The sequence below is a fragment of the Leptosomus discolor genome, chromosome 2, assembly GCF_034619465.1.
Source record: "Leptosomus discolor isolate bLepDis1 chromosome 2, bLepDis1.hap2, whole genome shotgun sequence".
NCBI lineage: Eukaryota > Metazoa > Chordata > Aves > Leptosomiformes > Leptosomidae > Leptosomus > Leptosomus discolor.
Genome location: NC_141392.1, coordinates 63,232,656 through 63,293,603, shown reverse-complemented (window position 1 = coordinate 63,293,603; position 60,948 = coordinate 63,232,656). Strand labels below are relative to the sequence as shown.

The window sequence follows — 60,948 nt, the reverse complement described above, 5'->3', positions numbered from 1 at the left end:
ATTGTGCACAGAGTAACCAGACGTCACACCAAGCACTTGACTCCCAAACAATACCTCACAAATGCCTGTGTCCAAATTTACTTACTGCACCTCGGCGGCAGCAGTAAGCGTGTCTTTGAAATGTTGTTGTTGTTGCCATCCCAGTCACAAAGGGCAATTACTTCAAAAACACTTGCTCAGAAAATTGTCTTGTAACTTGCATTTTGAAATGATACGTTGATTTAAAGAGATTCCACAGAGGCTAAAATTGGTGGAATTTGGCCTGAAGCAGCCAATTCGTTAAGGTATTCCTTTGCCCAAGGGTTAAAAAATCTGATCTCATATGATGTCTGTTGATAAACTAAGGCTATAAATTGCCAGTTATGAGGCTTTGGGAGCTGCTGTGATAATCCAAAGGATTCATTAAATTGAGCTTCACTTGCGCTGAATTTGGATTGATTTTATTCTAAAATCCTGGAGGTTGTTTGATAAACATATTTGTTTTCATTTTTACCATGAGATCAAAGAATTAGTAGAATTGCCTAATTCGGTGATCTGCATTTGAGTGCCAGTTTAAGCAATTAGACATTTGTGTGGCTTACCATAGATCTTGTAGTCAAGGTTTAGTTTTAAATGTAAGGCTGAGTAGCAGGAGTACGTAACTATCCTCCAAGCTCCACGACATAACCTTGATTAAATAATCTAATTTGCCTTTGCTGTACCTTAAATAATACTGTTGCATTTTTATCTCTACACACATAGATGGGTCACTATAACTAATTAGGGTAGTCTGTGTCCAACTGGAACAATCTTTGTGTCTATATTTTTAAGTTCTGTATTTCATACACAGGATAGAATGCAACAAAAACTGAAGCTGCTGCTCTGCCGAAATATTTATGTTTTAAGCCTGAACTGCTGCCTGCCCCCCCCTTCAAAGGCAAAATCCCAACTGACTTACACAGTTGTCACGGGTGTAAGAAAACTTGAGTTTGTTTATAAAAGGACTTCATAAAGCATAATTGCATCACAAGAAGAATGATAAAATATGGAGATCTCTTTCAAGAAACTAGAGAATGAAATAGCTTAGAAGGGCTTTTTAAAAGGAAAAATGACAGGTAACGTACATACTTATACTATGATTGAAACATCCCATGCGTTCAAGCTGATGTACATACAATGAGCTGATGTATGTCTTACGTGGCACACAAAAGAAGCGATTCTCTTTGAAATTTGGAAGTGATCTCCCTCTCACCAGAAGGTAATTTTGCAGAATTGTTTATCATGAGAAACGGGCAGCGAGCGGTTGGAAGCCCGGCCTGGGCCAGGCGACCTTTAATTACAAATCACAGAGGGTGCGTATGAAACCCTAACAGTATCGAGCGATAAATCTCTCGGTAGGCTCTCCTAAGGTTACAGCTTTCCTCCGAAGAGGCCACAGGACAAGGCCGCACCGGGCGGATAGACCACAGAGGGCCAAGGCTGCAGCTCCGAGCCCCGCAGAGCCGGTCACAGCGTGGCCCGGCAGCGCTGGGGGGGGGGTTGGCGCAGAGCGGGACGGTGCCTCAGGACCAGCAGCAGCCCCCCGTGAGCCCACGGAGGCCTCTGAGGCGGAGGCAGCCGTCCCTCCAGCCGGGCCCGCCGGTGCAGCGCAGGGTGACGGGGCCAGCGCAGCCTGGCGGCGCCCCGGGCCGCCCTCTGCCATCGCCAAAGATGGCGGCGGCGGCGGCGGCGCAGCTTCAGCACCGCCCGGCGGGCGCCGCGCTTCCGGCGGGGCCGTGCGTGCGGCGGAGGCGCGGCGGCGGCTCTCCGCGCCTGGGCCGGTGCCCGGGCGGGGGCCATGGGCACGGCGGGCGGCGGTGGAGGTGCCCTGCGGCTGCCCGGGCTGCACGGCTACGCGGCGGAGTTCTCGCCCTACTGGCCGGGGCGTGTGGCCTGCGCCGCCGCGCAGTACTACGGCATCGCAGGTGCGGGCGGGGGGGAGGGAGGGAGGGGGGGGGTGTCACCGTTAACGAGCGGTGGCGGCTGCTCACCGGGGATCTGGGTGTCCGGAACGACGGTCGGTGTCTGTAAAAGCGTTTGGGGATTTCCCTTTCCGTTGGTTTAGTTTTGCTTTGGTACAGCGTGTGTTTTGCGTGGCCGGGCCGGGGCTGGCGGCGGGGCGGGCTGCAGCCGGGGCTCACCCATGCGGGCCGGGCCTGGCCCGGCCTGCCGGGCACCTCGGCTGGCCGAGGTACCGACCCGCGGCTTGGTCTGTTGTCCGCAAGGCCCTGCCAGAGGAGCGCTGGTCTTATACGCTGGAGAATAAACAGAGGCATACACAATGTGAATGAAATGTCTTGAAACATTTTCTCCGTAAAACTTAATCCGTTCTGATCGCAGTCACAGAGTGTCTAGAGAAGCCCTGGCGCCTCTGCGGTCCCACGGAAGAGGCAAGCTGAGATTTTCTCAGCACTGGGACCTTTTTACTTTGAGGAATGCTCCCATTTCAATGGGAGTATTGCTCCTGAAAGCATTCATTTTAAATAACGTTTCTAAATATGGAATTACTTTGGCAATATCCCTGTCATACGGGAAAGCAGGACCCACGTGTTTTTTCTCAACTGAATTACTTGTTTCCTTTCTGGTGAGCTGTGTTTGTATTACTAGACTCGAGGCGGGGGGCGGGGAGCATTATATCTGCTGTGTTACCAAAAATATAAAAAGAAACCCTGTGCTGGTATAACTGTAATGTGAGGCTCATGGGGAAAAGCGAGTTGTTTCTTTTCCAACCTCACCTACAGGTGTACTGGAGTAAAAAAACAAACCAAAACAAAAAACAAACCACCAAAAAACCCCAAAACAATAAACATTCTGATGTAAATGAATTACTGTTTTAGAGAACATGAGACAATGAGATGTTTAATTATGCAACTAATTGTTTGGCCTCTTAACGTTTTGGTGCCCTTTGTGTTTGCACACTGGGGCTACCTCAGAACCACAGCAGTTTCCTTTGGCGTGAGGGAGCTAGTTGTGATGTTTTGTTTTATTTTGCTTGTTTAGGTTGTGGAACTTTGGCAGTGCTGGAACAAAATGAAGCTGGGATTGTTCTGCTCAGGAGGTAACATGGGTTTCTGTTTTATTTTTGCAAGAGAAAAAGTTACTGTGTACCTCTAAGTACAAGACACAGCCCAAATATTTTGGGTTATTGTTAGTGATAAAAAGTATTGTGTCTATGCTATGATATCTACTGAATACATGTCTTTGTATTTATGTACAAATGAATGTATTCGTATTTATATACAAATGATAAGATTACACTGCGTAGATTCTGTTATAGAAAGTAATCAATTACACGTTTTCCGCAGTGTAAACCATTTTACAGAAAACTGGTAATGTAAATTAAATGGAGCCTCCCTGTCCTAGCTTGAAATGAGAGTTTAAGCTTTTTAGGAACAGTGCATTGTCACCTAAATTTATGCCCTTATGATTGACTTACATTGAAAATAGAGCAGGAAGCTGTGTAAAGTCATGGATGTCCTTCCTAGGAGATACAGTATTCTAAGGGAGAGGAATAGAGAGGAGAGAAATAATGAGAGGAGTTTGATTTGTGTTCTGGATTATTTGATTTGTGTTCTGGTTTATTACTGTTCACTTCTATGTTTCCAGTGACTCCACTTATTTTATGGTAGAAAGTCCTGTAACTTCCTGAGCCATAAGCTGTGTCATTTTCTCTATCGAAACATTCTGTGTGCATGCCTTTCCCTCATGATTACTGCAGAGTGCTGTGAAGTTTAACCTGAACTTAGCTGAACCATTAGTGAAAAGGGGGTAAATAAATTCATATTTACCATCAGATAACAGCAGGGTCATCGATAGTTGTTGCAGAGCAACTGATACGTGGTATCAGATCCCATATGATGAATTGTTGGTGTGCTGAAAGCCCTTTTAAAGGAGTGTAGAGATCTTTAATATGTTCATGACTGTCTTTCTGTTGGTTTTTCATTGTGACTCAGCTTCCTAATGGTCTTCTGAATTGGACAGAGCTCTCCCCACACAAACAGTTTTATTTCTTTGTTTACCACAGTTCTTACAGACAAAGGGCTCCTACCTCTGTAGCAACATCCTGGAGAAACCATAGATCACACTGAGACATGGTACCTCTGTCTCTATTTGCCTGGCAAGTTTGACTGAAATCAGATTTCATTGATGTGTGGAAGGTCCTTGGCTCATTTATGCTTTAACTTAATCAACCAATTCTGGCATGTAGTTGTAAAAGTTGACATTACAACCAGTAAGTTACTTGTGAGGAGATTTACTGGAAACTCAAATATATAAAAAGGCTGTTTAGAATGGTAAAGAGGATAATTTAAATAAATACTGTCTTTGCATGTAACTAGTCCAGACTTTTATCTCGTGCTTTCTCACGGACAAACATCTTCATTGTTCCAATTTAGTTTTGACTGGAATGATGGCCTGTTTGATGTGACCTGGAGTGAGAATAATGAACATGTGTTGATCACTTCTAGTGGAGATGGATCTCTGCAAATCTGGGATACAGCTAAAACGAAAGGTCCACTGCAAGTCTATAAAGAGCACACTCAGGAGGTAAACCAGGCAAACTTGAAAATTTGATGGACTATCTAATGTTTGAATTATTAAAAGATGTATTTGTGGACTTATAATCAAAAGTGGGTTTTGTTGTCTCTTTTTTAACTTTGTGTCCTTGGTTTGAATTTATAACTTAACATTATTTTGAATATAATGTTTGTTGTATTGTACATATTCGTATGTACATTCATCCACCGTAGTAGGTGCCACGTAATTACATAAATCTAATGTATTCAGAAATAGCGTTTGTGGTTTCTTATAGGCTAAGTAATCATTGTGTTCCATGGAAGTACTGCAACCATTCTGTGATTTTTAGAGAGCATTATTGGATAGGTCTAAATCCTTGAGGATACTGAGTGATACACATTATGTAGATCCTTAGGACTTCTGCTGTACCCAGGAACTGCTTATCCTTTTCCATCCTAGCATCCGTGAGATCCTACTCAAATAACAGTAGTCAAATATTGGGACAGCATGTATTTTTTTTAGCCTTGGTTTGGTACTGTCGCATTTGATTTCTTAAAATCTCAGTTTCTTTATGCAGTGCAATATAGGTAGAGAAAAATGTTATATTCATGTTCATAAATGTATTTGCATATTTTTAAGGATATTTATGCTTTAGTATATTTATCTTCCTCCAAGTGATTTTTCTCCCTTTTTTTTTTTTTTCCCCTTCATGCTTTCCTTCTAACTCTCTGCTCCTGTCAAGTCTTTGAACCTTAGATGCAATCAATTTTAGCCTGGCTTACTGATGCTTTATCTAAATGACATAAATTTGAATAAAGTAACCTAGTGGATATGTAGTCAATAAAAAATGATGGAGGAAGTCAGTTTTGTATTCACAAAGACCTCAGAGATTTTTTCAGATACGAAACACAAAGCTAAAAGCTGAGTGACTGCGGTTACATGACAGTCTGTCTTCTGTACCTTATTTCTTTGTAGTTTTGTTACTTTGGTTTAATGCATATACTGTATAAATAAAGAATTTTGAGAGGTGCGTTTATAGTTGCGATCAGGATTTTATGATAGTGTTCAAAGGCTGATGGTAGTAAAAGAAAGATGTAGGCAAAGCATGATACTTTTTTTTTTTAATCTCTACATTTTCTCATTGAAATTCTGTCCATAAGTTTATTTTGGTTCTGCTACACCATCTGTTATCTGTGAAGTAAACATTTCTATGTCCAAGTCTTAGTTTAGCAGGTAACACGGGGAGGTCGATGCATTCAACCATGAGTTAGAAAGACAGTGTAGGAAACATGGGCTGAGTGTTTATTGTGAGATAGGAAAGGTTTGTATTGATTTTTTTTATAAACATGCATTAAGAGGATAGGTCTCAGAGGGAATATACCTAATAAGTCATGGTAAACGCTGCCAGACAGTGCTCTTTAAAATGATTGAGTACCTTCCTAATCCTTAATCCCTGTCTGACATTTCTAATGACAGTTTTGTCACTGTATTTTGTAATATTTCTAATGCAAGATTGACAGGGATCTGTTGCTTGTTTTCTAAACGAGATCATTGTCTGATCAATGTAGAATGTGCATTTTTTATTTAAAAGCTCGTCTTTATTATCAAAGGACAATGAGTTTTATTCCAGCACTAACCAACTGCTGAATCTCATTAATAAATTAGTCTAATTTACTTTGGTTTTGATGAAGTCTCACTGGAATGTGAGTCAATAGAATGCTCAAATTAAATTCCCTGTAAAGTGAGCCTGGACATTTATTTTGAACTATTTTGTATGGTTTTACACCTTTTTTTCCATTATCTTTTCATCTTTCCTGAGGCATTTCTTGCTGCTGTTTAGGCATAAACTAGTATTAATTTATTTTATAATTGAACGTAAAGCACTAAAAGATTACAACTGAGGTTTATGCTATTAGTCTTTCCCCGTTGCTCAACACAGCTTCTATTGAAGCGTTTATAAATTTATGTTGGGTGATAGCATGAACACGAAAGGAGGATAAAAGTGAACCTTACTTGATTCTCCACACCTTCTTGTTTTCATTCTCTTCCAATTACCTGGACCAAATGGAAAATAGCTCTTGCTGTTTGGGAGCCTGTTGTCTGTTCTGTTTGTAATTCTTGCCTGAAGGAGAATTTGCCCAGGTCCCATTGCCTCCAGCGCAGCTGCAGAGTGCCGGGCAGTCCCAACCATGTCTGCCCTATGTACGCAGATCCGTGTCACAACACGTGTTTGACAGGTCTGTGTGCTGATAGCTTCCGAGCGAGCCGTAAACCATGTGTGCGCTTCACCGTATCTGTGCAGCAGATCTGATGCTTCCCAAATATGTGGGGCTAGGTGAATTGTGTGGCACAAGTGCATATTTCTCAGACGTAGTTCTTTCTGGAAAATCTTGTACATGAGTGTAAGAGACAAACACTTAAGCTGAGCTGACTTCACAGGGCTGTTGTGTCAGAGGCATGCTATGTACTGATACATTTGGGGTATTTCCAAACAGCAGCAGCTTAGGAGTTGAACACAGGCCATCATACAGATTCAGGGGGAAGGAGAGAGGCTAATGTTTGTGAGGAGTGCAGGAGCCACTTCAGAGAACCATAATGTCTTCCATTCTTAAAATATGGGCGGGTACTTGTGTGTCTTCTTTGCCATTATTTTAATAGGAGGAGTCAGGTTGAAAGGGAGGGTGTTTTAATGAGCTGTAGTACTGGTAGTTAGCTGGCAAAAGTAGAAAAACCAAGAGATAAAGGCATGATTTGGAAAAACAAACAAAAGAATTACCTCTTGGTTTGTTATTTGGCTTTTGTCAAGTACTGTCTGAGTGTCTCGTACGTTTGGACTATAAGATCCTCAAGGAAGGGAGCTAGCACAAAATGGTGCCAGAGCCATTTGCCTTTCAGTATATGGGAAGCAGGACGTTGTAAAACAAAAAAGGAAAGTTGCAGATAATGCATTTCATTTTTTTGTTGGCAGTGGTTGCCTTCCACTTAGGGGAAATAAGCAAATAGATGAAAACCAGCATATCATGTTCTTGAGACTTTCAGATTTGAAGCTATTTGAAGAATACATTAGAGCGATTCTTTTCACTGAAAAAACCAGCACCAGCAGTGAAGGATGGAGTTAAAGTGTCCTCTGTCAGGGTGGGGACCAAAGTTAGAATAAACCATCAGAGAAGAGAGAGCTTATTTCAACTACACAGTGAAAAGCAATTTCTTAATAGCTGAAATGATTAGTCATGAGGGAAGTTGAGTTTTTAGTTTTGTTTTCTTTGTCTGAGGGTATGAATGGTAAAAAAATTGTGTCATAGAACCTGGAAAAGATGAAAACCAGGAGTCTTTTATGGCATATATTTCTTATGGGAATTAGATATCATAAAAAAAACATTTATTGTTAATCAGCTAAAACCTCAGTCAACTCCTTAGTCAGCTCTGAAGAGAAGACAGCATTTGCATTGCTAGAAATTAGAAACTGTAGATATTTGAATAAAATTGGATCAGAGATAAGAAATCAGTCTGAATTGTGACTTTTTACAGTCATAGAAACTTCTAGTGGGTCTATGTGGATTTTGTTACAATTTTTTTTTGTTTGTTTTTTTTCCTTCCATTTTGGCCCATGTTTACTTTTTTGGATACTTTTCTGAGCCTATATATACCTTTAAGCCAGACTGACATGTTAAATTTAATTTTGGTCAGGTAAATAGCATTGGTTTTTAGCTGATTATTATGCAATCTGCACATCCAAGTCTCTTCCCTGAAACTTTGGCTGACTAGAGTCTTCAACTTGTATTCTAATGCTCTTTCTAAACTAGGCTGTTATATCATTTATAGGCATATAGTGTTGACTGGAGCCAAACTAGAGGAGAGCAGCTAGTGGTGTCTGGTTCATGGGATCAAACAGCCAAGCTGGTATGTTGGTTTTCTGTTGAAGGTGAAAAATGTGATTTGTTTTGGATCTGATAGTTCTTCGTGTTAAGAAACAGCATTGATTCGCTTTTCCTCTTTGTTTTTGCACTGGGTCTGAAATTCTGTTTTAACTGAGATGTTGCTTTATCCCTCAGTTGATAATCGGTTTAAGTATACAAATGCTTTTCATGATAACGTGGTAAGAACTAGTAAATTTAGTCCTCTCTGGATGTATAAAGCTTTTTTTATCTATGAAACCCTTTCCTTTCTTGTTGAATGTGTGCATCAACACTTTTCTTTTTACTTTATTCAGTGGGATCCAGCTGTGGGGAAGTCATTATGCACTTTTAAAGGCCATGAAGGGGTCATTTACAGCACTATATGGTCTCCACACATCCCAGGTTGTTTTGCATCTGCCTCAGGTAAACACGATGTTAGAGGGGTTCTTACAGCAGAAAAAACCCTTATGTGTTACTGGATTATTTCAGCACTTTGACCAGCAGATGGTAGTGTGTGTCGTACGTAAAAGTCGAAGAAGGGAAGCTAAACGTATTGCTGCAGCTGGATTTGTAGGTTCTGTTGAGATCTGTAAATCATCCTCTTGGCTATTTAAACAGAGATCAGCAGTTTTCTAGCAGTCACTTCAGTGACCTTGTGGCAATTTTTTCTGTTATTTTATGTAGCTGTCTTCCATTTACCTCACTCTGGTTATTGACCACTAAATCATGTTATATGCTTTATTTTGTGTTCTGGCTTACATTTTTGTTCCAATTATCTCAAGTGTCCGTAGACTGTTAGCTCTGTGAGAAATGTAGTTCCCATTGAACTGTTTTAAGTACTGCTGGAGATCTCTCTGCCTTGTTCTTTGGGAAAGGTAATAATCAATTTTACTTTTCTGCTTTGTCCAGTGCTATGAATCTTGCTGGTCAATACCATCATGACTGAGTTGCATGTACCTACCTAGAGGCAAAGAGAGACTGTATGGTGAGGTGGCAGTGTTTTCCAAACCCTGCTCCTGCTCCAGAGACACAAGGAGAGCCCTGGAGTGAGACCTGGAGCTTAACTGCTGACTAACTGGGCAAGGGGTGCAGTGAGCCATGGAGTTTGCTTGGGAAACAAAGGGTCAGTAAGGGTAAGCAAGTATAAATACGTTTTTCTGTTAATGAAGTTAGGGAGACAGTGAGTACACACAGATGCTGGTCTTCCCTGTTCCGTGGGAAGTTTGATGAAAAACTGCCTGTGGCTTTCATAAAATCTCAGTCTGGCTATTTCCATCTGCTTGCAGAGTTGAACTAGAATGACTTAACAAGTTACATGTATGCTGGTGCACGGATATTTGGAGATTGACTGGGGTAACACTTAGAGAGGTACCTATCTAATAGGATATGCTGAAATTTAGGGGATTGAGCCCTGTACACTGTATGAACAGTTCTGAAATGCTGCTATATACTACAGAATACTAGCTAAGTACCATTTGGTCAAAAGTAAGCTTACTAGTGGTTTTTGCAAATTCTAGGGGATGTTGTGATCTCTTTAAAGTCCTGCTCCCCTCCATGGTAGTCTTACTCATACAAAACTTCTGACGTTCTAGATGAACAAAAGGGCTTCACTAATCCAGCAAGTTATTTCAAATTTGATTCTCTAGGCTGTGAAGCCAAACTCTCTTCTAATACATTGCCATTTGAACCATTTTGGGAAACACTGATTGTTAGATGCTGTGTGTGATGGTACTTAAATTAGGTACAGCAACATGCAATTGATCTGTTCTTTGAGTGGCTCAGTGGGTGCAGCTTTTGGAAGTTTTGACTAAAACTCTAGAGAGTTTTGTGAATTTTACGTTGACTCTTGAAAGTATGTACTGCTGAAGCCTCAAGCCAATTGCAGTCAGTTTTCACTGATTGGTAACTCCATAGATTTTATAGGAAAAACAACATCTGTAATATTTTTCTTTTGCAAGTACTACTCAGGTGTGAAATAAAAATCTTAAGAGTATAATGCTAGGTGTAAAATCATTAGGTAGGAGAAAATGAAGTCTTCAAAATGATGGTCAACTTTCTCATGGTTTCTGAAATAAAATATCTGGTGTGCTTCTAAATGAAGTAACTTCAAACCAAAGGTCTTGCATAGAAATCATGACATGCTGATGTGGAAAAGGTTCTTTGTTTGCTTTTGGCTTTAGTTTACATTGGAATTTTCCTATGGTTTGATTAGATTACTTTGCTACAGAAAATGCGTATTGGGAGTTTTTTCTTTAGTCAGCAGAGCTGTGGGTAGTAGAATTACTCATGACCCTCTAGCTCTGGGTATAATTGCCATTTCCATATTATAAGAAAGGCATATGGGTTTATGTTCAGAGAGTTCACGGTTTAGTGACATTCTGCTCTGTCAGTCAGGATATGTGGTGAAAGTCAAGTGGAACTGTTCAGGAGGCTGGACGTCCTTATTTGAAACTTGCTATGATCCACATACTTTAGAAGGATGACAGAAAATTGTGGGACAGAAAGCTTAATTTCACTGATGACTGATCTTCTGTTGAGCTAAAGTTGGAGCTGGAGCAAAATTACAATCTCAACATGATGGTACTGTGTCGGACTTAACAGCGGTTCCCTTCTTTGATACTTGGTGGAAAGGCTGACCTGAAGTTTTGTGGTCTCTTCTTTTGCAACTTAGTGTTGCCTTGAAAATTAGTAACTGAAAGTGCGTCTGGAGGGAACCTTTTTGTACTTCCTTTCATCTCTCTTGTTTTGTTTTGTTTTGTTTTTTTAAAAACTTTTTAAAGCAGTACCTTTTTAAAGGGTATTGTTAAGGGTAGTGAAATGTTCCCTTTTTGAAGGAGGCTGTGTTGCGTTAGGATTGTAGTGTGCGTCTCTGTTCTTTCTCTCTCTTGCCCCTCCTGTCCCCTTTCTTTCATCCCACCTCACGCATACCTACTCACAACCATGTACTTACTCATCTCTTAATAGTATAAAGTCTTAGCACTTCAGCCCAGAAATGAACTGTTTCGTGTTACAGTATATTCAATTTTGCATGTATTGTAAAGTAAGTTAGTTATGTTGTTAACCATATATCGGAAAAAATGTTGGTCTTGAAATGCTTCCAATTTAACTAAATTTAAGTAAAGTAAATTTTAAATTTACACCCCCCCCCCCCATATTTTAAAGAAAATAAACAAGAGGGAAGTAGGTCTAGGTAGGAACCTTTTGCATGCCTCACCCCTGCTCTTTTTCTGCCTCTATTTGAATCCACATAGATGCCAGCAAAAGTTTAATTTCCAGTTAACTAATTACTTTGTGAACACTGAAAACAGAAAACCAAACACAACTGCAAGCCACAGTAAAATAGCTGCTCAGAAGGACCATTATGTGCTTAGATAGCTCTTGCCTGAAGCTAATAAGGTTAAATCTTTGCTTTTGGAATATGACCTTTTCTCAAACTATTATAAGACTAGAAAATGAGTGAAGAAAATGAGAAATCTAAGATTGCAATATAAAGCAGTTGAAAAAGATTTTGATACTAAGTGTAGTTATTTTGCTTCATTAAGTCTCTAATCTGAATACATACAGGAAAACTAAGTTTGTCTGCAGTGGACAATAAAATGCAATTGAATTACAGAAGATAAATATGTCTGATGCTTCAGTTAAATTAGCTTTTATTCAGCATCTAATACACTTCCATTTAACATTTACAGGGATATGTGGGGTACTTTACAATGCTGTTGTCTTCATGCACAATCATTTGTACTCTCAAAAAGCAAGTAAATGGCTTATCTTTTTTTTTGTTTGAAATTGGGAGTTAATAGTAACAGAACAAACTGCTAATTCTTTGTATGTAAATAACTGCTATTGTGATGCCAGTAACAATTTCTGAGCTGATAAGATAAGCAGGATATTCAGGTGTACGTGCAGCACCAAACCAGAGCCCTAGTAAACGTCTGCCTTACACTGAAAAAAACAGTGATATGGAAAATGTCACTAAAGGAGTGATACAAATGTTTAACAGCATCTTCTTGGCTGAAAGGGTTTAATGGGTCATTGTGTCATTTGCCCAGAAGGTCTCCCCGCCCCTCCGCCCCCGAGAGCAAATTGGTAAGAAGCACATAAAGTGCCAAATGCACACAACATTATAGCATATAGTCAAACGTAAATCAGTTCTACTAAATGATTCTCCATAACTGCAGAGCAATAAGCCTTGCATGGTCCTGTGGTTTATAAAGAAAACATCTTTCATAGTATCAACTGGTTTTATTGCCGTTTAAATTTAACAGTGGGAAAATCAATGAGTACCATTTTACCCTTATCTGCATAACTGTAGTATTCTTCAATATAGATATGACTCTGGCAAATGAAAATACAAATGTTTTGGATTCATCAAAACCCAGATTTAGAATGACTGCTAGCTTTTATCTTAGCTACTGGGACCTCAGTTTTAATGCTGCATTCATTTTTAAATCGTTACTATGCTCCTTAAGTTTACTAATCAGCACAGATACATAGTTTTCATAACATCTTAAGTCAGAATAAGGGAAAGAATTGTTTCTTAAATCTGTAAGGTAGTGTCTTATTCATCAGTATTTAGATTAATTAATGGAATTCTTTGCTCAAAGACTTATTTTTCAGACTGAAAGCCCAGGGCGAAAAATTTTCTTATACCACAACAAGGTGTGATAATTGTGAGACATTTTTATTATGTTGACAAAAGTGTTGGGGAGCTGTAGCTTTGCTGGTTTACAAATGAACTTGTAAATGCAGCCTCTACTCTTTGAAAGCCCTTGCATTCAGTGCTAGACTTTTAAGGTTAAAATTAAAAAACGTTGCTTATCTCCTTTTCTGTTTTATTGCCAGCCCTGACATAGTGAGTTGCTTTTAAAAAGTTTGTCTTCTTGCTAAAATTTGTCTTACTGACAAATGCATGTAGTTAAGGTGTTGTCAAGCTGTAGTTTCATAAATCAGGCTAGCATGTAGTCTTGGCACACCTTTCTTAGTTTCAGATTCAAATTGGGAAAAAACCCCTAAAAATTAACAGATTATTTTGCATGAAATAATGAACTGGAGAAGGGTTACATCTACTAAGAGGGTGGTTACTGAATTAGTTGGAAAGGAATAGCCTTGAGTTCAGCTCCTCAATAAAAAGGTGTTTTCCACGTGTAAGTTCCTGGACCAAGTTTGGGGTTGTCATGTCTTTGACTTCAGCTTTCTGAAGCTTTGGCTTATGTTCTTGCTTCAGAAGTAGCACAGGGTGAAACAAGGAGCTGTTGGGGAGTGGGGCTTGCAGACCCGTAATTCAGAAGATGTTTGTGTTTGTTCAGGTTCCTAAAAAACCTGAGGAAAATAATCTGTTCTGCTATTACAGTGCTTTGCCATGAATTCCAAAACACTTTACTAGAGGTTTATATTCTGTTAGTTTGTGTGTGGTGTGGGTCCACTCTGCTTCTTATGTGTTCTTTCCTGGTTATTTGATTGTTGAACGTGCTAGAAGAAATGTCATTGTGAACAAGGTTCAAGGTTTTGCGAAACTTGGTCATTTTTGGAATCCAGATCCTCAAGGGATAAAAGAATAAAAGGCTTCCATTTACTGCATGTCACCTTGCTGCACAAATCAAGCATCTAGGGAGCAAACTGACTACAGAGTTACTGTGTTTTCTTGCAGTTTAGCTAAACTGCTGTTTATGCTAGAAGATATTACAATATATTTTATTTGCTTACTTTGTCATGTCAACTCTGTGTAATGAAGTGAGGAGGGTGCATTCATTCGCAATTTATTGCTGCAAGACGTACCAGCACAGTATTGAATTCATCCGACTCTTGTGCTTGGTAAGCTTTACTAAATCAACCTCTAACTTGCCAGCTGAAACATTTCTCAGGAATTGAGTTTGGCCTTCTACTGTAGTACGTGCTAACCGTAGTAAAGTGTTGTGTGCAGCACGTGCTGGAATAGAAAGCACTTTCAGGTTATAATATTTTATATTAGAATCTCATATTGTACAATAATGGTTTAGCGTTGAGAAGAAAAATGCGGTAACAGTTTTTTAGAGTGAATTAGTGTGTTTTGCGTCATTTGGGTTAGAGTTAGGTATATAACCAATATTGCCATTTGCTGAAGAATGGTTTAATAATAAGTCATAAGTTAGGTCAATTTTGAAATAAAAATTTTGTCCCAAGATTTGTGTTTAATCATCTTGGAAAACACTGAAGTAAAAATACTCTTTTTTTTTTTTAAAATGTTTTAAGCAATTTACTCTTTTCAGAAACAGACTCTGTTGAGATCTTTGCTGAAATAACTTAAAGCTCTTTTGATTTTTAGCTTTACAGCATTTTGTATCAGACCAAAAAATTACCAGTCAGAAAGTACGTTTCCACTGGTAGTCGTGTTTACTTGATATGTAGGTTGTGCTACATGGAACTAGGTTGTGTGCATTCAGTGGAGTTCTGTTGGATGATTTAAATAAAGCTGCTATTTGTGTCACTCTGTTTCTGTCTCTTTGTGTGGAATCTCATGAGCTTTATTAATCCTGTTCTAGGTTCGCTTATACTGTCTATGATAGAAACGGACAGCATGATCGTTTTAGCATGCCTAAAAAGATCAGGTTTGAGACTCAAGGGATTTGGGTTCTGCTCTTTATTCTCCCACAGATTTTCTGTTTATTTCTGGCTAAATAATTTAATCTGGTTTAGTATTTTAAAAATACATACAAGTAAGCAAGTAATGTTAACTTGTAATCATTCAGCGGCACTCCAGAAGTAATTTAATTGAGATTTCTTTGATGTTACACCATGTATGCCAATACTTGTGTCTTTTATGCTGAATTCTTATCCTACAGTAAATTAAAGATATATTATTTGTTTGGTTTTTTTTTTTCTCTTGATGAGGTAACAGTGTCAGAAGATCAGATATCTTGCTTTAGAACTTAAATCAGATTCTTTTTTTTTTTAAGTAAAACTTTGAGCTAACAGTACTTTCGTCCTTGAAAAATGTTGTATCTGTACTGGTTAGAATTCTTTTTGCCTTCAAGTAGTGTTTAAGGTTTCTTGGGTTTTTATTAATGCCCCAAATACCTAGCTATTTTTTTAATAGTTTATGTTGTACCTCTGTGCTGTCTGGCAGTGATTGCTTACCTGGTTGTTGTCACAGGACTTAGGAGATTATAATTTATGGATTTGGGTAAAATGAATCTGTGAGTAAAAAGCCACTATAAAACAAAAAGTCAGTATAAAACCTACATGAAATTTAAATCTTAAATAAACTTTATCTTTTCACTATCATACATTGTCATTCACATTAGCAGTCTTTATCCCATGTACGGGGATGATGTACTTGTAGATTAGCATCTCTTTCAAAAATTTTGAATAGATGAGTATATATTGTGTAGTTCTATTGATTCGTCCAAGATTTCACAAATATTCATTAAAATGAAAGAAAGCAAGTACAATATACAAACAAATCTGGAATCATAATTACCTAACAGACCAGCAAAAATTGGTTGCCATAGGGAAATTGCTTCGTACAAAAATAGAAATATTCTGTGGGGGAAATGTTGGCCACTTTTGTGGTTGCTTACTACTCTGGTATGCCAACTGGAAGTGGCTGGTAGTGAATATGATTGTACTAGGTGTACTTTTCTTGTACTTTCTATTATTATTATCCTAATTCTGCTTTACCATATGGAAGAAATACATCCTTTGTAATGTAGATTTGGAGGAATCATGGAAATGTGGAAATTCCAAACTTTTTAACAGCATTTTTTTGTGGAAATGAAATGTATATTGTGACGTCATGGAAGGATGTTTGAGGTTTAAAAAAAATAAGTTTCTTAAAATGTGTAGTGTGTCAGGATTACACTGTTTATCAGCTTCTTTTTTATTAATCTGATTCTTCCACTTAAATGGAAAAATTAGATTTGCCTTTGGCTTAATTCAGTCTGTTCTATTCACAGAAAGGTTCACTTGCATATTGTGTTACTCCATTAAAAGCATTTCACAAATAGTGCCAGCCAGAATTAATAACAGCTAAGTCTAGCATTTTCAAAGAAATAAAAAAAAAAAGGAGAAAATGGCTCTTTTTGTCGTGCATCAGCATTTTCTATTAAAAAAGAAATAATTGGGGCAATTGTGTATTTAGTGTCAAAATTGTTATTGGCTGAGTAACTTACTTTTCCAAATGTTTCTGGCCCTCTCAATGCTACTGTGGCCCATCTCTGTAGCAGTTCATTGTAGTTCACCTGGATTTATGCATTTATTTGCTTTGGAAAAATGATCCTGTCTGTGGTGAAATATGTGTTTCCCCTTCAAATCTATGTTATCTGATGAAATTAAAATAAAAGCTTTTTAAGAAGTCCATTATAATATCTCAGAAAGACTTAAGACTCAAACTGAAATCTGTCCTCTGCAGGCAAGCAGATTAGCAAGACTAATGGTGGGTGGATGGGCATACTACCTTTTTTTTTTGCCAAGAACCTGCTGGTCCTGTTTCTTCCTCTCCATATGTTGCCCTGTTTTTATAAGCACTGTAGTGATGTTTGGGGCTTCAGCTGACTGCAGGGTGTCATTGTCAGGAGTTCTATACATATACTGAGCAGCAGTCTTGCTCTTGACCATGTTAAAACAGGCAAGGGGAGTGAAAACTCTGAGAAATCATGTGTTGTTCCCAACTTACAGGTATGGAATTTATCCACCAAGAGTTCAGTATCTCTAGCAATCATGGAGTCTGAGGAAAAGCCAACCAACCATCAGAGCAAAGCTTCCTGTGATCTGTGTAGTACCACAGTCATAAAGCCAGTCTTGTGTCATGAAGTGGAGCCAAGCTCTCTCTAGCTTCGGTTTTAGATTCAGCTGTCCCAAGAGTTTTATGTCTTTTTGCAAAATCTACAGGTCTTGGTAGTTTGTGCGATAGGAATATTGTTGTTATGGCTCTAGGGATGGTTTTGTTTGAACTGTAGCCAGTTTCTTGAAAAGAGCTGTGATTTTGAGTGTCCAGCTCTATATTTTAAGGCCAGTTACCAGCTGGGCACTAAAACCATCAAAATGCTTGTTTCTAAACAGCATAAAAATCATAATTATTGATGATAACCAATTTGAAGATTTACAGAAGTGTTTCTGGTAAAGAAACTTTAGTAATTTCTTCAGTAGCAAGGTAAAACAGGGTTTTTTTTAGTTTAGGTGGTATTGATACATGCTTTCTGTAGAAATCATGGGTGTTTGGGTACAACTTCTAGTGATTTAATTTGTTTCTTGAACGAACACAGGCATAATCATGAATTGTAAATAATTTTCTCTCTCTGTAAACAAGTGAGCTGGCGAATCCATTTTTGCTGATACAAAGCTAAATATCCAGGGTTAATGAGAGAATCACAACTAAAACCGTTGAAAAGCATGGTTCCCTTGTCAGCTGATGCAGTTTTCCTTGTCTTTATAAGCCGTTAGGAACTGAATTTTTAAGGAGGGTATCCACAGATACTAAAGATCTTTAGGGGTGGAAGACAATTTATGGCTGGAGGTAGAGAGAGATGCTCAGGTGATTCACAGCTCTGAAGTTAAGCTGGACTCCCTTCATTGCTTTCTGAAGACCTCTGTGTGTGTGTGTGCACATATGCAGGAGTGTATATGTGCTCTGAGGTTAAAACAGACGTTGCTTTTAATATGTGTAACAGTTATAGCAGAATTACTTTATCTTCTGATATTTCAATAAATGAGAGTAACTGTGCAGGTTTTGCACATGATGAATACAGGTAATGCATCTTAAATTTTCCTTTCGTTGAAAGAATCTGGAGACAAGTTGCATTTTAAATGCTGTTCTCTTTTCTGCGTGCCAAAAACGTGTCTAAGTGGTACTTCTCATCTGACTTGCAGAGAAAGTATTTTCATGATTCTGGTCTTCTAAGTCTGTTCTTAAATGGACCATAAGCTCCTACTTTAATTAAATAATATTAAAGTATTTTACCCCATCTCCTTTTAATCAAATCAGAGTTTAAGAAATAATGAGTGTTAGTAATAAAATTAAGTAGTTTTCCTTTTAGTGAAAGAGCAATAGTAAGTTCTGCTTCCTTTTGTGCATAGATCTGGCCTCTTTGCCTATGATGTGATTGCTTTATTTGTCATGAGTGTCCTCATATAATAGTTTGTATTTCATATAGCTAAGAAACAGTTGCCTACTAAGCACTAGTGGTTTAACTGTATCCCATAACTGATTCAACAGTGTTGAATCAATTTTTCTTTGTTTCAGGTGACCAGACTTTAAGAGTTTGGGATGTGAAAGCCCCAGGAGTCAAACTTGTGATACCAGCCCACGAGGCTGAGATCTTGAGCTGTGACTGGTGCAAATATGATGAGGTACAGACCTGTTTGTCCAACTGTTTTCCTAATCGAACCACTCATTAAATAGTGGGGTTTTTTACTGCAGCATTAATGCGTCTTCTCTATATAAAAATGTGTCTGGTTGCTTCGTTGCCCTCATTTGTTACTACATCTTCAGAAGACCATTGTTCCAACAGATAGATGGCCCAAGTAGATCAGAAGTTTTACTTATTCTTTTGTATAGTGGACAGAATAGTCCGTAGTGGAGAAACAGTTTGTATTTCCCTGTTCTCTTTAATTTACACACTGGAGACCTCATTTATGATTTATTCATCTGTATTGTTCAATTTGTCTAACTTTTGTAGCCAACATACGCATCACTGCAGTTTAATAACTAAATTGTCCTGATACGCCTGTGTTTTATCAAATCATCAGAACTTGCTGGTAACTGGTGCAGTTGACTGTAGCTTGAAAGGCTGGGATTTGCGGAACATCCGGCAACCAGTGTTCATCTTGCTTGGTCATACCTATGCTATCAGAAGAGTGAAAGTAAGTTGTATTTTATTCCCTGTTGGCCGCCATTGAATTGTTACACAAATTTTTCTGGAAAGCAGTAATATTTATATTGTCTAATAACTAGGAAATAAACAACAGATGTTGAAGATTTTAGATGCTACAGTGACTGTTCTTGGAAACCTTCAGTTTAGCACTGTAAAATGTTTTGATGTTTAGCAGATTGCTGGGATTTCAAAGAAAAAGATGTCTTCAAAATAGATATATTTCTATGAGGAATGTTCGAGAGCTTGGGACAGGGTTGGGAGTTTTATTTTGGCTAAGTATGGGAAATTCGAGATAGAGCAAATACCTTCACTTACTCATTTTTTAAATGGTGCTATGCTTTTTTCTTTCTATATAAAGGGGCAATATTCACATAAGGCAGAGTATAGAACACATTGTGAATATGTATTTTTGTGTGTACAATGAAAATGTTAATATGTTCAAAGAGATTTTGAAACTTTATGCATGAAAGGCTACAGATGACTATACTGGATCTGTGTACTACTAGATCATCCACTGATAAGAATTTGTTCTAGATGCATGGTGACGTTTTTTTCGTATTAGTCAATGCTTACTTTTTTTGTGTTAGATAATACCTGATCCTTTTAAAGCCTTTCAGAAACAGATATGTTTATTAATATTTTCTAGGAGGTCTGAACCGGCAGAAAAAAATTTTCCTGAGTCAGTATTTTTGATTCACATGCCCTTGGAATTTTTGATGTGTTTCTAACAACTTTAAAAGTTACTGTGCTTAGGTTGTAATTTGTCAGAAAAGCATGTGACTGGGGGAGTGGCTTCGTATCACAAATCCTGTTTGTGACCAGAAAGCCTGAAAAGCTCCTGCTCCTCGTTATCCCAGCTACCCTTGCCTGCTATCCCTACTGATAGTGGCTTCCAGTCTTTTTTTCTAACTTAATTCCTGCATGACCATGCTCTAATCTGGCTCTCTGGAGTATTCTTCATAGCATAAGAACATTTAGCAGTGGTGTTCCAGGGTTTTTTTCCTTGTTTTTTTAAACAAGATCATTTTGCAACTCAAATTTCACAGCCATTAAGATAGATAAATCAATACAGTGTCAATCAATACAGACTGTCATATTCTTACTCTCTGACACTTAATGGGATCTTTAAAAACAGCTCTGCCACTAGGGAATTCATAGCACATTGTCTTCAGGATAAAACAGAGAAAATGGGTGCAGAATTGTTATTCACCGTAACCTGTGATAGTAGGACTAACGGACACTTGACGAAACTAGTAGAAGATGGCTTTACAAATAGGTGGAAGTATTTCTCTTACACATCAGAAGGTAGACTTCGTGAATTAGCTCTCTGCACAAGAGGTTGCATAGGCAGGCTCTGTCATCAGGCTTGAGGATATCAGCTGGTCAATAAACAGATACTAGAAGAGCTAGACAGGGATAACATCTCTAATTTCTCAACTCTCTGTCATCCTGGCCTGCATTAGAAAGAGCATTGCCAACAGGCTGAGGGAAGTGATCCTTCCCAACTACTCACCACACCAGTGAGACCACCTGTGGAGTGCTGGGTCCAGTTCTCGGCTACCCAATACAAGGGAGACATGGACATACTGGAGTAAATCCAGCAAAGGGCCACAAAGAAGACTAAGAGACTGGAGCCTCTGTCCTACCAGGGGAGGCTGAGAGAGCTGGGGGAGGATCTTACCACTGTGTATGAATGATTGGGGGAAATAGAGAAGACAAGGCCTGACTCTTCTCAGTGGTGTCTAGTGAGAGGACCAGAGGCGATTGGTACAAAGCAAAATACAGGAGATACCATGTAAACATAAAGCACTGGGCTCAAAGACTGTCGGCCTGCCCATGTGGGGTATCTTTTATATTCTTATACTGTCTCGTCTGAGTTTCCATTTTATGGCCTATCATGTTCCCTGTTTTCTTAAAATGCCTTGGCCAGCAGTAGAACTTTCTTTGCACCAACCTCTGAGATCAGTTCACTAAGTGGCTTTAAGGAGATGATGGGGGGGCTGTATATGCATACATGTGCAAAGGAGAGCTATGTGAGAGTACATGACTTCTATTCCATCTTAGGAGGCTTTCATAGCTTCCATTTCAAGACAGACATGGTCCCTGTGGACATAAGATACGAGAATGTGAGCCAGCACATAGAGGTGGTGCAGCGTATCTACCATTGTGTAGTATAACTCACCAGTCATACTAAATGGAGACAGAGGCCAGTATGCTGCCTAAATAGAGGCAGCTGTCCCTACTGATGTTCCTTCCCCTACATTGTGCTGACACTAGCAATTAAAAAGCTGTGCAGCAAGCTGGCTCAGCTGATTGCTCTGACGGAAAATCCTGTCCCTAAAAGTGACTAGTTTCTGTCTGGATCACTAAGCTGTCTCAGTTTGTCACTCAACCACACAATTGCAAGCCCTGACACAAAGGAGAGGGGCAGGAGCACACAGCCTGAAGTGGAAAGGAAAGAGAAGGCCGCGAGTCTTGGCAGCAATGCACCCTTAAATTAGCTTAAACTAACCATGAAATCACACTCTAGTTGTCTGTCTTTTGTATTCTCTTCGCTTGTTCAGGGTTATGTTGACTGTCAGATCTGAGGTTGGCAAGGAATTCTACCCAACGTGGTGCTGTCAGGATTCCTGCAGATTTCTTGTGGTCTTTCACTGCAGTACAGGGCATTATTAGCACTGAGGTTGTCTGGAGTCCCTTTCAGGAGATTTCTGACATTGGTGCGTTTGGCTGCCTCGTATTCTTAGCTGGCTTCAATCTCTTATACTGAAATGTAGTTATGATTTTTTGAATTCACCTGAAAATATATTTGGATGAATGATCTATGAAATATTTGAGGTCAGGCTGGGTGATATGTTGGTCTCTGCTGTCTATATGCAACTGCTCAGATGATAAAACTGTACTATCTTACAGATAAGTGGAACAGAATTTTAAAATATTCTCTTCATAGCAGAAAGACATTACGCAAATTCTTTCAACTTACATGTGTAGCACTCTGCTAAGTATTTCGATAGAGTTTGCTTGGGTAAGTTTCTAGGATACTTAAGGTTAATGACAAAACTTTTCAGCTTTCACAAGATGTTTTTGCCTCATTTGAAACGATGGACAAAGATGCAAAGGGGGCATGTGGAAAATGTGCCATTGTTTTTTGCTGCCCATCAGGCTTCTTCCTCTTTATTATTCATATTCCTGAAGTGCAGAAGAAAAAGATATTTTGTTGTGGGTTTTGGTTTTTTTCCCCCCCTCCAGAGAAATTGTAGGAAATCTGGCGAGGTTAAAGTTCAAGTGTGCACATCCCTCAATTCTGCTATAGTGAAGAAAACTCTGTCAGCAGAGTTCAGCAGGCAACAACATACACTGCTCTCTTGGCAACTCTGGCAATTGTGGCAATAGCCCAGGTTTAACATTTGACCTTGCAGTAGCTGTGAATAATATTGCAAGTCTTGCAGGAAGAATCTTACCTGTGAACCATGGTGTGGGGGACGTGCATTTCAAACTGAAGTTAAGTCAATGACTTGTGAATTTCCTGTTGAGAAATACAGACCTTAAAAAAGTTGGAAACTGAGGGTTGCCAAAAAGCTGGAGCCAGGGTGAGCGATTATCACCTAACTGCATCCTTGTTGCAGCAGTTCTTAGACCTGTCTGCGAGAGTCTGTAGAAGAGCGTGTCCCATAAAATGCCCTGCAGAAGAGGGGGAAATTATGAAATGACGTTATACTGCCTTCAGTTTTTCAACTTATCTTGTAATATCTTCGTCATTTCTGTAAATAATTTCAGAATTTTAGGACATGGCATTGATGACAGTAATATGTCTTGCGTTCTCTGCAGTATGGCACAGATTTGCACTCCGAAAACAATAAACTGGCCACGTAGCTTTTCTGAAACTTGGTTTATATAATGAGATGACAGCTTGTCAGCCAAAAGCAGAATTTGATGACTGTTTATCTGACTGTCCTAAAACTTAACTTTACAGCGGGGTTGTTTGGCACTGCTGTAATGAAATCAGACCAAACCAGGATCCAATAGAACTTTGCTTCTTGTAATTAGAAGCATAACAGAGAAATTTGTTGATGTAGTCTGTTTTGTTGCAGGATGATGTGCAACCTACCAAGACAGTTTAAATAGTTAAACTTTAATAACTTTCTACTTACAGTAAGTCTGTATATGTTTACAATGTTTTTACTTTAAAAGTTGTTCTGTTTTGTTTTCTTACAGTTTTCACCATTCCACGCAACTTTCTTGGCATCTTGCTCCTATGATTTTACTGTGAGGTACAGTATTTTTTGAATCTGATAAAAATCGAAAGATAATCTATTTTAATGCAGCTTGCAATAGAAAGCAGTTCTAGAGTGGACATACTGAAGTGCAGTAAATGTTGCTATTGGATGTTTTTTCTCTTCATAAGCTGTGTTAAAAATGCGTGGGTTCTTCACTTACAGGCTATCTCAGTCACTCTTCTGAATGATATCCGCTCTGAAATATACTTTCCGTAATCCTTTTTACATCATTCTACTGAATGTAGTTGTGTCCAGTTGTGTCTGATAAGATGGTAATAACCTCTTAAATCATAGAATCACAGAATAGTTTGGGTTGGAAGGGACCTTAACTATCACCTAGTTCCAACCCCACGGCGACGAGCAGGGACACCTTCCGCTAGACCAGGTTGCTCAAAGCCCCATCCAGCCTGGCCTCGAACACTGCCAGGGAGGGGGCAGCCACAGCTTCCCTGGGCAACCTGTTCCAGTGTCTCAGCACCCTCACAGTAAAGAACTTCTTCCTGATACCTAATGTAAATCTCCCCTCTTTTCAGTTTGACACCGTTACCCCTTGTCCTATCACTACACTCCCTGATCAAGAGTCCCTCCCCACCTTTCCTGTAGGCCCCCTTCAAGTACTGGAAGGACACTGTAAGGTCTCCCTGGAGCCTTCTCTTCTCCAGGCTGAACAACCCCAACTCTCTCAGCCTGACCTCACAGGGGAGGTGCTCCAGCCCCCTGATCATCTTTGTGGCCTCCTCTGGACCCGCTCAAGCAGCTCCATGTCTTTCTTACACTGAGAGCCCCAGAGCTGGATGCAGCACTGCAGGTGGAGTCTCATGAGAGCAGAGTAGAGATGGAGAATCACCTCTCTTGACCTGCTGGCCACACTTCTCTTGATGCAGCCCAGTATGCAATTGGCTTTCTGGGCTGCGAGTGCACGTTGCTGGGTCATACTTAGTTTTTCATCCACCAGCACCCCCAAGTCCTTCTCCTCAAGGCTACTCTCAATCCCACTCATCACCCAGCCTGTATCTGTGCTTGGGATTGCCCCAGCCCGGGTACAGAACCTTACATTTGGCCTTGTTGAACTTCATGAGGTTGGCTCTCCAGCCTGTCAAGGTCCCTCTGGATGGCATCCCTTCCCTCCAGTGTGTTGACTGCACCACACAGCTTGGTGTCATCAGCAAACTTACTGAGAGTGCACTCCATCCCACTGTCCATGTCACCAACAAAGATGTTAAACAGTGCCAGTCCCAATACCGATCCCTGAGGGGAATGCCACTTGTCACTGGTCTCCACTTGGACATTGAGCTGTTGACCGTGACTCTTTGAATGCGACCATCCAGCCAATTCCTTAATCCACCAAGTGGTCCATCCATCAAATCCATGTCTCTTCAGTTTAGAAGTGAGACAGTGTTGAATGCTTTGCACGAGTCCACATGGATGGCACAAATTGCTCTTCCTTTATCCATCAACCCTGTAACCTCATCACAGAAGGCCACCAAATTTGTCAGGCATGACTTGCCCTTAGTGAAGCCATGTTGGCTGTCACCAATCACCTCCTTATTTTCCATGTGCCCCACCGTAATTTCCAGGAGGATCTGTTCCATGATCTTGCTAAGCACGGAGGTGAGACTGACTGGCCTGTAGTTCCCCAGGTCTTCCTTTTTTCCTTTTTTAAAAATGTGGGTTATTTTTTCCCTTTACCAGTCAGCAGGAACTTCACTGGACTTGCACAACTTCTCAAATATGATGGATGGTGGCTTAGCCACTTCACCCACCAGTTCCCTCAGGACCCACAGCTGCATCTCATCAGGTCCCATGGACTTGTGCACCTTCAGGTTCCTTAGATGATCTCAAACCTGATCCTCTCCTACAACGAGTGCTTCTTCGTTCTCCCAGTCCCTGCCTTTGGCTTCTGCAACTTGGGTGGTGTAGCTGGAGCACTGGTTGTTGAAGACAGGCAAAAAAGTTGAGTACCTCAGCTGTCTTCGTGTTCCAGGTAACCAGGACTCTCGTTTCCTTCTGGAGAGGGCTCACATTATCCCTAGTCTTCCTTTTATCACCGATGTACCTATAGAAGTTTTTCTTGCTGCCCTTGATGTCCCTGGCCAGATTTGATTCCAGTGGGCCCTTGACTTTCCTAACCTCATCCCTGACTGCTTGGACAATCTCTCTGTATTCCTCCCAGGCTACCTGTCCTTGCTTCCGCCCTCTAGGCTTCCTTTTTGTGTCTGAGTTTGTCCAGGAACTCCTTGTTCATCCACTTAGGTCCCCTGGTGTTTTTTGCCTGACTTCCTCTTTGTTGGGGTTCATTGCTCCTGAGCTTGGAGGAGGTGATCCTTGAATATTAACCAGCTGTCTTGGGCCCTCTTCCCTCCAGGGCTTTATTCCGTGGTACTGTACCAAGCAGGTATCTGAAGAGGCCCAAGTCTGCTCTCCTGAAGCCCAGGCTAGTGAGCTTGCTGTGCATAGTTCTCACTGCCCTAAGGATCTTGAACTCCACCATTTCATAGTCACTGTGGCCAAGGCTGCTCTTGAGCTTCACATTCCCCACCAGCTACTCCTTGTTGATGAGAACAAGGTGCAGCATAGCGCCTGTCCTCGTTGGCTCCTCTGTCACTTGGAAGTTATCATCAACGCATTCCAGGAACCTCCTGGGTTGCTTATGCCCTGCTGTGTTGTCTGTCCCACAGATACTGGGGTGGTTGAAGTCTCCCATAAGGACCAGGGCTTGTGAAGGTGAGGCTGCTCCTATCTGTCTATAGCGGGCCTCATCCACAGTCTTCCTGGTCAGGTGGCCCGTAGCAGACCTCCACTATAATGTCACCTGTCCCTGCCCTCCCTTTAATCCTGACCCATAAGCTCTCAGTCAGCTCCTCATCCATCCCAGGCAGAGCTCCATGCACTCCAGCTGGTCACTGACATAGAAGGTGACACCCCCTCCTTGTCTCCCCTGCCTGCCCTTCCTAAAGAGCCTGTATCCTTCCATTCCAGCACTCCAGTCATAGGAGCCATCCCACCATGGCTCTGGGATGCCAGTAAGATCATAGCCCTGCAGGTGTGCGCACGCCTCTAACTCCTCTTGTTTATTCCCCCTGCTACATGCATTTGCATAGAGGGATTTAAGTTGGGCCCCTAATAAAGCTGACTTACTGGCTGGAATGGATGTAGGTGGGTGACTTTATGTTTCTGTGAGTTATTTTTATTTAAGCTTTTTATGAACAAAGTTTTTGTCCTACCAGTATCTGAGGAAGCTTTAGTATTGTTCCACAGTGTGTATGCTGAAGCTCTTTAGACAATACTTTTGCAAGTTCCCCTGGCTACCCAGTATATCTGATACTGCTGAGAATTTTATAGTACAGCTGATTTAAAGCTGATGAAAAGTCCTAAAGTTTGACTTTGTATTAGGACTTCTCTAAGTTACGCAATGTCACAGTCAATACACATGAAATAAATTCCTGAATATTTCAATTGCATTCTTTGATCTATGTTTTGATTTTATAACATGGACTGAGTATGGTAGGCAGTAAGTTTACAAATGGGAGAAGCCCTCTTGCCTCTGAAAGGACTGCAAAGTTATCCCACTCACCCAAATCATCCCAATTAATGTCTCTTCTGGTTGTCCCCTAAGTGGTCTGACACCAGACACTGAAAGGTTCTGTTTCCTAAGGGAAACCTTGCTAATTCTTGGGGCCTGTACATGTTTCTCAATCATAAATCTACATGGGCTTGTGCCGTAACATCACATAAAGTTGCGTCATGAAGTTGGTGTGTTAAGTATTGCAGGAATTTTGTATATTTTCAGAAGTCTTACTGGAAGAGCATTATAGCTGGAATACTCTGTTTTGAGTCACATAACTGAACAATCTGTTTTGAGCTCTTGGTTGCAGCTCCCAAAAGGCAGCAAATGGAAACATGGAGGGGTGCAAAGGGGCTCCAAAGCTCTGCTATAGATGGTATGGGACTGCTTTAGACTGTACAGTGACAACGGTGATGTTCCACAAGGAGACAGCTACTGGAGCAGTTGTGCACGGTGCATGCAAGTCCTTGACCTTGATAGCACTAGAGAGGATGTGGCCTTCCAGGTGCTAGGCTGCAGAGAGTGCCTGGTGCTTCTTCCTGTGGCTGGAGGTGATGGTGGCCTCGCCTGTGAGATATGTTCTCTTTGAGGTACTGAGATGAAATTTCTGCAGGAGGAGATGAGCAGGCTGTGTACCATCAAGGATCGTGAACACAAGATTGACAGGGTCTTCACAGATGTCCTTCAGAGGTGAGAGCCCAAATCCCACAATGCAAGGAAGGAGGAACAGTTAGAGGCTCTGCCTCAAGAAGTAGAGGATAAGGATGAAGATTCCCATGATGGGGGAGGCTGGAAACTTGTGACTTCTGGCAACACAAGTTGGAGCTAGAGAACAGATTTAGTGCCCTGGAAATGGGTGAGCAAGAACAAGCGCAGTCTGGGGAGGTGTCAGTCTCAGCTGAGCCTGAATCAAGAAACGAAAAAAAGTGCATCACTGGAGACTGCTTCCTGTTGCATTCCCTCTTGAAGCATCTGTCTGCCAACGCAACTTGATGTCTTGGAAGGTTTTGTTGCTTCCCTTGGCTTGAGGTCCAAGGGTCCAACTCCAGGAGGGACTGCTTATGTTTGTGCAGGTTTGGAACACTGCCTTTCCCCACTTGCATGGTGTGGGTTCTCATGTTACTGAAGAGGTGGCCATGAATATATCAAGACCAATGCATGGCATTGGGCGTCCAGGTGGCGTTTTCCTTGATCTTGACAGTGGAGAAAGGTCCAGATAGGAAAAGGTATCTCCAGCAATCCAACACTTGGCTGCGTAGCTGGTGTCACAAGCAGGACTTTTGTCTTTTACAGCCACAGGGTCCTCTTCTAAGCTACTGGGTACTGCAAGGCAGGCATAAGATCCATCTGACGAAGTAGGGCAAGAGTGTCTTTGCCAACAGGCTTGCTAACCCAATGAGGAGTGTTTTAAACTACAGGTATCAGGGCAGAGTGACCATAACCTGAAGAGAAGTGAAAGCATGAGGATCAGAGAAGAGCGTGGAGCATAATGCCAGAAGCTTTTGCACTTTCCCTCTGAAAGCAGCCTGACACCTGTATACAGCAGAGGAGACAAATGGGGAATTAGAAGTCCATGTGCAGCAACAGCAGAGCTGTGGTCTCCTGGGGATTATAGAGAGATCATGAGACCACTCACAAGACTGGAGTGCTGCAGTGGATAAAGGCTCCTCAGGACAGAGAGGCTAGGAAGGTGAGGTGGTGAAAATGGTAAATCTGTGAGTTTAGCAGTCCAGTCACTCCCTTAAATTTTCAGTCCCTGCATGGTCTTGTTCATTTCAAAAATTGTGCCTTTCTCTTGTACATTAGAACTGGATGGTGAGCTTATTAATACTCCTGTCCCCCATAGGCATGTCATTATTTCAGTAAAGGACTTAAGTGCTTGAGAACTTTTCTTAAGTTTATGTTAATTGTTATTCTTTTGCTTACTGTAATGAGGGTTAGAGCCTTGCCAGTGATATCCGCTGTTGTGTGCTTGGTGCCAGGAGCCTGACAGTGCAAGTGCTGTGATGTCCATATGCATATAACTTTCTAGACTGCTGTACCAGCATTCTGTCTTATATAAAGTGCTTAATTTTACTTATGTTTAAAATGCACTTCTCATAGAATACTGCATAGTGGTCTGTGGAAGATTATTTATGGGATCTAACTTAACAGCCTTTACTGATGCAGTGCCAGCTGGTTTGCAGCATGTAGTTTCTCAAAAGAATTCTAGGTCTAAAATAAAAAGTGGTAATTGGTTTCTCCCACTGGCCTTATCTGAGCAATAAGACTAATAATCAGCATGCTGATGCATTGAAGTGACTTGATTGTGTTGTCATGCTCTTCCCATTTTTGACACCAACTATACACCCTTCAGGTTTGGCACTAACGAGCTTCATGCAGTAACGAAATCTATTGCAATTTCAGCTCTGACATTTTCATATGTGGAAACTGTCAGTAAAGATGAGAGCTCCTAGCTCATACACCAGGGTGTCTGTAAATGCAGAGCTAGGGCACGTTTTCACAAAAGGCCACTCCAGGCATTATTTTTCTGTCCAAACGATTACCTGTTGTGACTAGGGACAGAGGGCAGGGTTGAAGAGATGAAGTGATGATTTTTAGGAGTTTTCTAAAACTCTAAGTTGTTTGCTTTGGTATGAGTGAGCAAACAAGAGAGAGGGGCAGGTGAAAGTCTGTGGAAAAGGTGGCACAAGTGAAATATTCTGTATAATGGAGGAACGCTTTCAGAACATCTCTTTTAAAGAATATAATATGATGACTATGTTGTACCTTTACCGCATATCCTGTACTGTCATTTAGAGAAATGCAGGTAGCTCACAGTAAGAAGTAGAGTTCACTTAGAAATGTTCAGTGTTTGACTGGATGTACTATACACTCCACACGCACATGCATGCACACATACTGTTATGCACACGCATGTACATGTGGACATGACTGTATACACACATAAAGATACATTTTGGTTTAAGAACAAAAATACTTGGTAAATATATAAAAGGTGGAAGAGAAGTAGGGATTCTAGTATGTGGTATTAAATTTGAATCTTTGAATATATTCAAGGCCTGTGGCTTTTTAGACACATTTGATAATAATTCACAGAACAGTGTGGTATGGCAGTTCTTTAAAAAGAGATTCATTGAGACAAGCAGTGTTATTTCAGTAGCAGCTTGGTTATGATATTGTTCTCTTATTTTCTTTAACATTTCTGTCTGAAGCTCAGAATTGTCTGTGAGCATTAACATCTAGTAGATAACTGGATACAGCATAGCTTAGTGTTTAAGCTCTGTAATCTTAAATATTGCTGAAGCTTTATAGTTTAACCAAACAAATGCAGATCTTAGATGAGACTACCAAACTGCTATGTAAGGGGCAGGGGGTTTGTTTGTTTCAGGTAGAACAGTTAGTTTGGCACATAATCACAACTGGCTATCTAAAAGGAAAAAAATAGTAGGTTGAAAGCAAAGTTAACAATGCTCAGCTTCATCCTTTGCAAATAGTATAATTGCATGTGTGCACTATAGTCAAGCTACTGAAAAGGAGACGAGTTCACATTTCATACTGGAGACTAAGAAAAATAGGATGTGGATTTGAACTTCAGTTTTTACATTCTTGGGTATAATGATTTGCTTTTAACCCCTGTCTAGTAAATGCCTCGTTGAGACACATTTTTTCTGTACCATTTCCTTACTTTTTGGAAGAGTTCAGGAAAAATGCAGGTTAATTAAAGAGCAGTTTTAACACAAATGAATCGTTAAAATGCCAGGAAATGCACAAAGGACTGTAACATTTCCAGGACTTACTTAGGTCTGCATGCATGTTCTTAAACCTTATCTCTATCAAAATTCAGTTTGAAAGAACATCGGTGTCATCTCTTACTGGAATCACTGTTTTGTATTTTTGGACTCTCTCTTTAGTATATAAAAAAAATCTTAGTGCATTAGGCACAGAGAGTGCTCACCAAAATCTAAACAGAAGATCTGATAAATTACAGAACTTCATTAAGCTGGTATCAGGCCAGATCTTGAAATGTATTTGCAGAAGGTTGCCTCTGAGGCAAAAAGGCGATTTTTGTTAAAGTTGTACTATACTGAACATCATCTCTGCAAGACACTTCAAGGTAAACCACTATCTCCAGCTCTCCATCACTATGTACAAGTTCAGTAACTTGGATCACAAAGAAATCTTGAGAACTTCTGAAATAATGCTGCTCATAAAAGAAACTGGTTTTTACTTCAGTTAATTATCCTTGTTGTCTTTTTCTGTTTCTTTTTTTTTCTTCTTCAAGGTGAAAAGGAGGGTGTTTGCTCATTTGCGCTCTCTTTTCTTTTTTTTTTTTTCCCAAGTGGAAAATGTCTTCCTGTTGATCAAAATACTTGTCACTGGTGATTTTCATTGTGAAGCTGAGAACTGTGCAGTAGAAGAACCTGTTAATTCAAATGTCTCAGTTGATGATAGCTCCTGATCATTATAAAAAGTCTCCTTGATAGCAGAGTTGCTAGTGGTAGTCAGAGGTTTGGGCATTGTATCTGATGAAACTAACTAAATCAAAAACTTTTCAATTATGATTTAACAGTTTATTGCAACTATAGAGTAAGGCAAAATCACTCATACACGAGTGTAAAGCATATCTATTCTCTTACGTGTTTCCTTTTTGGATTAAAAGAAGAATTACAATTTAATGATAGATGTTTTGACATATAAATGAATGCCCAGGTTCTTGTATTTTTTAAATTCACTGGCATTTTCCTGCCTGCACATGCTAATTTTCTTTGAAATAAGTATTATGAGATAGAATTTCTCTTAAAATGAGGAAAGTGTTGGCCACAGGAGCTACTTATCAAATGATTCAGTGTCATAAATAGGTGAATATCTTTTTTATCTATGGAAGAAGAATTTTCTGCTGCTATGGATAGCACTATAATGTTGTTGATGAATACAGCAAAGGGATATTCGTATTTTTTTTCTTTTTCATTTCTCTTAATAAACAGGCCTGTATAAGTGTTAAATATTTGTAATTAAAACCTTCAAGTATTTATACTAGAGTATTTAACTATGGCAGCATCTGAATTTTTTTCTTATGGAAAGTGCATCTTTTTTTCTTCTAAATAACCCCTTTTTACATTTTGGTTGTGAAGCTATCTATTATTTAAGAAGAGTATGGCAAGCAGTTTATCTTCCCCCTCTACTCTGCCCTGGTGAGGCCACATGTGGAGTCCTGTGTTCAGTTCTGGGCCCCCCAGTTTTGAGCGACAGGGAGCTACTGGAGAGAGTCCAGCAGAGGGCTACAAAGGTGATGAGGGGACTGGAGCATCTCTCATACGAGGAAAGGCTGAGAGACCTGGGGCTCTTTAGCCTGGAGAAGAGAAGGCTGGGAGGGGACTTTAGCAATATATCTAAAATCAATATATCTATAAACTTATAAATATCTAAAGGGTGGGTGTCAAGAGGATGGGGCCAGGCTCTTTTCAGTGGTGCCCAGTGACAGGACAAGGGGCAACGGGCATGAACTGGAGTGCAGGAAGTTCTGCTTGAACATGAGGAAAATATTTTTCACTGTGAGAGTGACATAGCCCTGGAAGAGGCTGCCCAGGGAGGTTGCGGAGTCTCCTTCCCTGGAGATACTCAAAACCCACCTGGATGCAGACTTGTGTGACCTGCTCCAGGTGAACCTGCTTTAGCAGGGGGTTGGACTAGATGATCTCCAGAGGTCCCTTCCAACCCCTGCTGTGCTGTGAAACACATTTAAGTCTTTCTCTATGAAATGTATCCTGTCTGCCTGAAAGGCAAAGTTAGGGTTTTGTTGTTGGTTTGGTTTTTTTTCACAGATGAGGAAGTAGAAGTATTGAGAGACCACACATACCTGCAGTATTTTCTGTATCTTAGTGACAACCACTTCTGTATTTCTCAGGCATCTAACTTACCCATTTTTAGCCAACCAACCTTTCCCAGTGATTGATGAAGAGTGGGGCATGTGTCAAAGTGAACCAAAGCTCCAGTCTAGAATTGTAATGCTAAAGGATGGGGAATATCTAGAAGCTCTGATGAGACCGTATATGTCCCTAAGGGAGGCATTTGCATGCCCTTTTAGTTAATTTGTGTTCTGGTGAGAAATCAGGGAACAAAGAGTAAGATGAATAACTTTACTCTCATAACTGCGCTTAAATTACTGTGTATCAGCAGCAATGAAGTTGTTACTCCTGTCCACCAACCAGCTCATATAGGCTCGTGCCTTCATCCTTCAAGATTAGAGTAGCACATGATGCTGCATCTCGGGCTGCACCCGGTATTGATTTAAGCTAAAAGTTTCAATAAGGCCAAGTGCCGGGTCCTGCACTTTGGCCACAACAACCCCTGGCAGCGCTACAGGCTTGGGGAGGAGTGGCTGGAGAGCTGCCAGGCAGAGAGGGACCTGGGAGTGTTGATTGACAGCCGGCTGAACATGAGCCAGCGGTGTGTCCAGGTGGCCAAGGTGGCCAACGGCATCCTGGCCTGTGTCAGGAATAGTGTTGTCAGCAGGAGCAGGGAGGTGATCGTGCCCTGTACTTGGCTTTGGTGAGGCTGCACCTCAAGTACTGTGTCCAGTTTTGGGCCCCTCTCTACAAGAAGGACACTGAGGTGCTGGAGAGGGTACAGAGGGGGGCTACCAAGCTAGTAAAGGATTTGGAGCATGTCTCGTATGAGGAACGGCTGAGGGATCTGGGGCTGTTCAGCCTGGAGGAGAGAAGGCTGAGGGGAGACCTTATCGCTCTCTACAGCTACCTGAAAGGAGGTTGTAGCGAGGCGGGGGTCGGTCTGTTCTCCCTAGTAATAAGTGATAGAACAAGGGAAAATGGCCTTAAGCTGCACCCGGGGAGGTTCAGGCTGGATATTAGGCAGAATTTCTTTACCGAAAGGGTTGTCAGGCATTGGAACAGCCTGCCCAGGGAGGTGGTGGAGTCACCATCCCTGGAGGTGTTTGAGACAGGTAGATGTTGTACTTAGGGACATGGTTTAGTGGTGTTGGTAGAGCTAGGAAAAAGGTTGGACTCAATGATCTTGAAGGTCTCTTCCAACTGAAACTGTTCTATGATTTTATGATTCTACTAGAGAAGGCATATGCTTGCCTAAATGGAGTTTCTCACTTGCATTTCTTAAATCAGATTGAACTTTTTAGTGTCAAGAAGTATCTTCATTTTGTGAGCATGCCCTATTTTTCAGGGCACTCTGGTTCTGATTTATGATCTTTGGTTGGTACCTCAATAGAATGGTGATACAAATACGTTGTCAGGTTGGTTTTAAGCACATGATGATGCTGAGAGTTACTCTCAAATCGTTGTTTGGAGGAAGGTATTAAAGTTACTGCTGAGTTTTGCAAATTTGAAAATCTTCAAAAGCAGAAGGGGTATTATGAAGACTAGTAACTAGTTATTCTTAAAAGTTAGCCTGTTATATTGTGGCAGAAGAATTGAAACAAACACAACTTGCAGTCTGCCATTTTTCCTTACAGAAAAATGTTTTACAGGATTTCATTGTCAGGACATCGACTCACGTATGTAAGAAGAAAAAACAGTGGTGCATATGCAGTTCTGTTAGGGTAGGATCATAAATGTGTAGGTGGTGTGCTTTGTTTTCCTGTACCGTACATAGGAAATAAAGTAAGAAGTTAGCATTTCAGCAAGAATTACTTCGAAATAAAGCATGTAAGGTGAGTCCTTAGGGAAGAACTATGCTACTGGAGCACATTCAAAAGTAAAACCTATTTCCGAATTACTTTTTTGGATCCTTTTCCATTTCATTTGGCCCTCAAGCAATCCTTCCTCTTTTTTGATGCTTATGGAAGATAATACTTTGAATAAAGGCTTTCTTCTATACCTGAGCTGCTTCATAATGTTGATACTTTACTGGAACTGTAATGAAATGATCTCTTAAGGAGATTATTGTGGAAATAGTTAGATGTCCCCAGTTAATGCCTGTAGTAACAACATTGCCCGGATTGGGCCTGTGTCCAAAAGTAGCTCAACACTAAGTTTAGCTCAGATAGAAGTTTTTCTGATTGGCAGGAAGAACTTTTACACGTAGCTATCTTTGCATAGCGATTAGAGAATGGGAGCAGGAGAATGAGTTGGGTGATACATGTGTAGTAAACTAATACTGAGTTCTGGGTTGCTTTTAGAAACTTCATGGTTATATACATCCAAATGCTAGTGTGACTTCTGCCTGATGTGGTTGCATGTGCATGGTGACATTAGCTGTTGAGTGGGCTTTTATGGAAAGCAGCATCTAAATAGCTGATTCACACCCACCTAAAAATACAATGCATGAGGACATCTATTTGAAACCGAGAACAGAGTAAAGCTTTCTTGCATAAATATTTATCATAATTATTGGGGGTTTTTTGTTCCCCAGAAGGAAATGTACTTCAGGAGTTGTGTTCTTTCTGCTTCCATCTGTGCATTTTACCTGAGTCGTTTCCTGAAGTAACTTTTGAACCTATTGAAAGCTTAATTAGATTTGATAGGAAAGGTGTAGTCTAAATTTACTAAGCTTGTACAAATTTAATGGAAACTCATGAGCATACAAAAGAAATCCAAAGTATTACCTTAATACAAAAGATAGCATGAAATCACGACCTGCCTAATCTGCTTGCTGATCTGCTAGCTCCTCAGCCTGCAGCAGCAGTCTGCCACAATGTGTGCATTGTACTACCATGTACAGACACTGGAACCTGAAGTGACACTTGCTGCCTTTTTTTTTCCCAGCCAGAGGTGAAGGTGCAGGGGCAGGAGGTAAGGGTAGACTGGGGAGGAAGATGTTCTAGGAGATAGGTGGGAGAAACTATTTTGGGGGTTGGTAAAAGTATTTTGGTAGGGGAGCTCAGAACATGTACGTAGCAGGATAGAGCTCTGTGATATTGCTGTGGGTGGTACAAAGTACAAAATCCATAGGATGACAGGCTTTTGCTCTTCCCATAACGGCTTGCTTAGAATAGGTGGTCCGCTTGCAATGTATGTGCAGCTTGTGAAGTACATGTGAAACAAAACCAAGAAACTATCAAGAAATGAGGGAAAAGGTATACTTTCAACAGTTCTAGTGGGAAAAGAGTTTAAGAAAATGCACTTGTATAGTTTGCAAGGTGTCTACAGTCAATGCAGATGTGATCACTGCAGATGTGAATGCTAGCTTTAATGTACATAATATGGGTAAAAATGGCAGTTCCATCCAAGTGGCACACCTCTGATTGTACAGGCTGTAATGGACCCTGAAAGCATACATGGTTGTCTGGCTTGTTGAAGTTTGTGCTGCCAACTGTGTAGATACACCCACAATGCAAGTGGTGCAGGCACACCTATTTGTGCTGTGAATTCATCTCCGTTTTGCTGTACAGCTCTCCTGCTGGGGTAAACACTTAGAAAACCTGCATTGCACTTTCAGTCTTCAAAACACAAGGGAAGTTCTCTCTGAGCAAAATACTGTGGTCACCATGCTGGTTTTGGAAGCTGGGCTGTAGATAGTGTTTTTCACTTTGGACTGCACAGTTGTTAGGAGAGCCATCATTAACTTGTCATCAATGGTTCTCAGTCCTGAAACCGTAACATTTGTTTGGACTTTCACTGGTAATTATTTTAATATAAAAAACCCAGAGGTCCCAGACAGTCTGTGGAACTTGAACTAAGTTGCAGTACTCTTAAACTCTATACTGCTTCTGACTTTTGCAAACATGATTCTGTACAACAAACACCAAATTGTCCTAGTGTTTTCAAAATTGATCAGTCTTCTCGAAGTTTTTGTTCATAGAGATCTGAAGTTGTCTCCTTTACTCTTAGTCTTCAGTTATGAGCGTCTGTCTTTCAGTAGTAGAGAGCTAGTGTGGTAAGGAAGGCTACCACTATTAGTTACAACAAAATTTGTTCCTTTACGTTCTTATGAACAAATGTGAGAGGATGAAAATGCTGAGATGGTCTTTTGCTCCTCTCTTCTGCAAAATAAGCTGTTTATCTTAGATCTCAGGTACTAGGAAGAAGTTAAGAGGGCTGTTGCTATGGCATAGCCATTGTGCTGATACCACTCTGCTCATTTATGAAGGAAATAACATCTACATGTTAAACAAACTGACTGTGCTGGCTCCAGTGTTTGTTATTTTACCTGAATTGGTTTGAACATACAGTGCTTTCAGTGTAGTTGGTCTGATAATGAACTGTTCTTATTAGGTATTGTCACTTTTCCCGATAGGAGCAAGGTAGAGGCACCTCTGTGGTTGTTACAGAAGTAAAGCATATGGTCGACCACTGTGAGAAAATTCGAGCTGTAGAAAATTTGGTAACAGCTGCCAGCCCACAAAATGTGCTGTGCTTTGCAGCCTATGGACTTTTCTAAGCAGTATATACAATGCAAAAAAGAGAAATCTTTCTTTTGTGCCATCATATGGTGTCTTGTCAATGTGTTATTATCTGAAAGTTCTAGTCCTGAATCCTTTTTTCACAACTGAGATTTCTTGTACTTACACTTTCATCCTATCTTCTCTTACACCTCTCTTATCCTTGCTGTTAACTGCATTGAGGGACATTGCATCTAACGGGGCAGTAGCTGGGAGAAGTAGAGCACTTCAGAAATCTTTTTTCTAAGCATTTATATCAACAGAGCCTGGAAAGAAAAATTGTTTTTTGAAATATAGATTAGTGGAATTAACTGTGAAATGCAACTGATCTTTGTAGTACAGATTTATTATTAAATTATATTATTAAATTCTGTTTTACAGGAACAAAATCTCAAATTTGAGACTGGGAATGACCAATATCTCTAAACAAACGTGTGATTTTCAGTAAATAAAGACCCCGTAGTGGACAATACCAAAACCTGAGAAAAATCATAAATTGTGCTAATGTCTTTCAGGGATGAAATTGCCCAGCCGTCAAGAAATATAACCAGAGTATTCTAGCCCACATTTTGTTCTGCTTTAATAATGTCCCAACAGCTGCTCTTTGGTGCCAACTTTGGTCTCAGTTTCTGCAACAGGAGACAGAGATGGTTTTGCCCAGTGGGGTTTAATTTATGCAAATCAGCAGATGGCTTTGCAGGAATATGATTTGTTATGTTTCCTAAGTGGATGAGTTTGCTTTTTTAAATACCCTGCCAGCAACAGATTTGTCAATATCTTGCATTGTATTTTTGAAATGGCCTTTCAATTACTTTAATTGTGGTTTGTTCGATATTTCTTTTTTATTATTTTTTTTATTTCCCCCCACCCCCCCCCCACCCCCTCACTCTCTTCGTAGATTCTGGGACTTTTCCAAGCCTAACCCTTTGCTGGAAACCGTCGAGCATCACACTGAATTTACATGTGGACTGGATTTAAGTCTTCACAACCGTGGTCAGGTAAGAGCTGGGATGAATTTATTTTTCACTTGCCTATTATAGCCACTGTGGTCATGGCTGGACTGCAGGACTGGGATCCTGAATAAGAGCCACCAGATTGCAGAAAGCTTCTGGAAGTGAGTCTGGCTGAATGCTTATTAAATAAACCTCACTTCAGGTCCATTTTTATTTATAAAGCAGTTACTTGCATGGGGTAGGAAAGGAGGGCAGGACAGACAGATCTGCAAAATCAGATAGCTGAAAGCCACGGTGAGCTCAGGGAGGATGAGGTAGTTCTGTTTCAGAAGGAAGAGTAATAGAGAAGGGCCTAGAATACCAAACCGAGATACAGACCTTTCTTCCTTCTACTTAGAATGTCAAGCTAAACATTGATAGTGTCACACATGATACCTAGAGCTGGTTTGTCATAATATTTGGAGTACTAGAGGAGCCTTAATATGTAGTTATGAATTCTAAATCCCTCAGCTATTGACATGAGTGAGCGGAACCCATTGTATCAGGGACACTTACTTATGTACTGGTTGTGGGAGGATCCTTCTCTGCTTCTATTGCTACAATCATTTCTGTTTTGTAAACAGAGGATTGTTGTTTGTAATGTGAACTGTTTTTTTTCAGGCAAGAAAGGCAGAAAAACTGAAGCTGATTATTTGCTTTAAAATGAGAAAGCCTGTAGTTTTCACACAGAAGTTACTGTCACAGAGTTAACTGTAACTAATGCACTATTTAATCTGCCACAGATATAATTTGAATGTAGTTTCCTTTCTAATTCACAGTGAAATTAGTTTTTTACCCCAGATAAAAAGGACTTGTAGCATCTGCATTGAAGTTCTGATTGGGCAAAACAAATAAAACCATTGTAATTTCTGCTATTGATAAAAGGACAGAGGAGAAAGGTGTAAGTTTGGCAAGACACTTAACTTAATGCATATGGAACCATTCTAGCCAAATGCTAGCTTGAAGAGTTTCCTGTCTGGTTGCTTGTTCCCTTAATTCTGTTGCCTCAGAGGTGCTGCAGTAACTGTCCAGGAGGCCATGCCGTGAACCACATAGGGGGATTTGTAAGGCTGAAAAAAACTTCTCACGTTTCAGGTTATTTTTCATCAGGGCAGGGCGAGAATAGCCTAAAGGCCAGTTGATGGGAATTAAAACTTCATCCCAAGTGAGTGCATAGGTACGATTCTGGCTGAATTGGGTCCAGAGGGAGCAGTAAGCATAGCGTAGTACATTAAGGCCTTACAGTGCTGCATCACTGCATGCTCTGAGCCCAGGTCAGCTTTCCATGAAGATGGTGTAGGTTTTGCCATGGATCTGAATGAGGCAAGAAGATTTTTATTCATTTTGAATTGAGGATGTGATTACATCTTGATTATAAGCCTGTTGTGGAAGGCCCTGTATGTTACAGAATGGTTCTCAGTGGATGGTGTTTCTGAGACTGGCAGATATGACATCTTTTTGTGGGGTTTATCTGTCAGATTTGGAGTTGCTGCCATGTGGATAGTCCTTCTTTTGTAACTGCAATGTATGGAATAGTCTTCGTGGAACAAGTCCAAGTAAAGGCTCACTGATGATAGATAATGCATTGAAAGAAAATGGTTGCACATGCGCTTGTGTGTTGGAAAAAGGAAGATGATGGTGTGCATACCTGTCTACATCAGGGTGGTTTTTTTCCACACAGAAATTCTACAAGGCTGATGTCGGACTTGATGCACAAAATCTGTAAATCTAGGGTAACATATCTGTATACGCTACATGCCAGTGTGCCTTCCAGCCAGAAATTTGGCATCTGCAACAGCTTTAATATTCCTCTGTTTTTTTTCTATTGAGTTGATTTAATGTATTGTGAGGGTTGGATATCACAGCAAAATGTAAACACTGTTTTTTAAAAGAAGTTTAAAAACCTGTGATAGAATTAAACTGTAACTACAAGATAAAGACTGAATATTTACTGAATCGTTGCTTCCACTATGAGCACTTGCAGCCTTTTCCTGGCTTCTACATTGATCCAATGAAGATTATTTGCTTAAGTTTTATGCTGCTGTTCCCAATATGTAGGTTGACTTTGTGTCTGCTCTCTATCAAGACCTGATAATGAGCCCCATTCATTGTTGTTCTTCATGCATTCATATGATTTGTGATTTTCAGTAAGGAGTCATGACTTGAGGTTTGAACTGCTTCTCTCCTCCATGCATGCAGAGTATTTTATTCATAATGGACAAGCTATTAATTTATAGTCAAATTAAGTACCATTCTGGTCATTAACCTTTGCTTTTGTTCTTAATGATATTTTTGTTGTCTAGTCAGATGATATTTTCTTTGGCTTTGCCCAATGAACTTCAGCATTTTTGAAGTATCTTTTACTTATCAAGGAAAAACCAGTCTGTATTTTTGAAAAAGTGTTCAAAGTAGATGCTGTGATTAAGTATCTGATCTAGGAATTACAAGACATTCCTGTGGAACTGATTGAGCTTTGAACATAATCTACAGGCAGAGAGTAGGTACATGCAGGCAGGAAGGTTCTTGTACAGTATCCTGCTAAGGAGAAGCAACTTGTGGGGGAGAGATCTGGTTGTAAGGAATGGGTCCCAAGTTGTGAAGGTGAGTGTTAGCTAGATGAATCGGAAAACTCCTTTGTACTTAGTCAAGATTCTGGTATCTGTTTTGCAGTATCTGTCTCTATGTAAAGTAAGCATTTGTTGAAAGCTTTGTATTTTAATAAAATCAACTGTTGTTTGGTTTGGGCTTTTTTTTCCACTGTAGTGTTGGTGTCAGGTTCGTAGCAACTTCTGACAACTAACTAACAAACAAACTTTCAGGTGCATAGAAAAATGTCCATTTTACAGTGCAAAGCATTAACAGAAATGATCCTCATGATATTCAGGATATTCATCTGTTGAACTGCAAGTGCTGATGTGAGAGCTTGCAAGGCAGGTTGTCTAGAAGAAAATACTGCCAACCCCAGCTTTCAGCCAAAGTAGCTTTGGCACGCACAAGAGCAGTGACAAGACCCTAAGCACCAAAAATCTTTTCAATTTGTAATGGTGTACAGTATTAAGAACTGAACAAATCCGTTTACCTTGCCAGCAGTATTAAGAGTATGCAGGTTTTTAAACCAGACATGATAGTTCTTTCCAAAGTTTGGGGATAAGAAAAACAATTGAAGCTTACTCACTTCTATATACACTGGGTAGGCATAGGATGTATGTAGAGAATACGAAAATGGTAATCAGCTATATGCTGTTCCTCACTAGGGGCTGATAATGCTAGACCACATATTGGAATTGTACTCTGTAGCTCATCAGATTTCTTATTTCACTCCTGATATTTACTTTCCCTGTATGTGATCTGTGGATGTTCTGCTGAATTAAAATATAATACTCCTTTAAGCCTAGCTCTTACTAGTATTTTGCTGTGCTTACCTACAGCATGTAAGCATGAACATAACTTCTTTTGGTATTAATTTGTGCAGCTTTTTTAAAAAGCAGCCTTTTTCTTCTGTTGTAGGTCGAATGTGATGTGGCAGTCATGATTTAATTTTAAATGTCTTTTAGGCAGTCCATCAATGACCCAGATAAAAAGTACAGATACTGTGAACATTCACTTCTTGTCTTGATTCTGAAATTATTTCAGTAAGTGTAGAAGAATAGAAAATACATATATACCATGAATTTCTTTAAATTGTGGACAAAAAATAACCCAGCCCTTTCTGTTGTAGTTCTAAAGCTTTAGTTTGCTTAACACAAATGTAAGAAAAAAAGAAGTTCTGAATTTTGTCTGAAAACCTTTCTCAGCCTACACCTCTCGTCTGTTCTGAACTCTGTAAAGCAGCCAGTGGAAAGTATACATTAATGCTTTCTGTGGAGCCAGGCTTTCTGTCTTGCTGCTGAGAACAGGGTTAAGTATCTAATGGGAACAGGAGAGGAATCTTTCCAGATCTCTGTACTTTTACGCTATGAACAATGACATTCCTGAACTGCAAGGGTACGTGATTTTCAATGGAAGTGAAGGCAAGTGGTGCAGTGGCTTAGAACGCTTGATATGTGAAGAGCACATTAGACATCCGTGACATGCCAAATCAGAACAGGGCTCCAATGATGCACAATACTGAGGTGCTCCCTTTGGAAATTAAAATTGTTTTGCACCAGTGAGGGTAAACCAAATGTCAGTTCTCTAGTCCAAAATCATCCGTTACCTGAATGCGTGTTAAAGTCTAGGTTTTAGAATAACTTATGTACCACACAAATAGCGATCAGTTACAATTTTCTTTTACTGTGGTTGTGTGTGTTTGGATAGTAATTGTACTACAAATGGGGAGCTAGCTGTCTTCATAGCTGTTTGTGTCAACAACAAAATTGTTTTCTCTAGTCCTCTGTGTGGCTCTACCTCCTTGTGTAAATATTCCCCCAGAGCAGATCAGTTCACATAAAACTGGTTTCTCTTACTTCTTCAAAGCACCTGAAGCTCTGGGATGTGCCGATGCAGGAAAGGGCCTGGCCACAATTCTTCTGTGTTGTATTTGGAGATGGTGAGGGGTGATACGGCAATACATACACATGATACCAAATACTATGGAGACAGTGATAATACCAGTGCAGTACCCATGCAATTAGTCTTGTGCTCTGTGTTACGCTGTCCTTGTGGTCTAGCTTCCCTGAACCTCCACTTTCTTCTCCCTAAAGCTGCAGGGTATCACCAGCATGTTGTGCCATACCACCACAGTCCTTCCTTCCACCTGGCCAGAGGCAGTTAGAACTGAGCAGAGGTGCCTGCTCTGTAGCATCAGTCTGTCGATCCCATGAAACGTTGCTGTACTGATGGTATCCTGACTTTTCTTAGGGCATCGGTATCACTGAAGTGATTAAAAGCTGTAATTTCTCACTAGTTGGAGGGAGGTCGTGGCCGAACTGTGTACACTTGAGCCGCATCCCCTGAAGGTAACTGAAATAGAGTTCTAAATTCTTCTGGCCTTATGGAGAAGTTTTTGATCATCTGTCAAGTTTTGGTGTACAGGTTTGTTCTGCTACCTGCTTTCTGTGTGCAGCTTGTGCTGTGGGCTGCATTAGCTATGCCAACACAGCAAGGAGGAGTACAGACAGGAGAGGGCTGCTGAAGTGGGCTTAACCGGTATAACCAAATACAAATGCAGAAGATGTTTTTAGTGAGGCTGTTTTGCTATGTATTTTGCTGATCATTTAAATTAATTGTGCGCCTTCAGCAAGCCTGGAAATGTTGACTGTTTCATATAAAAGTGGAGTTACATCTTGTGGAAACATGCAGAAAAACAGAGACTTTCTCTGCTTTTTGTTTTGATCACTTGCTGTTATCTTTTACACTTAATTGCCAAGGAACTGATAGCTTCCACCCAGCTGTTGTGGCTATCACACTGCTATAATTATATCACTATCTGTACTTCATTTTAATCTTTCCTTATGGTCCTTCTCCAGGATGCTACTAAAGTTATGCAGTTAGTGATCCTTTGAGATAAAAAGATCCTACAGCATCTGTTCTTTTACTTAATTTCAGAGTGGATTTTTGCATGAAAGGATCAAATTTAACCAGCTGCAAATGTTAAACCAAATTGCACTCATTTTACAGAGTTGGAGGGGGGAAAAGGGAGGTGACATTTCTTACTGGTGCTTATTGTATGTCTTTCCCAAACTGTTAAAATTAAACTTTCACTGTGTAAGTCAAAGCTAGCCAGTCATGAGTAATGGTCACTCTTTGCCGTTATCAGCAGAAGTCTCATCCTAAGGTTTTTGGAAAGATTGCTATCAGGCATCACAATTCTGTAAAAGCTGCAAGCGTATAGAGAGGAAAATGCACTTTAATTTTGGTTCTGAAGTACTGGGAAAAGGTGGGAGGCAGCAGTTTCTTAATAGATGTGTTGCTTGTGCGTTGTATTTGATTCAGTGGCTTACAAATGCTTGCTACTTCTGTGAGACTCATCTTGTAGGCCATGTAGTGGATTTTGTTTCTTTTCTGCGTGATCAATAAATCTGTTTGAGAAGTCCCAGTGAATTGCACTAGTGGAACTCAATGGAGGACAGCAGGATTTTGCAGCTCTTACTGAAAACATTGTTTGGCTTATGATTATCTGTGATTATATCCCAAAAGGAAGGAACTTAGCTTAACTCTGAGCTGAAGGATGAGTTTAAAGACTGTATAGGTTCATTAGAAAACGCAGTTTCACTGCATGTAAATTGACTGTGTTTGGGGTCACCAAGGTTTGTATTAGCGCAGAAAGGCATTTTGCAGCTCCAGTGTATCTTCTACAGAACTTGTGATCGACTTTACTGATTAAAAACAGTTCTTGAAAGACTGGGGAGATGTAAGAATTTCTGGTCCGGGGTTTGTTTTATTCTGTCTTTACTGGAAATAGTAATTAATGGGTGGGGTTTTTTTCAGAAGTAAATTAAAAAATTATTAGTGTTGTTGCACATTGAAAATAAAAACTTTTCATTTGTGAACTTACATCACTTTCACTCTCATGTAACGGTAGGCATCATGTGCAGTTCAGCCTGACAACTGTTGACCAGACAAAAGGCCACACTAGTGGTTTGGATTTTCTGGTACAAAATAGGTATTGACTGGATTTAGACACATGCGTGATCCATTATGCACTTAACCAACCAGTTTTAGTGATCACCTGTGAAAGTAGTTTGATGAGTAGCAAACCTAATAGTTTGCTTTATCTCCACTTAATCTCCATCCCACATGCTTTCAGAGGGTGCTCAGGACCCCTCAAAAATACATAGTAGTCATGTAAATAGACCATTAAATTCTGTATGAAAAATCAGAAGCTAAGAAACTACAAGAGGAAGGGAAACACAACCTGAATGGAAGTGAAGAGCTGAATACTTTTTCCACTGCCTTTTCTACAGAAAAAGACAGGTCTTACAAATTTTATTTGGAAACAGGATGAGATGGAGAAAGGCTGAGAAGAGAAATGGGTCACTGTCAGACACACTTGCATATTATCCTATGGTTTATTATGAGCGCTCTGGAAGCTGAGTGTCACCAAGATACTTCCAGAATTACTAATCTAGAGAGGGCTGTACTTTCTTCTGATTAAACCCCTTCATAAAGGGGTTACTGAACTGTGCTGGTGCATGACATGGAACCACGACATGAATCACAGAATCACAGAATGTTAGGGGTTGAAAGGGACCTTGAAAGATCACCCAGTCCAACCCCCCTGCCAGAGCAGGACCACTTAGAGCAGGTCACACAGGAATGTGTCCAGGAGCATTTTGAATGTCTCCAGAGAAGGAGACTCCACAGCAGGCTCTGGCACCCTCACAGTGAAAAAGTTTTTCCTTATGTTGATGTGGAACCTCCTGTGCTCCAGCTTGCACCCGTTGCCCCTTGTCCTGTCATTGGCCATCACCGAGAACGGCCCGGCTCCATCCTCCTGAAATTCACCCTTTACGTATTTATAAACATTAATGAGGTCACCCCTCAGTCTCCTCCAAGCTAAAGAGACCCAGCTCCCTCAGCCTTTCATCATAAGGGAGATGTTCCACCCCCTTCATCATCTTTGTGGCTCTGGGCTGGACTCTTTCAAGCAGTTCCCTGTCCTTCTTGAACTGAGGGGCCCAGAACTGGACACAATATTCCAGATGGGGTCTCACCAGGGCAGAGTAGGGGGGGAGGAGAACCTCTCTCGACCTACTGACCTCACCCCTTCTAACACACCCCAGGATGCTATTGGCCTTCTTGGCCACAAGGGCACATTGCTGGCTCGTGGTCATCCTGCTGTCCACCAGGACCCCCAGGTCCCTTTCCCCTATGCTGCTCTCCAGCAGTTCAGTCCCCAAAACTCAGAAGTTTTTAGCTGTTCTTCTGAATGTATTTAAACTTGGTTGGGGCTTGGGGGGTTATTACGCCTTCAGATATTGAAAACAAGTTACCTGCTGACTTGAGAGATTGCTCTTGTTTTCTTGCTTGTGAACAGTGAAGAGGGAGAATGTCATGCACGTAATTGCAGTAGGCTGAATGGATTGCCCTCGGGTGCTGGAAAAGGTCTAAGTCTATTGCAAAGCAAGATGATTGTGATGAATAGGAACCAGAGGGCCTGTCAGAGGAGTAAATCAGTTAGTGAATCAATGCAAATGGCTTTGATAAATGAATGGATGTCAATATTAAATCAGTTGGTGGGAAACATTGTTATACTCTGGGACAAGGATAAACACTTCAATAAAATACAGGATAACTGTTTCATTTGAGTTAAACTATGATTTTCTAGTCAAGTGATCAGCTTCCTGTGATGACTGCAGTTTTTTGTTCATTTGCTTGCTTTCTGGCTTTACTTGAAGGGAAATACAGTGATCCCCATTTTATGTGCTTTAAGCAGACTTGCTTAAATCTCTACTGGCCAATAACGTGGCATGATGTCTATTCAGCACTAACTACAGTACCCCTGGCATACATAGTAGTACTGCAACTTTGCTACTGAAATAAAAGCATTAGAGACAAGGAGTAAATGTAATTTTGTTAGACTGCCTCTGTCCCATATAGCTTTAGTTATAATTAAAATTACTAGGTTTAGAATGCTTTTTCTATTTGCATTATTTCTCGATGTAATTTACCAGTCAGTGTACAGTAGAATACTCTTGTTTTACAATTAAGCTCTAGTTATTCTCCTTTTCCCTAATTTCTGATAGTTAAAAAGTTGCTATAGTAGAATTTTATTCTTTAGTTACAAGAGCAATTTAGTATTTGTAAATGATAATGAAAATTGCATGGCATGCAGGTGTCCAAAATGATAATGAAAATTGCATGGCATGCAGGTGTCCAAAATGATAATGAAAATTGCATGGCATACAGGTGTCCAAAATATTCAGTGGTATAAGGATTTTATAATTTATAGGTCTGTGCAGCTGAAATAAACTGTCTTCTACTCTGTTTAAGTGTCAGCTTAAAAAAAAAAAAAAAAAAAAAAAAGATGTAAATCATGCACTCTCTAAATACTGAAATCAGTGAGATTTATTTCAGTCTGAGAGTAAAATTTGTCCCCAAGACAGTGGACATTTTCACAGAAACTCAAACCTCCGTGCCTTCGTGTTCCTAATGGCAAGGACTTTTATCAGGTATGCAAATGATGTGTGAGTCCATTTTCAGTTCTCCTTTGTCCTTCATCCTACCACAGGAGGATTTTCTCTGCCTGTTAGTAACATCATCTTATTGATGAAAATATAAATGCTAGGAACTTGGAGCTTGTTTTATGCCATATTTATTTACTGTGGAGTGCTGGATCAGCCCTCACCCCAATGGAATTCCTGCTGCTATTTTAATATTTAAATTAAGTAACATTTAGTTCACTTTAAAAAATTATTGAAGTGCTTTAAAATGTGTATTAGAAATGTTCATATGTCACATGAGAACTGACTTTTCTAAATACTTTTAAAGCACTTACTTCAATGTCTACGTTCCTCTTTTCTGGGGGAAGGTGTACAATAGTGTAAGACAGGTCATAGGAAAAAAAGCAAAATGAAAGGAGAAGACATGCTGTAAACTGATGCAGTAGCTGTATGAACAGGCACTTCTCTATCCCAGGGTTCATTTTAGTCATTTGTATTTGAGGCAGTGTTAATCTACGAGATGCTACAAAGAGGCATGTAGCAGCTGTCCATCAGTTAATGCTGGCTGCCGCACTGTTAGCTTGCAATTGTCCCCTTTCTCTTACAGTCTTGGCTGTATTTTGGAGAAAGTATTATGAAGAAATGGAAATGCTATTGCATTTTGTAATGCTGTTCCGTGCTATAGTGTCCCAGTTTCCCATACGTACCTGTTTGCTGATCTTTGCATGCGTATTTTCGTCAAGGTTTCTGATACCAGTATTCCATTGTAGACTTCCTGCTGCACAGGAGAACTTGATACACTGTTATTTGCTGTAGCTTTTATTTTCCTTTTGTTTGCTGGATGTGTTTTCATTTTGCATGTGCTATCATTAAGTCAATGAGTTGGGCAAATTACCGCAAGTGATCCTTTTCAAACTCCCTTTTAATATCCCCTGTTTATTTTTAGTCTTGCTGGATTAAATGGTTCTGTAACTATATTTGTTCAGAGGCTACTTCAAGGATGCTAATTACATCGATAACAGGTGGGAATTCCCGTGGGATTTTTTCCAAATGTTATCTCTGTTTCTTGTTTCCTTATAAAAGTAGAAAGTGTCGCCTGTAGAAATACCGATATTGATCCAGAGCTGTGGAGAATATGAAAAAAAACCCCGTGTTTTATGTGATTGCCAGTTTCTACATAGCATTTAGTGGAGAACTCAATTTTTCTTTTTGGTATGATTTGGGGACTGCAATGCAGCAGAACATTGTATTACACAAAGCTCTATTATGTTGTATGAATAGACAGACACGTTGTCAAGAGATTTTTTGATCCATTTTAGATGTATATGGAAGGCACTTCAAATAACTAAGTAGAACCAGCTAAGGAAGCAATAAAAATGAATAATAGTGCAGTATAGTAAACACAAAATGGGCTAATTATAGTCTGAAATCAAATATTGAAGTTGGATTTCCAAATTTTTAGTGTGCAGCTGTTCATTCTGGCTCTAGAAGAGAACAGGAATTGCAGTCTGCAGCAGAAGGAAGCTTGTTGTGCAGAGGATCCAATACTGTATCCTTTGTGATCCCAACTGGAAGGGACATTGTAAAGATAATGCAAGATGGATTCAGCCAGATTCACTGGCATATAATTGTGGGGCTCATCAGCTCTTTCTTTTTAGCTCTCCTCTTTCTTCTTCCCTTTGCCTTAGTTCTTGTCTCCCACAATATTTTGTGAATATATATTATAGGTCATCTACTTGAGTAATTGTCGGTGTGGTTAACCTTTTCACTTTGTTACAGACTCTGAAGTGCATTATCAAATAATTTTCAAGCCTAAAGCATTCTATAGTCTTCCGTGGAATCTTGTTATTCGTTAAAATCTTTTAATACTACAGGCTTAGGTTAACCTTCTGGTTTTGTGATTTTAGGTTTGAGCCTGCATCTAGAACGGAGCTTGGGACTTGTGGTTCAGAAAAGTTTCAGTTCTGTTGGAGTCAGTCACTGTGTTTGTAAGGTGCCATTGGCACAAGTGGCATCACTTCTCATCAGCCTAGTGGGATCTAGGTAGTGCTTGAAGCAACACCATCGCCCCCAATCACAACGCTCAGCAAATAGACCTCTCTCTTCCCAACAAAAGACAATACAGTGATCTCATAGCTTATCAGTGTGAGACTGAAGTTCTGGCTTCAAAAAACTTCCTGCCTCATTTTGGTCAACTTCTTTGGTTTTCCATCTCTCAACTGTCTGTTAGGAAAAGGTCTATAACAATTTTCTCTACCTGCAAGTATAAGAAAGTTGTTTAGATTTGATCACGAAGTGTTTAGATATCATGGTAGAAGGGTCCTGAGACCCTGCAAAGGGAAGAAACACCACAAAGTCTGCACTTCTGTGTGAACTTCCTTCATTTCATCCTCAATTATGTTATTTAGCCTGTTTGGAACAATCAGTTGAAACCCAAAGGTTTCCCTGCTTCTCTTATGGGGAGCATGAAAAATAGGAGATTGTTCATTCTTTCATGCGTCTCAATAAAGTTAAGACAAAGTTTTAAAAAACCAAAACCAACTGCATTATTACATAATTTTGCAGCACTGTAAATCAGAGTACCAACCAGCTTTTACTCCACAGTATGCATTCGTTTCTTCTGAGTTCCTTCTGTTTTTTGTAAAAATGACACTTGTAAAGAATCTAAATAGATTTTGTTCCTTTGTAGGTGGTGGACTGTGCTTGGGACGAACTAGTCAAGATCTATACTCCGTCGTGTCTGGCCGTTCCTGTCTAAAGAAAACGTGAAGATGATCTGACACGCCGGGAACCTTTCTCTCTTCCTCCACAACCAGACTTGTGCTAAACTGTCACTAATCTTAGTGTCTCTTTTTGAGTAAAACTCTGCTTGAATGAAGTGTTGTGCACTTAAGCACATGGAGATTTTAGGGCTCGGTTTACTGTACAGGTGGTACGTGAGCCAGCAAAACGTTCAACAGCTGCTGAATGGCCAAGGAGTGGCTGTAGCAGATATGAGCTGGTGTCTTCAGAGTAGAATCACCAACACAATTTTGTGATCTGTCTGGCTAATGGTGAGAGCAGAGGCCTGAAGCTTCCTGAGACTTATAAAGAATAAAAGTAACTGGCAGTGTATTTTGAGATAATGAGACTGTAGAAAAGAAAATAAAGCAGCTTTTCACTGTAAAGTACTGTAATGTCAGCTGAGGGTTGTATTGCTTGGATGCATTTATATTTATATGTTTTGCTGTGACTCACATTGCATTATTTTCTTGTGCAATCTGACAAATACTCTTGATAGACAGTAAATGTCATAATTTATAGCCAGCTGATTTGTTTGACCTTTTTGATTGCTGCTTCACAAAGATGGTAAAGGTGATTTTCATACTTTTTTGTATTAGATCTCCTTGAGTAAAACAGTTGAGAAGCCATGCAGAAAGATAGTTTGATGATAGGGAAAACGCTTAGGAAAAAATGAAATATATACAACACTAATTGGATCACAATCCTCAAGATTTAGAGATTGGACAACCATCTCTTCTATTAGACTTTTATTCTGTTTTCACTTAGGAAGTTTTTCCAAGAGATAGAAGAGGAATGTGCCCATATATTCAGTGTTTCCGGACCTCTGACAGCTTGGCCAAAATGGAGCTGATGTCCAGACCAGTTGAAGATACATACATGCAGATTAACTGTATTACAAAAGCATAGCAGATCCAGTGTGGCCAAGCTGTTAGACTCACAAGAATATGCCCAACATGTTACGGGTATGTTGAGTACTTTGCTTGCCCGCTTCGACCCCTCGGCCCACAGGCTGGTGTTTTCATCTCAGTTTTTCTGGGGCAAGTAGAAATGTTCAGTTCTTACGCTTCTCCAGTCTCCTTTGAATACTCTGTCAGGATCCACCTGTGATACTCCTGCATCTCTCATTGGCATATGTTAGGCTTCTTTCCTGGTCTCCTGCTAGCCGGTTTGGTTTGGTTTTCTCCCTTCTGCCGTTACTCTGTATCAATGATCTTTACCATCAAAAGACTCTTTGCAGGTGCGGCCTTCGCAGATCTTTGATTGGGTTTTCATAGACTCCTGTTAATGAATGCTCCACACTTCTGGGTTGCACCACTCGTGTATCAGGCAATAGCAGATGCTGCCAGATCTGCTGGATGCTTTGAAGAAGTGAAAGAAAGAATTCAGCAGAGCTAAGACCTAAATGTTGCAAGGGAAGAATGATTGCGGTGTCTTGGAGAAAGAGCTGGGGAACTAGCAGGTAGCCACAGGGAGATACGCATATATTGATTTGGTGCTGGGGCAAGACAGAAAGAAACCCTCTTCCACATGAGAATTTGGATCTTGATAGGATCTTGTATGTTTCTGAGTCAGTGCAGATTGACCCCAGAATGCCATCTTCTCCAGCTGAATTAGTAACAAAAAGGAGATTTTCTTTTTTTTTTTTTTTGGTGACAGTGTGTTGCACCAAATTCCGGATGTTTACTGCACTTCAATTCTGTGTGCTGAGGAATGATGCAATGACAAAGCTGTGCTGCGTACAGCTTTCAGCAATACCATGGGCCGTAAAATCTAATTTTAGGCATTAAAATTGATTATTCCAACTTTAATAGTTACTTCACTCTTCTGCTTTATCTCCCTTTTCTGCTTAGACTGTAAGTTACTTGGTTGAGTGAGTGGAACATTTTGGTGGTGTATTTTATATGTGTGTTTCTGGCGGGAGAGAGGGGGTATTCCAGAATGCTGCCATAGCCTGTCGGTGGAAGGGCAAATGTAGAAAACCTAGCGGGAGGGACCGGGAGGAAGGAATTCTGAACACGCACACTCAACACGTGGATTAAACCTTTTCTTAACTGCTTTCTCTCCCCTCATGTCCTGGTTAGCTTCAGTGCTGAGGGTTGCTGCGTCCGCATTGAGTTCTCTTGAAAAATGAGCGCGCCCAGAAGATGCACATGGTAAATAAAAACTGTGGCCTTTAATCTTCCTGCGTGATCTTTGAATGGAGAGAACACACCGTAACAGAAAAACCAACCTGGCAATAGTTGTTGCTGATTCTTAATTCTCAGGGAATGTTTGCTGTAGTTTTTAAAAAATACTGTTCATTTTACGACTATAATACTAGCTTCTGATCCCTTTTTCATTTACTGAAACAGACCTTTAACAACAACAATCCTAAAGATGTACTGTGTTCTACTTTTAAACTTGCTCCTGTGGAAGATTTTGTTTTATGGGAGCCCGTAGGTTTCTCCTTGGTTCAAGAAACTGATTAATCATGTTCTAAAGGAGTGGATTTGCTGTTCTACAACACTATTAAATTAATTGCACGCAGTATCTTTGGCTACACTCTTGTATTCACGTCCCAAATTAAGAAATGTTGATCAAAAAGTAAATTGCAGTGAAAGATACTGAGAGTGTCTTGTAAGTAAAGAGTATCGTAATCATGGTTTGTGTTGTATGAATACTGGGAGACAGTCGTATTTTTCCTGTGTACTTTCAGAGACTGTACTTCACGCAACTTTGCCTCGCTGCATGTCCCATCAGGTCTGCATTTTGCCAAAGGAAAGCTATTTTAAATGATTCTTTGTGTCTGCTTGTGCAGACTGCATGTCAGTGATGAAGTGATCTCTTTCTTCTAGCCAAGTACAGTGCTGGCCTCAAATTTTGCTGCATAGGCACGGCTGTGCTAAGCCTTTCAGTAGCACTGCTCAGTTTTGAATGTGCTCAGGGTCACGTGGTGGGGAACGGATACAACTCTGCACAATGCTTCCCATATATACCTCATGGTTGCATTAGACCCTAATTAAAGCAAACTGTCCATTAAACATTTTATATAGATCTTTACCATTTTCATCCAAGGAACCATTTAAAAAAATGATGCCCTTAGGAGTTTGACACCAATTTGCTCCACATGTTGGGTTTTTTTTCTCTCACCCGTGTCGTTGTACCTAGGTGAAGTGCAGAACTGAGCATAATTTGCATCAAAGGGTTAGAGTTAAGGCATCATAATCATCTCATTGCTGTAAGGAACCACAGAGCTATTCATGACTGTGATCTGTGCCCCACTGCTACATCCAGATTTTATAACAGAGTCAACTTACGAACTGAGCACCCACAGCTGTCTCTGGACACAGAACAGCTAGTGTGAGGGAAGTACCTTCACTGAAGTACCTTCAGGGTTACCTCAAGTGATGTCTCTCTGATGCTTTATCCAATTCCTTCTCAGTTCCTTCCCGGTGATGTGCAGGAGAACTTATCTTTTCTGAGTGTGGAGTGGTGGAGAGGCAGTGGGAGACTAGTACTGGGCCTGGCCTGCATCCATGCTGTGAAAGGGGTGGTTTGGGAAGGGGCAGCACCTTCCCCTCCCCCCCCCCCCCCCTTGCTGTGTATAGAGATTAAAATTAGGAGTACCATGACAGATCATACAATCATTCCAGTTGGAAAAGACCTTTGAGATCATCATCCAACCATCAACCCTACTCTACTAAGTGCTTTGCAAGAGAAGCTGGCCTTGCAACACGAGTGAGTTCCAAGAGCTAGAGGGGGGCAGCAAAGCTGATGAAGGGACTGGAAGGCATGTCCTATGAGGAGCAGCTGAGGACTTGGGGTTTGTCTAGTTTGGAGAGAAGAAAGCTGAGGGGCCACCTCATTGCTCTCTACAGCTTCCTGAGGAGGGGACGTGGAGAGGGAGGTGCTGGTCTCTTCTCCCTGGTACCCAGCGATAGGACATGTGGGAATGGTTCAAAGCTGCACCAGGGGAGGTTCCGAGTGGACATGAGGAAGCATTTCTTTACTGAGAGGGTGGTCAAACACTGGAACAAGCTTCCTAGAGAGGTGGTCAATGCCCTGAGCCTGTCAGCGTTTAAGAGGCATTTGAACAATGCCCTGAATAACATGCTTTAACTTTTGGTCAGCCCTGAAGTGGTCAGGCAGTTGACTGGATAGGTGGTCATTGTAGGTCCCTTCCAGCTGAACTATTCTGTTCTATTCAAATTTTTACCCTTCTGATACGTTTGTTTTTCTATGTCAATCAGGGAAGTATTTAGCCCCCAGTGCAGACTTGCAGCCTGATTCTCTGCAATGTCAGAGACTTGCTTCTCTAGTGATGGTGTCACTGGTGAGAGGACAAAGTTGTTTCTTCCAGAGGTTACGCTTAGGTGGAGTCTCAGTTGCTACAGTATTTCCAGAAAGCACAATTAGATTTTTTTTCCATCTGCACTTATTTGGCTAAGGAGTTTGGTTTTTTTTCTCCCATGTGCAAACGCTGTCCCAGTGATCCACACGTTCCTTTGAATTGTGCTGTGTGTGGGCTTGGGATGAGTCCAAATGGAGGCTGGTGTAAATGCACTGGCACAGTTCTTCAGTGGGTTTTGAAGCCAGACTTGGTCTCCAGGAAGTTTAAATGAGAGTTTCAGCCTTTATATGCCTTAATATTTTGGGCTGCTTAACTGTGAGTTTGCATTTTATGCTGCAGTGAAGCTGCTGCAGTTGGTGAAGGCCCCTGAGGTGGAGTGCCCCATGACACCAGGGAGGAGACCACAACTGACATGTCATTTTGTCTTAAAACTTGTGGGGTTTGGTGCATGCTTTCTTCCTACCCTGAGTTAGCAAAGATTAAACTTCCAAGTATCCTGATTGCATCCATGGCTTTTGTGGCTGAGGTAACCTGAGAAATTCAGGTAGGTGTTACTCTCAACTTTTAAAAGGAGGCATACACACAGAGTCCTGTTTGTTGGGTTTTTTCCCAGTGTTTTAATATTTCAATCAGTAGAGTTTTTAATCAATATAAATGTAAGTACTCAATATTACTAAAACTAAAGGTTTGCAAGTAAAAAGGAGATGAAAATACAACTGCCTTGTTAAGGATCAGAGAGAGAACAAAATGGAAAATAAACTGTTGTGGAAAATAATTAGGGAACGCTTAAAGACAAAAGGGAAAAAGGCAATTTAAAATTATGGGTATCAGCAGAATTCTCCCGTAGATTCTGTAAAGATGAAGAAAAGAAGAGGTGAAGGAGGAAGAGAGAGGCTGCAGCTTTCAGTCAGGTGAGCATTACCGTGGTCCTCACAAAGTCAGTCTTGTTCTTCCATTGATGCCAGGCTGTGTACTGGGAATGGGGAAAGGAAGGTGAGAAAATGCCAGGCAAGGAACACTTCAAACACTTGGACCTTAAAGGGTACTTCGTTTTATAAACCTTGCCCTGCCTCCTTTCCCTGCCTGTACCAGCTCCACTGCTCATTGTAACCCAGGAAATTTGTGACACGTCCTCTTTGGTGCGACTGATCCCCGTGACCACCGAGAGCCCCTCACTGCACCCAGCAGTCACCCTGGGCATACACGGCTTCTCTTGGTTCAGATGAAGAGCTCAGCGCTGCGGGTCCAGTGTGATGTTCCTGCCACTCCTGTGTACTAGCACGGTCATTTTGTGCACGCTTGCTTGCCTGGCTGTCCTAACGCCTGCCCTGCTCTTGTTGAGAGCTGTTGGCATCCACACAACATTTCTGCCGTTGCTACAGGTCTCACCCGAACACCGAGCTGTACAAGAGTTCCCAGTGTGATGACTGGAAGAAGTACGGCTGGCTTTGGAAGGTGGGTACGTCTAAGTGAGGTCTATGAACTGAACTAAGGCTGAAATGCAACATTTTTCTGCAGAAATCTCACAGAAAGTAGTTGTGCCTTTTTGATACTGCTGAAATACATCCTGTGCTTGTGCTCAGTTCTGTACAAGCCCACCAGAACTGGCAATCCTTGTCAAGAGCTGGTCCACTCTTTTTATGGTAAGTCTTCCAAAAACAAACGTCGGGTGCCACGTGTGCCATTTTCCCCAAGCGGCTTCATTCTAATGCATTCCTGTGGAGAGGGGGGAGGCTGGTTTTTCTTTAAAATAAACAGTAGTTTTCCTAATCTCATGTTGATGGGCGAAAGGCAGGCTTACTGCTAATGAAAGAGACCTAATAAGTATGGTATTTTTAAAAAGGCTGAAGATTATAAGGCAGATCCAACAAAAAACAGGTTTCCATTCCCTTACATTGCCTGACACAGCAAGAGACTGGTAGAGGACTGGCTGTCCGAGAGAACTGCTTTTGCTTTTCCTTAGAGTCGAGGCGAGATCTATTGCACTCTCCTGTTAAAACCTTCGTCTGGCAAGTCGAGAGAAGGATTAGCTTCTTTATACTTTTTCCGTGCTCTAAAACATCACTTTCGAGGACTCTGTGTGGTTACCAATTTCTAGCGACTTTTCAAGGGAAGTGCCCCTGCTAGAAAGAGGTTCTCCCTGCTCTCTTAGCAGCGGTTTCACCTCTCTGCCGTTCCCCGCCGGAGAAGGGGATCCCTGTGGCGAGGGGAGGGCGAGCCGGGGTGCGGACGCGACCCCAAGGCAAGGGGGCCGCAGGAGGGATGCGCGGGCAGGCTCGATGGATGCTTCTTCCTAGGAGGCCCTACGATTTGGGGGAGAGAAGAGCGGTACTGCCCTGCTTGTGCACGCGTGGCGGTGGGGGCTTGCACTGACCTCCCCGCTCCGGGAGACGGGGGTTTCCTACGGGTCCCCCACGTTATTTTCGGGCCGGTCGCGCTCCGCCGCGATGCTGTGGGCGCCCCGCGCTCATCCCCCCGGCTGAAAGCGCAGCGGCTTTGGGAGGGCTTGCGGGCGGCGGGGAGGGGGGACCGGGACGGGGTGGGCGACGGGACTTCCCACCCTCGCTGAGCCGCGGCGTGCTCCGGGGGACACCGCCGGGAGGTGGAGGCGGGATGGGGCGGAGGGGGGGGGAGGCACCGAAAGCGGCGGCGGAGACACGTCGGGGATGGCGGGGGGACGCAGCGAGGGGGGCGGCGGCGGGGAGGGGACAGAAGGGGCGGGGGTGCGGGGGGGACACACACGTCGGGGGAGGCGGCCGCCCCGCCGGGAGCGCGCCCTACATCCGCCCGCCCCCTGCCTCCGCCCGTGCCCGTCGCTCGTCCCCCCCACCGCCACCGCCGCCGCCGCGGCGGCGGGTGGCCGGGCGGGCGGGCGGCAGTGCCGCGGGCCGCGGCGGCGGGGCCGTGCGCGGGGAGGATGGGGCGGTGGCGGGGCCGGGCGCGGGGCGTCGCGGTGGCGGTGGCGCACGGGCTGTGCTCGGGCTCGCTGAACATCCTGCTCAAGTTCCTGCTGGCCCGCTACCACTTCGCCTTCCTGACGCTGCTGCAGTGCCTCAGCAGCGCGGCGGCGGCGCTGGGGCTGGAGGCGCTGCGGCGGCGGGGGCTGGCGGCGCTGCCGCCCTTCGGGCCCCGCCTGGCGCGCCCCTTCGCCGCCGTGGCCGCCCTGGCCACGCTGCAGTCCACCCTCACCCTCTGGTCGCTGCGCGGCCTCAGCCTCCCCATGTACGTCGTCTTCAAGCGCTGCCTGCCCCTCGTCACCCTCCTCACCGGCGCCCTGGTGCTCCGCGACGGCATGCCCTCGCCCGGCGTCCTCGTCGCCGTCCTCATCACCACCTGCGGCGCCGCGCTGGCCGGTGAGTGCGACCGCCACCGCGAACGCCACCGCACCGAGGGGACGCAGCGGGGCGGGATGGGACGGAGCGGGGCGGGCGGCCGCGCCGCGGGGCGCCCCGACGGCAGCGCCGCTTCTGCACTGGCAGCCCCCGCCGCTCCGGGCGGGCTTCGGGGCGGGACGGGGCGGGCAGGGCAGCGCGGGGGGAAAGGTGCGAGGATACGGGGTGGGGGGTGCGTGTGCGTGTGTGTGTGTGCAACCCCGGGGGGGGGGGGGGGGGGGCAGCTGCAGCCCCGCTGTGGCGGGTGCGACCTTGCAGGGTGGATGGAGCCCCGCTGTGACAGGTACAGGCTTACAGGGCTCGGTGCGACCTTACAGAGATCGGGGCGTCCTTACGGGGGTCGGTGCAGCCGTGTGGATAGAGGTGCAACCTTACTGCAGCCCTACTAGGGAAGGTGCAGCCCTATAGGGGGGAGGCTTTTATGGAGGGGGTGCAACCTTAGAGGGGCAGATGTAATCTTCTGGGGGGCCGCTGCAGCCCTGCTGCATCCTTACAGGGTCAGCTGCAACCCTGTGGGCCCCACCCGTGATGATTTCCAGTAGGTGGGAGGGAGGCGAAGCTGGGTCGGTGTGGCCCGGCAACACTCCTAGGTTGGGGGCTGCCCCTGGGAACGAAGCACACACACGTGGCAAGTAGTTTAATCTGCACAGGAGCCTGAGAGGGGTTTCGGCGGGGAGGCTCTTGCTGCGGGGCCCCCCCACGGCCTGGCCTTGCTGGGGGGAGGAGGGGGGCAGAAGGAGGGCCCGGGGCTGGAGGGCAGGCAGTCTGGCCAGCCGGAGCTGACATGCACCCGCGCTGGCAAAAAGATTCCCAGAGTTGCTGCATGTACGTGCGGTTTCAGCTGCAAATCTCCCGTAGTGTCTTCACCAAAGGGCGAATGCAATCTGATTTTGGCTGCGGGATTTAGCGGGAGGGTGAAAGACGTTCAATAGGTTTGCAGCATGACGAAAAAACCCCAAAAGATATATCTGTTGGGAGGTAAGTGTGTCCAGCCTTGGGACAAGCATGACAATTCCTAGGAGTTATGGAGAGTGCACTGGTGCCTAGTTCCTAAACACCCCCGCAGCCCAAAATGCATTCTGTTTCGCATGCAAAAACCGTGCTTGTTGCTTTCTGTGACTCTCCCGGCAGGAGCTGGTGACCTGACCGGGGATGCTATGGGCTATGTGACAGGCGTGCTGGCTGTGCTGATACACGCTGCCTACCTGGTGCTCATTCAGAAGACCAGTGTAGATAGTGAATACGGACCCCTGACAGCTCAGTATGCCATCGCTGTTTCGGCCACCCCTTTTCTCATCATCTGCTCCTTTGCCAGCATGGATTCCATCAACGTGTGGTCTTTCCCGGGGTGGAAGGACCCTGCCATGGTATGCATCTTTATCGCTTGTGTCCTGATTAGCTGTGCCATGAACTTTACCACCCTTCATTGCACTTACATTAACTCGGCTGTGACCACCAGCTTCGTAGGGGTGGTGAAGAGCATAGCAACCATCACAGTGGGCATGGTGGCGTTCAATGATGTGGAGCCCACAAAGTTATTCATAGCTGGTGTTGTGGTCAACACCTTGGGGTCTGTCATTTACTGTGTGGCCAAGTACATTGAGACCAGACGGCAGAGCAATTACGAGGACCTGGAGAAAGAAGCTAGAGAAGAGGAGGGGAAAAGGCAGGCTGGGGACCAAGCACTGTTTGCGATGGAGGCAATTTCCCAGGAGAAGGGGGCTGAGGAAGCAGCAGTGGAAGGATCAGCCGCGGGGGACAGCCAGAGCAGAGATGAAAAGAAGGATGGCACTGAGAAACCTGCCAAGGGACCAGTGGTCCAGGGAAAAGCCACCGGCACACAAGAAGTGAACAGGAGCTCGCTGAAGGATGCCTATCTTGGAGTATGGAGGTTGGTGAGGGGTGCTAATTATATAAAGAAGGATTACTTGATAGAAAATGAAGAGCTACCAAACCCTTAGAAAGCAAGTTGGAAAACCTATTGCTTGAGGACAGACACCTGGTTCTCTGTACAGGGGGAAAGGCAGAGCATACATTTCCACATCAATGCTGACAAATCCAAATCATGTAGGACGACTTTACCTCATTGTCAAAAAAGCAAAAGGTCAGAGTTTGCTCATGCTTCGGGCTTGCTTTCAGCTGCTTTCAGTACATCAGTTTAGACCCACCACAGCTAAAGGTGCCGAGTCCTCTGCTGTGGACACAAGAGAGAGTTGGGTAATGGGGAGTCAGGGGGTGTTTGCCCAGCGGCCTGGGCTATGAGAGACATCACTACCATTGAGTTAGTCAGCAGTGCCAGTGACACAGTGGTGGCCTGTAGCTTAGCTTGTGTCTGGAGCCTTGTCATTTTAACACCATTTGGAGGCTCCGTTGATGTGCTTCCGTATCTGTATCCATCCAATTATAGTTACTCTATATAAATATATTCCTACAATATATAAGCTCCTATTAACTGTACTTTTATGTGCTCCTCTGTGTCAATACAATTTTAACAGAGCTGGAGGTTGTGGCACTTCAGTTATATTGGTGTAAAATCACCCTCTTAACTGAAGAATTGAAACTTTCCCTGATTCTGTGGCCAGGCTGGGCCTTGGACCTGGTTTGCATTGTTTTGGTTTGCGTTCTTCAGTAGAAATACTTTTGTCTTGCAGTGGTGTACATGAGAGCAGAACCAGATCTGAACTTCTGAGCTTTGGTTAGCAAAAGAAGGATGTTCTTCTATGAGCTTTAACTACATGTAGCATTGGGAATATTAGCTTGACCCAAATAAAAGAGTTTGGAAATGTTGGTATGTATTGGTTTGATTTGGGAGTGCTATAAAAATATTAAGGAAAAAGTATGTGCCTTGTGCTATCCTCTCCTCGTACCCTGAAGTCGGGTGAATCAGAGCCTGAA

General features: G+C 42.0%; 2 protein-coding genes across 2 annotated transcripts; both read left to right on the top strand.

Moving 5' to 3' along the window:
* Nucleotides 1–1,816: 1,816 nt before the first annotated feature.
* On the top strand, nucleotides 1,817–50,853 carry PEX7 (peroxisomal biogenesis factor 7). Its single transcript, XM_086461204.1, has 10 exons — nucleotides 1,817–1,943; nucleotides 3,019–3,076; nucleotides 4,413–4,563; nucleotides 8,356–8,433; nucleotides 8,744–8,852; nucleotides 18,646–18,752; nucleotides 19,152–19,265; nucleotides 23,492–23,547; nucleotides 38,371–38,470; nucleotides 50,237–50,853. Exons 1-10 carry the CDS (start codon nucleotides 1,817–1,819, stop codon nucleotides 50,303–50,305), a joined length of 969 nt encoding a protein of 322 aa, XP_086317330.1. The 3' UTR covers nucleotides 50,306–50,853.
* Nucleotides 50,854–57,578: 6,725 nt separating this feature from the next.
* On the top strand, nucleotides 57,579–60,014 carry SLC35D3 (solute carrier family 35 member D3). The gene is made up of 2 exons (XM_086461203.1): nucleotides 57,579–58,014; nucleotides 59,185–60,014. Exons 1-2 carry the CDS (start codon nucleotides 57,579–57,581, stop codon nucleotides 60,012–60,014), a joined length of 1,266 nt encoding a protein of 421 aa, XP_086317329.1.
* The last annotated feature ends 934 nt before the right edge of the window (nucleotides 60,015–60,948 follow it).

Bases quoted from the DNA above. Each gene is read 5' to 3' on its own strand.
- PEX7 (XM_086461204.1), top strand. From the start codon at position 1,817: ATGGGCACGGCGGGCGGCGGTGGAGGTGCCCTGCGGCTGCCCGGGCTG. The intron at 23,548-38,370 runs GTACAGTATTTT...CTCTCTTCGTAG, and splicing joins TCCTATGATTTTACTGTGAG to ATTCTGGGACTTTTCCAAGC. The intron at 38,471-50,236 runs GTAAGAGCTGGG...GTTCCTTTGTAG, and splicing joins GTCTTCACAACCGTGGTCAG to GTGGTGGACTGTGCTTGGGA.
- SLC35D3 (XM_086461203.1), top strand. From the start codon at position 57,579: ATGGGGCGGTGGCGGGGCCGGGCGCGGGGCGTCGCGGTGGCGGTGGCG. The intron at 58,015-59,184 runs GTGAGTGCGACC...CTCTCCCGGCAG, and splicing joins CTGCGGCGCCGCGCTGGCCG to GAGCTGGTGACCTGACCGGG.